The 56,820-nt window shown below is 45.6% G+C and overlaps 2 protein-coding genes across 6 annotated transcripts; both read left to right on the top strand.

Moving 5' to 3' along the window:
• The first annotated feature begins 3,173 nt into the window (after positions 1-3,173).
• Positions 3,174-29,228, top strand: LOC101158052 (polyamine-transporting ATPase 13A3). Of its 5 annotated transcripts, none has more exons than XR_002292142.3 (32): positions 3,174-3,311; positions 4,269-4,323; positions 5,203-5,376; positions 5,602-5,766; positions 7,009-7,079; positions 7,851-7,934; positions 8,010-8,079; positions 8,167-8,301; positions 8,453-8,525; positions 8,637-8,768; positions 12,810-12,977; positions 13,050-13,207; positions 13,287-13,475; positions 16,710-16,771; positions 17,076-17,226; positions 17,356-17,478; positions 18,849-18,999; positions 19,190-19,310; positions 19,494-19,618; positions 19,696-19,859; positions 21,125-21,223; positions 21,318-21,397; positions 21,471-21,513; positions 21,825-21,934; positions 22,045-22,141; positions 23,785-23,857; positions 23,936-24,113; positions 25,756-25,937; positions 26,010-26,098; positions 27,699-27,779; positions 27,875-28,086; positions 28,323-29,228. XR_002292142.3 is itself a non-coding variant. In XM_020710765.3 (32 exons), the coding sequence occupies exons 2-32, from the start codon at positions 4,270-4,272 to the stop codon at positions 28,503-28,505; spliced, it is 3,633 nt and encodes a 1,210-aa protein (XP_020566424.1). In that variant the 5' UTR covers positions 3,174-3,311; position 4,269; the 3' UTR covers positions 28,506-29,228. The 5 variants fall into 5 exon arrangements, 4 of the variants coding, with proteins under 4 accessions (XP_020566424.1, XP_011484407.1, XP_078790413.1 ...); XM_020710765.3 differs by having other exon boundaries at positions 5,602-5,718; positions 27,991-28,086; XM_011486105.4 differs by having other exon boundaries at positions 27,991-28,086.
• Positions 29,229-36,964: 7,736 nt separating this feature from the next.
• Positions 36,965-39,153, top strand: LOC100049440 (Her6.2). The gene is made up of 4 exons (NM_001104814.1): positions 36,965-37,036; positions 37,112-37,207; positions 37,276-37,363; positions 38,714-39,153. The coding sequence occupies exons 1-4, from the start codon at positions 36,965-36,967 to the stop codon at positions 39,151-39,153; spliced, it is 696 nt and encodes a 231-aa protein (NP_001098284.1).
• The last annotated feature ends 17,667 nt before the right edge of the window (positions 39,154-56,820 follow it).

Raw genomic sequence — 56,820 nt, 5'->3', positions numbered from 1 at the left:
ACCCGTCCAGGATGTCCCCTGGCTGGGATAGGCTCCGGCATCCTGTGACCCTGAAAGGGGGCAAAAACGGGTTTAGAAGATGGAGTTTTTTCATATTTCACAGAAAAATATATAATTTCCACAAGTCCTGGAAGAGGTGGCCCTCACTGTCAACTTACTTTTTGTTCACAGTAAACCTTTTATAAATGAGCTAGGGAGTGTCACAGAAGGCTTGCATGACGGTGCTGCCAAAAAACGTAGGTATTAGAATAATAAAGTGTGGGACGTACCTGTCATAAATGTAGTGAACATGTATGAACAGTTTATGAAGTGACTGGAAGTGTCACCATGGATCAGGTTTTCAGAATGCTCCTGAATCCGTTGTGAAGGGTTTGTCTGTCTGATGGACGTGATCATAAATCAGTGCTGTGTGGACAGTGGGACGCAGATTTAGCCCCTTTAGACGAGCCCGTATAGTGTTTCTGTCACTATCGTTAACGCAAACTATCACCTTTACCAAAGAGCTTCAGGTGTATTTAAAGGGGTTTTAAATAAATACATTAAGCCATGGGTGTCAAACTCATTTTGCTTCGAGGGCCACATTCAACCCGTCTGTTCTCAAGTGGGCCGGACCAGTAACATAATAGCAAAATAAAGCAGCTTTGTTTTCATTAATTTACTCAATTGGAAAAAATGCCTCAACCAACGTGGTAGCCTAATCATTTATGATTACACATTCATTCACAGAGGCCAATATATCTTAAATAAAATTAATTTCACTTAAAAAAGGTCTACTCAATTTTAAAATCTTAATAAATCTACTCAAGTCTTAAAATCTTAATAATAAACTCAAGAGGGGCTACGGAAAAAAATGATACCTAGAATGTAAATGTGCAAATCGATGAAAAATTAAACTAAGTTAAACTTGCAAACATTTGTGAACATAGGAATTCAGAGTTAACCTCCTTTCTCTCCTGAAACTTCACCCCGCCATCAATATCAGCAACACATTTACTGTTATTCAAGTGTGCAAAAACACAATGAAATGTCCAAGAATCTTTCCTGGTTTACCGCCTTAATTTTGTGATAACACCTGCCTTCTTCCTGAGCTTTAAAGGGCGCCATCCGTGACCAGTCTGACGTCACGCGACCAGTTCACTCCAACATTGTCCAGTGCAGTAACTAGAGAGATCACTATGTCATCAGCTGTTGTTGTGTCCGCTGTCACAGTCTGTTCAACACCTCTAAAAAATTGGCACAGCTGTACATATCTGTGATGTTGGTGCTTTCATCAATAGCGACTGAAAATGCAATAAATGGCTGGATTCCTTCATTTGGCACCCAAGTCTCCTCAGAGATGTATCTGTAATTGTAATACTTGATAGACTCATGTTGGCAAAGGTCAACTGCTCTTTGGGAACAAGACTTCTGCAGCCTTCAGCATCTTTTCACGAGTTCACCATCAGAAAATGGTTTGGATGTTTGCTCCAACTTGTCTGCAATAAGGTAGCTGTCACTCCTCCATCACAGACGTCACGGCTGCAGCAAATGCAGACGGTTATTTTATCAGTCCAGCTGAAAGTTGGTAAATCTTCTCTTTTCTTTACTGCAAACGGTGAATCTTTTCTTTATGGTGAGTCTCAGTGGTGCTGAATGCTATCTTCTTTGAGCACTGCGACCTGTTGATGACATACCAATCACACAGGTTTTGCATTCAGCTCCATGAACAAATAAAACTCTTTCCATTTTTCCTGGAAAGCTCAGCACTCCACTTCAACCTTATTTTATCTTTCTGACAACATTTTGTTCATTATTGTGTCACTACTGATCATTCTTATAGCAATGTAACAGTGGTGAGGCTCACTAGGAACCAAACTACATCTTACCCAGACACAGAGCTGTTAGGTTTCCCTTTTGGCATATGCAGATATTTGCTGTTTCATCTGTTTTGCTTTTCCTTTGCTCCCCCTAGTGGCGGAATTGCGCATTTCGGTTGTTTCTTTAAAAAAATCATAACTCGCCACATCCTTTTGATTTTTACTCTTCACGTGTGGGCCGTGAACCACCTGGCGGGCCTGATGCGGCCCGCAGGCCGTATGTTTGACACCCCTGCATTAAGCGTTCCTTGTGAAGTTCTTTATTTCAGTGGGACATATTTGTACAAACAATTCCCAGCACTTTTTTCTTGAAACACTAAGATGTTTAGTGTTGGTCTAACAGTTCTTTATTCTGAAAACTCAGACAGAGAGCGGAGTCCAGGACTTCTCATCTGGTTTGCTGGTTCAGTCATAACAGGGACATGATGGGGTGTGACTAAATGTTTATGGGATGTCACATCCTGTTATGATTTAATGTTAACTTTAATGTTTACTCCGCTAAAGGACAAGTTAAGATAACAAACCAGTATTTGTCCTGGAAAATCCTGGGACTTATTTTCAAGTCAGGGGATTTGAATTTCTCATCCATACATCTTGTAAACTTCTCTTTTTGGACTAAAATATACTCCTCCTATATGTTGTCCCTCAAGCTTCAGAGGAACATTCAGCTTCTGATGTTTGTAATATTTAGATGCGTTTGCTTTACCCCAACTTTAAAGTGACTAATTTTTGTGACGGCTAGCAGAACGGTCAATTTTCAAATGGCTGAACAGAATTGCTGGCTGAGAATTGCCTATTAATTTGAATTATTGGTGAAGAAACTCCCATAGGACATGTTTGATTAAAACTATCTGAACAGGCTTTGCTATTAAAAAGCTCTTAAATTATGCTGATGGGGGATCCAGACATGTTGACTGTTAGAAATGTGCATTCTAGCACCAATAACATAAAGTAATCACCACTGAGAGCAGCACATTTTTTGTTTGTGTTATAAAAAGTAAGCATCTGGATTGTAAATACATGTTTTAAATGTGTGAGATTCCAATGCCCCCCAGAGGAGCTCAGAATACGGAATGTGACTGTTACAAACAGAAACCAGAAGTAGATGGTCGAACCGCGCTGATTGGTTGCTCTAACCTAATTGGCTGCACGAACACTGACTTTTAGAAACGGATTCTAAAAGTTGGAATAAGTTTGCTCCTTCAGCTGCATGCTTGGAGCGGCGCCTTTGAAGTGTTGGTTTGAGCTCGCGCCCTTTCGTTTGACCTTTTACAAATTCCCCCCTAAAGTCGTTTTGTTGTGATGACGCCACATCCTGTTTTACCACTTCCTCCCTAAAGGACTGGGGTGGCCGCGCGGCGTGCGTGCACGGTGAGCGCGCACGTGTGCGGTGCAGGCGCGTGCAGCTGCCCTCGCGCTGAGCTCTAACTTTGATGTGGACAGGAGGCCGCAGCGGTGAGTTTGAGCCGTGCACGAGCCTGCGCTCGCGCTGCCTGGAGCGGAGCGGAGCGGGGTCGGTCGGGGGTTCCCGGAGCGGGGCTGCGTCTTCTCTCGGTGGAAGTTCGTTGGAGAGAGGGCTGCAGTTATGCAATAGGCTCCGCTGAAGCCGAACCCGCGGGGTTCTGCCCGAGGATGGGTCGGGGCTTCGCCTCCGGACTTTAGTCCTTCTGTGATGCGAACTGGGAGTCTTATCAGAGAAGAGCAGACGATTTGGTTAAGAGTTCCATCATTTCTCCCTCAAAGTTCTACATTTGGATCTTCTTGGTGTGGTTCTGGTCCTGGAACCGCTCGCATGGATGCATGTGATATAATAAAGGATTGTTGGGTTTTCATGAATCTGGACGCACGTAGAGGAAGGAATCTGAATTCCCTGAAGATGCATGCAGCGGCGTGTCATCTGGAGGAGTTAGTCAGTGCGCATGTGTGCGGGCATGGCGCGGGTCCAGGGCAGGTGTGCCAGGCAAACTTTAGAACCATAAGAATGTGTTTGTGGTTCAAAGGTCTCCATGTGTCACAGCCATGCTGAAGGAAACATGTGAGTTAGCCGGGAGGGGTCAAAGGGCAGCGATGCCCTTCATGTTGATGTTGGACACGTGTCTTTTTGACAACAGAACCCACCTGTAGCAGAACTGGTCCTGTCATCATGAGAACAAAACTCAGTGATCTCTGCATCCCGATCCCGTGATCACGGAGGACTGGTGCTGATGCAGCTTCACTTTAGGCTGAGAAATGAGGAAACGTGGTTCTCGACCTTCCCGTTTGGACCGAAGCCGGTTCCGTGGTTGTGAAGGTCCAGCTGTGGGAGCTTCAGCATCATCCAGCTGCAGCTCCGTGCCAAGATGTCTGAGTTTTGTGTGCGCTGTTTTGCTGGTTTCCGTGTCTTTAGAGGACGTTTGTCTGTGACTTTGACAGGATGAAGATGAGGGAGGAGATGAAGATGATCAACAGAGGCCTGGAAGATGAGATGGTAAACATTTTCATGCTCTTTTCTCTTTTTCACTTTTAGTGGTTTGTGCTCAATAATTACAATCATTCAGGCTATTTTTCAGTTTTCGTCATGTGCGATGTCCGTCTTGACATCCATGCATCCGGTTTGTTCTGCAGAGAAAAAGACATCAAACACGTGAAATGTCCTTTTGTGAAATTGATAATCTGGACTGGAGAATTAGATTCAGGATTTTAAGCAGGAATTCATGCTGGAAGTTATGAAAAATCTCCCTGATTTCCAACAATTCTGCAGAGAGAAATGCAGCGATATTGTTGGTTTTTGCAAACCGCAGCAGCTGTTGCCATTTTTAGAGGAGGTTATCAGGCTTGTTTTTCCACCCAGACTGCAGGTTCAAACCTTTAATAAGTGAAAACAGCCACAGTTACCTGGGTGACCTTTGCGTGTCATCTCCAATCATATGGGATCAGATTTATGTGCGGCCATAAAGTTATTAAACTCTTACGGTGCTGCAAACTGCCCCACCTCGGTGAGCTGCACCCCCTCCGTGGACTGCAGGCTCTCAGTGGTCTGTACCTGACCACTGTAGGTAAAACGCAGATTTAAAAAAAATAAAAGGAATCTGTGAGGAAGCTTCCCAAAGCTCATCATGAAACCTTTCCTCTAAGTATTTCCTGGTCTTCATCTATAGTTCTTCCCTAAACCAGCTGCAGGACGGTACGACTGCAGTCCCCCTGGTTCATGCAGCTGTCAGGAATCAAACCGTCGATGCTGCTGCTTACGTCGGGCAGCACACTGCACCCCTGCGTGCGGCCTCTTTTTTTCTCAGAGCAGCCAGTCGCCCAATGTGGTCTGTGTTCTGCAGCATGTCGGTGTCTTGAACGAGCTTTGTGTCTGCAGGAGGTGTGGGGGTACCAGCCCTGTCTGTGGAAGAGGGTCCTGGTGGCTGTGGGGGCGGTCTGCTCATGCGGTCTCCTGCTGCTGCTGCTTTACTGGCTGCCTGAATGGGGGGTCAAGAGCACGTGCACACCCGCCCCGCTGAAGGATGCGCACACACTGCTGCTCCGGACGACGGTAGGAAGCGAGCCCTGGGAAAGCCAGAACCCTGCAGCACCCGTCCAGCTCCTGTATGGCGACTCAGACCCTAGCTATGTGTGCAGATGTGTTCATGTTTTAACCTGTAACGGAGGGATGTTTAGCTCGCACTCAGAGCATTCTCTTGTAACTCCTCCTCTTCGGGATGAAGGAGGAGCACCTCCGAGGCAGAAGTGAGCTGAGTTTGCTGTTGACTCTCCTCAGGATGAGTTCAGGCAGTGGTTTCGAGCCAGAGTCCGTGTGATGCTGGCTAGAGGGAGGAAACCATTTGAAGATCCAGATCTGCACCAGAAAACCCATCAAGCCAACGGAGACCAAAAGGTGAACAAGGAGGATCATGGGAAGTTTCTTTTTAATGAGGGTGTTAAGGTACTGAAACATACTTTCGATGACAGTAATAACAATGTTTTTTTTCTTTTAACCCTTGTGCTATCTTGTGGGGTCCAGATGACCCCTCTCCCTACGTTAACGGGCCTCCGAGGCCTAAAGCACAACAAAAAAAAAAGTTTTTGTGCTTTAGGCCTGCACCATAGATCACAAATTTATAGTTATATCAAGCTGTGCAATACGCATTGCAATAAATGGTTACCTTAAATGTGCTAAAACAATCTTATGGCAGCTTGAAGTATTTAAGGAATCAAATGAATCCCTTTATGCATTTGACCAATCGGATGAAGCTGTTTTATTTATTCATTTATTTTGGAGCTTTTTTATGTTAGATTCTCTATATAGACTAGTTTCAATTGGACTATGATTGAAGTTATGTTGACTCTTATTTAAATTAACTGTTGCAGAAAAATGGAAATGATGTTTTTGATTGTTTTTCTATTTGTTTATAGACCATCATCGCAATATTGATCACTAATATCGCATATTGTGAGCTTTCCTCATGGCGTGCAGCCCTATTGTGCTTGGAGGAGGTGGTTTTTGAGGCGTTTTGAAATGGACGTATTTCTTAAAACTGCAATGGAAACACTTTTTTGGAATTAAATGAGTCACGTGACCAACAGGCGGCTGCCTTGTTACTGCACAGCGGGCGCCACCGGAGGTCCCACAGCATCACACAGCTCATCAAGACTGTTGGGCTGCATTGCTCTGATATCGCTCGCCGTTTTTTTTTTGTTTGTTTGACACTTTTTCAAATCAGTGATTGGCTGCATGTTGTGAGCACGGAGGAAATAAAAACCATCATCGCTTTGTTCTCTGAGCTATCAGTGGATTTTTGGAAAAAACAAATCAAAGAGAGCTATTCTTTGAAATGTGTTTTTACAATTGCAATATTCAAATACTAATGGTTATAAAAAGAGGAGTTTAATATCTTTTGTATACATTTTTTTCACTTGTTTCAACAGGCATGTCCAAAGTCTGGCCCATGGGCCAAATCTGGCTGACAGGCTCCTGTCATAAAATCAATAAGATGTGGCCGACAGCACTTTCTAAGAACTTTTTGTTAGATTTTTTGATTGTGATTGGCTAAATTACGTTAAACCTGTTGCCACACCGCTTTCAGGATGTATAAATTGGCGTATTCAAATACAAAATATCCGAGTCTGTCTAATATTCTAACAGACTGCAGTTCTGAGCTCTCCCTCCGCCTCTCTGTCCTTACAGATCCACGTCTTCTCACACCACAGCGTGATGTACTACTGGAACGATGAGCTGCAGAACTTTGAGTTTTATCAGTAAGTCTCCCTGAAACGGTCATGAAGAAGAGCTGACCCCACAGCGCTCCACGCTTTCTCCAACATTTAATTCCCTCAATGATGAATGGGTTTCCTGTTGGCTGGAAATGAGAACAAAGAGCTACGAGATGTCTTTTTGATCATTTGAAAAAAGGATTTTGGGTGGTGGACTCCCCCTTTAGCTGCTTTTGGCATGTAATAGTCAGGTAAAAAAAGGCGAACCCTGATGGGCCGCCATCATCCCTCTTGTTGTGGGGGCTCTAAACCTGCTCTCTCCCATTTCTGTCATCATTTTTCATCTTTTTCCTGGATGATGATGCCAGGTTTGTGTCTTTTTGGGGTCAAAAGCAGCTGACTGTGACACGTTCACATGTTTGAGAGCAGGAATGTGATCTAAAGGATGAGCTGGATGAGGAAAGATGCAGATGATGGAGACTTATCCCTTGTGCTATCTTAGATGAGCCCACCCTTACAGTGACGTGTTCTCCCTACCATGACAAAGGTGGATAAAGGTGGAAAGATTTCATGTAATCCATGGACACCAGTGAAGATCACAAATCATTGAAGAAAAAAGGTTCAGAGCACTGTCTAGTGGGTCTAGATGACCCAACTCCCAACGTTAAAGTGCCTAGGATAGCACAAGGGTTACAGCAAAACCTTTGCGTTGGTAACGACTTTTGAGCAGAATGGCAGAAGAAGAACTAGACTGACATGTGACTAATAAAGCGCCAGAACTGGGGGGTCTGACAGAGACGGCTGTTACTGTTGCAGTGGCCTGGAAGATGTGGGGGCGAGCTGTGCACAGATCCACTCGCACCACAGCTCTGGACTCTCTAAACCGCAGCAGGACTTCAGGTACACGCTCAGCGCGGCCGCTCACGCCAAGCGTCTGCTGTCGTACGCTGAGGTCCATTTTTTGGTTATCCTCAGGAGGGTTTTCTTTGGGGAGAACGAGATCGCAGTGAGAGTGCCGTCTCTGTTCAAGCTTCTCATTAAAGAGGTGAGCTCATGCTTCCTGGCTGGAAGGTGACGGGGACGGTGGCGTGAGCGCACTGACCAGCTCAGTCTTGTCTCTCTCCTCCACCAGGTCCTCAATCCGTTCTACGTCTTCCAGCTCTTCAGCGTCATCCTCTGGAGTGTTGAAAGTTACTTCTATTATGCTGCAGCCATAGTTTTCATGTCCGTCATTTCAATAGTTACCTCACTGTACACCATCAAAAAGGTGAGTCTCACCTGCGCTGTGAAGCCTGCTGCTGTTTGTGGTGTTGCCGCGGCTTCTCCATGCGTTCTCTCCGGAACAGCACCACTTCTCACTCATCACTGTGCTGTCGGTAGATTGTTTTTCCCTGAATCCGCATCTCTCTCGTTTTCAGCAATATGTGATGCTGCATGACATGGTGGCCGCGCACAGTGTGCTCCGTGTTTCTGTGTGCAGAGGAAACAAAGGCATGCTCTCATTTCTCATCCTGCTACAAAGCTGAGGTCGAGGTCGTCCTCGCCTCCAAACCCTCTCACACTTTCTGCTCACGTCTTCCTTTCTCCTCATTTGGATCCCAGACATCGAGCAGGCCATGTCGACCGAACTCGTTCCTGGTGATGTCATCGTCATTCCAGCCAATGGGATGATGATGCCATGCGATGCCATCCTTTTCCACGGGAACTGTGTGGTGAATGAGAGCATGCTGACAGGTAAGGGGAGGTCCATTCCAAAACTGAAGATGAGCTTCTGTCTGCACTTACTTTAGTTTATTTTGTTTAGCTCAGCTACTTATTAGAGAACAAAAAAAGGAAAAACTTTATGGCTCCAAAAGACTAAAACAAATGGTAGTTGTCATCTTCAAGTTCAGGTTGTGTTGGCAGACCTTCGTGAGATTAGCTTGGGTTTCCCTCCTGGGTGGGGATGCATCCGGTCCTCATCTTTACCTGCATCTCCAGAGTTCTGCTGTTGTCCTGGGGGGGGGGGTCGTCGTGGTCTGGTCTCCATTTCTGCCAGAGTTTTTTTTCCTGTCTCTTTAACCTTTATTCTTCCTCACAGTGACAGACCAGCTGGGGTTTTCATGTTCTCTCCTCCAAACGTCAGGCTGTTGTCAACTCAGAGGATGTTTTCAGGAAAAACAATGATGTGAAAACAGTTAGAGGATTTTCAGAAACAAGCAATTGTAAAGCAGTAAGAGCTTTTCACTGACACTGAACCAGGAGCGAGTCCTGAGCACCACAGCAGACTGATGGAGAAGCACGCGTCAACGTAGAACAACGTCCGCCTTGATCTGCAACCCTCAACCCAACCAGTCTCAATAAAAAAAAGTTCTGTTACATTGATCTTCAATCGTCTGAAGGAAAATCCTGACTATAAAACAGATAGAAATCTGAGGCTGAAGTTGTTTAAAAGGCTATTGAGCTTCCCTTTGTCAGGATGAAACGCTGCATCACGACTTATGTCTCTAACAGGGATCCACCGAAATGACAATTTGTAGCCTAAGCCAAAAAAAGACCAAAACGCTTGCTCAAATACTGAACATCAAATGTATATGTTGAGTTTTTTAAATGATTTTTTAAATAATACATACATTTTAGTCAACCTTTAATTTATTTCCTTTTATTATGTCTGTGTTTTTCACTTATACTATGCTAGGCCTTTAAACAAAACTCTGACAGGAAACAGTCAACAGAAGGCTCAAGTAAAGTAGGCGTGTGTATTGGCAAGAGTCTGGTGATATGATATAAATCAGGTTAGGTATCTCACTATATGATATTTATCGCGATACATCTCAAGTGTCACTCGTTCTCATCTGGAGCCCGCTACAAGGCACCACAATCTGCCTTTTTATATGATACTGGCAGCAACGTGGCACAGAGTTTTGGTTCAGTTAAGTACAAACTGAGTCTCAGAACAGCAAAAACTGTGAGGCCGACTGAACATTTAGCATTTAAGACAAGCTGATTCTCGCAGGATCTTGTTTTGTGCGTGTAGAACTGCTCAAAGAGGCTCAGTAGGCGGTGCTGCCAACTAGCGGTCAGTGGTTTAAGTGGAAAACAGGAAGTGGAAGGACGCTCATAGATGATTAAACAAACCTCGCCTTGACAGCAATTTTAATAAGTATCGCCAAATGAAATGTCGTCAAATCGATTTTTCCCTACACCCCTAATGTAAAGTATATGCATGTAACCTCACACCAGTTTGTCAGTAATAAAACTTCAGCTTCAAAATAAAAAGAAGGAAATCAGGAGACATTTTCAAACTGAACAGTCTGTCTGATATTCATCATGCTGTTCCGGGTCTTTGGCTTTTAAACGGCATATTAACACAGAGATGCTAAACTGGTTAAGCATAGGAACCCCCTCTTAGTCATTTGGTTCCACATTTGCTGCAACCAGCAGCTCTTTTGTTACTCTCATTCTTTCACACTGCTGACATTTTAAAGATGCACGTTAATAATCCAAACATCGCACGCCACCATTCGACCTTCGGCTGTATTCAGACTGGACACATTTGGTTTTTAAAGTGAACCAGAGTTTGTTTCCTCCGATAATACAATTTGTTTTGTCGGAACACACCCAAGTGGACTGCTTTCTGACCCATCTCAGACTGAGCTTCGGTTCGCTCTGAGATTCCTGTCTGAATACAACCCGTCCTCAGAGCGGAGCAACTGGACCAAAACAGCCACCGGAACCAGGCATTACGATGTAAACAGAGTGGAAAGGAAGCAACCAATGAGCAATGGCTTTTAACGTGACACACGTTGCTTTTCACTGTTTTCCTGACAATCTATATGTCGTAAACACTTTCTTAGCTGTCGTCTCCTCAGTAACAGATAAGGAAGTTGGAAAAAATCGATTTGTTGATATATCTTGATATTTCATTTGGAGATACTTGTATTGATTCAAAATGCTGTCAGGATGATATTTAATTAATTATTTATGAGCGTCCTTCAGCGTCTGACTCTTGTTTTCCACTTAAACCTCCCACCGCTAGTTTCAGCCCCGCCCACTGAGCCTCTTTGAGCAGCTCTACACGCACAAAACAACAAGATCTCAGAGAAGCAGCTTGTTTTGTTGATATCAGACATGAACTACTTAGTTTTTACTTGGGATTGGTACCGAACCCAAACTCTGTGCCATGTTGCTGCCAGGAACATACAAAAACGTGGATTTGGTGCTTTGTAGCTCAGATCAGACAGAGTGAAGCTCTGCAGCTGCACAGTGGCTAATGCACAGAGCCAAAATGCTGTCGGCAAAGCGGGCCAAAGTTCTGCAGAACCTCCCAGCAATAGATTCTAGTTCAGAGACCTGATGGATCAGAGTGATGTGTACAACACTCTGGAAAAAGGCCATCGTCGTGGCGATGAGCGGTGAAATGCGTGTCTACTTCAATGTGTGAGAAAGTGGAGCTGCAGCTGCAGAGCAGAAATAAAGCATCTTAGCCACATTGAAACGTCTCCTTCATCCTGTCATGCTGCCTCATCATCATCACTTTATAGTTTCTGGAAAGAATTCGTTTTTTTTTCAAGCACCGTTCAGACTCCTGAACTGTTCAAAGGTACTGGAGAAGCTACATTAAACATTTTATTTTATTAATCATACTTTTAGAACATTATAGGTTAAGGCGCATTCATTCCACTTTCTTATACTGAAAAATATTTTGTTGTGGAAATCAGACAACGTTGACTGTTCACTTTATATATTTTTAGTTACCAAAATAAAAGCACTATGAATTTGGGTAAAAGCAACTTATATAAGAGAAACAGTTGCAGTGCTCAACATTATAATTATTAAATAAACAATTTTACTACAATGAAAGACGTATTGAAATTCATGTAGAGGTTTTTTTCTAAGTCATAGTCTTAAAAGAAAAAAGAAAATGTGTTCCGGTACAATATCGGGATACGTATCGTATCGTCCAGACTCTTGCCAGTACACACCCCTAGGAACCGTCCTGCAGCACGCCTCCACCGCACCAAAGTCAAAAGTGTTGAACCTGACGTTGATCCAGACGTTAATATCTCATCAGTCAAATCCACAGTTTGAATCCATGAACCATTCTGACAAGGACTGCAAAGCGCATGACTTCCATTCTCCTTTTTCTTGTTGCTTTGCCCCGCCCTCGTATTTCCTGGCCAATGACTAAAGAGGTCTTAAGTCACGTGCTTTTGTTTACTAACCTTTTGTTGGAATCAGAAATTTCCGACTGAAGACGCTCAGAATAAAGGGGTCAAGGTCAGGACTCGGTCCAGACCAGCAGACTCATCCAGTCTGAATACACCCTTACTTTAACTCACTCCCACCAAAGCAGAACGTGGCTTTTTTATGGCCGCAGTGCAGTGGTAGGGTGGTCAACCTCTGATTGGAAGATTACAGGGTTGATTCCTACCTTGACTTCTCCTTGAGTGTCCTTGAGCAAGACACTGAACCCCGTCTAGCGTCTGGTGGTTATGTGGCGCCAGTGTCCGGCAGCAGAGTCGCCATCAGCATGTGAATGGGACTGTGAGTGTAAAATGCTTTGGGCGCTCAAGGAAGGTAGAAAAGCGCTATACAAGTTTACGCCATTTACCATATTTGGTTGAAAATATCCGGTTGCCTAATATTTGGTGGGTCCCTCATTTCTAATGTAGATTCTGAGCAGGAGTGAAGTTAAGTGTTCCTACAAAGCTGTCAGATGGGTTTTGAGCTGCTCTGTCATGAGTCTGAGGATGGTTGTCACAGAACGTCTCTGCATTATTACCTGATCCTCAGGAGAGAGCATCCCAGTTACCAAAACCAGTCTGCCCAGTTCAGGCCACGACGCCGCTGAGATTTACAACATGGAGGAACACAAGCGTCACACCCTGTTCTGCGGCACGCAGGTCATCCAGACCCGCTTCTACGCTGGAGAGTTGGTGAAGGCTGTGGTGGTCAGAACAGGTGAGATGTGAGGTATGGTCCTCATCAGCATGTCCAGAAAGGAAAGCTCAGAACCCAATGTGGTCTCCACAGGCTTCTCCACAGAGAAAGGCCAGCTGGTGCGCTCCATCCTGTACCCCAAACCCACAGACTTCAAGCTGTATCGAGACGCGTACCTGTTCCTGCTGTGTCTGGTCGGGGTTGCAGGGATCGGCTTCATCTACACCGTCGTGCTCAGCATCATGAGCCGGGTACGGCTGCTCCTTCAGAGGATGGAACGTCCTCGTTGAGCCGGCAGACTTGACTTGTTTCTCTTTGGAACGTGTCCAGGTTCCAGCGAAAACCATCATCATCGAATCTCTGGACATCATCACCATCACCATCCCCCCGGCTCTGCCCGCAGCCATGACAGCTGGAATCGTGTATGCACAGCGCCGCCTGAAGCGTGTCGGCATCTTCTGCATCAGTCCTCAGAGGATCAACATGTGCGGTCAGCTCAACCTGGTCTGCTTCGACAAGGTGAGCTCAGCCTCTGAAACTCTGAGGAGTGAAGAAATGCGAAGGAAACAGCATTTGGGGCTCACTGAGAGGAAGACTCACCTGAAACAGGAATGTGAAGTTCAAATCCCTGTTAATGGCTCTTTTTTAAAGACACTGTCATGTGACTTCACACAGAAGAAACCAGACTCTAAAACAGGGGTCGGAACATTTTTGGCCGAGAGAGCCATAAACGCCCCATATATTTGTAACCCTTGTGCTATTCTAGGCACTTTAACATTGGGAGTTGGGTCATCTAGACCCACTAGACAGTGCTCTGAACCTTTTTTCTTCAATGATTTGTGATCTTCACTGGTGTCCATGGATTACATGAAATCTTTCCACCTTTGTCATGGTATACCATGTTCTCCCTATAGGGAGAACACGTCAATGTAAGGGTGGGGTCATCTAAGATAGCACAAGGGTTACAGTGAATCAAATTTGGTATCTCTGACAGAAGTGGTACCTGGTGTGGTCTTCTGCTGCTGTGGTCCATCTGCCTCCAGGTTGGACGTGTTGTGCGGTCAGAGGTGCTCTTCTGCAGACCTCGGTTGGAACCAGTGGTTCTTTGAGTTCCTGTTGTCCTTCTATCAGCTGGAACCAGTCTGCACAAGGGTCAAATGGAATTTCGTGAGAGCCATACAATATGTTTAAAACTTAAATTACAAGTGAATGTGTGGATTATATGTAATTTCAACACTTTTAAAGTACAATAAGTCTGTGGATTCTTTTAATAACGTTGTTGTAGTGGACTGAGTTGGACTGGGTGGCTGTTGGGTCGCGTTCTAAATTCCGGAGTTCATTGAACGCATCAAGCAGAGATCCTGATTGGCCCTCAGTTCTGTCGCTCAGCCTGTCGTTGTGGAGTTCGGACCAATGGGGTTCAGCTATGGGCCGATTAAGGAAATAGGAGTGCTGGTGTGGGAGCGGGGGAATATAAACTTGGGGGGAGCGCTCTCAGCGGGAGAGATTCGGGAGTTGCTGAATAAGTTGTACAGCGTTGGTTACAGCTTACAGTAACCAGAATAAAGAACCTTATAAGAGGTTAAGTCTTCTGGTGCTGCATGGTGGTTTTGCTGATGGTCTTGTCCGGTTGAAACGTAGTGAGTTTAGGCTTCATGCAGGCGTTGAGACTTCCATCCGTTAAACGTGATGGTAGGTTGGTCTTAATGTTCTTTAGATGTGAGAAAGACTGCTCACATGCAAAAGTGGAGCCAAACATTGTCAGTACAGCAGTACTCACGCGGCGGTGTGTGGTATGTGACGGGCAGCGTGTTCTAATCAGAGCGCCGTTTCACCTCGCTGCCTGCGCCCACTACCCCTCCCCTTTTTATTCTCAAAGACAGGAACGCGCGTCTGCCGGGACGGCAATTCACAGGTTTCAGGCCGTTACAAACTGGCATCGCATCCCGCCCGAGAAGGGCTCGTCTAATGAAACTTAAAAAAACAAAACTTAAAGATTTGTCTGCGAGCCAGATGTGGCCATCAGAAGAGCCAGATATGGCTCGCAGGCCAGTTTGTGTTCAGAGAGGTGAGGCAGCATGGCGTGTCCATTTGAAGATGATTTAGTGGATGAAGAAGCTCAGATAATACTTTTTCCACCATGAGAGGGTGATAAGACCACGTTTGGATGTTGGATAGATAAACTTTTTCACTTTGATCTAACTTAAATATTTGCTTCAGTTAAGATAAATAATTTTTTTGAGTTCAGTCAACTTAAAAATAACAACTAGTTATCAGACAGTTAATTTACTTTCAATCTTCATACGCCGTCATTTAAATCTCCGACTCCGTCTCACTAAAGTATAGAGCTCTCTTTTTTTTTCCACGCGTTTCCATGGTAACTAAATCGGCGATCTATTGAGAATGTCTGTATGTACTTGCTGTGCACGTGCATTAACCCAGGGTTACCAAGTAATCACGCTAACTCATATCCGGTCTTTTGGAACCGACATACCCAGAGTAAGCAAGTTCAGGTGGATTTCAGCCAGAGTTCAGGCCTAAAGTCAGGGGAGTTTAAAGATGCTTTCTGGAATACCCCCCTGCTGCTCTGGAAGCCGCGGTTGGTGACTTGTGTTCCATGTTTGCTTGTTCTTGCTGGTTCTCTGAGGTTTGCAGAAATGTCTTTTCAGACTGAAAGCTCTTGAAGAGGTTTTTCTGCCAAAGCCATTTATTGATCCAGCAGGAGGGATCAGTTCAAAAAGAAAATGGGGACTTTGGACAAAATCGGATGTTTCTGTTTACTTCTTGTTTCATCATCATTTTTTTTTTTTTTGTCACCAATCATCACCCTACCCACCTATTGTAACCATCTCTACCCATCCTAAGAAAAAGGTGCGCAGTCGCTGCTGCTGCCTCAGTAAAACTCGAACTGTATGTGTATTTGTTGTATGTCTGATCTTGTTCGGGTTGCACTGGAACAATATCGTATGTCAGTGTAAAAGCTGTGTGTATGACAATAAAGGATTCTGATTCTGATTCTGATTCTGATACGGTGGTCATGAAGTGCAAACAAGCAAATCACTCCGTGTTTTAAAGATCACAACAACAATTAAAAAATACCAAAACAAATCACAAAAAGCAACACAACATTTTAGAAATCAAAACACAATTTCCAACAAAAAGGTTGAAAGGGATTCTCCAGGGTAGCTAACGTTTCCAGTTTCGTCTTTTTAGCATTTCATTTTTAGTTCAACAAATTAATTTTATTTTCCGAAACATTTCATGTGGATTTTTATGGAATTTTGTTTTGATTTCTAAAGTATAACCTTATTTTTTACAATTGGTTTTGCTTAGCACATTCTTGATGTAGTCTGTAACCCTTGTGCTTTCCTAGGCACTTTAACATTGGGAGTTGGGTCATCTAGACCCACTAGACAGTGCTCTGAACCTTTTTTCTTCAATGATTTGTGATCTTCACTGGTGTCCATGGATTACATGAAATCTTTCCACCTTTATCCACCTTTGTCATGGTAGGGAGAACACATCAATGCAAGGTGGGGTCATCTAAGATAGCACAAGGGTTAACATGTTTTTGCAGTAATTTACTGGACAAATATGCAATCCAAAACCCAAAACATGTTTCTCTAGCTCTGTCTTTAATGTTTTATATCTCTTAAAGACCCACTCCAATGAAAATGGTGTTTTTGCTGTTTAACTGGGAGTTTTTCTGTGTTCAAATGGTTGTGAATCAGGCGCTCTGCTCTGGTCTTGCAGACTGGGACTCTAACCGAGGACGGTTTGGACCTGTGGGGCGTTCAGAGGGCTCATGCAGGCAGGTGAGACGCCCGTGTCTGAAACGCTCTCCTGTCTGCTCTGTGGGTTTTTGGAGCGATCGGTTCTCTGACACACCACTTTGGTATTTTCTACCCTCCTGTCTGGGTTGGAACAGGATCCATGGACCTGCAGAAACGTGTTCTGACATTTATACGTTGATGAGAGAAAAGCTTTTTCACAATCACCAACTTTTGTTGTTGAAATTCCCTAGCACCACTTTGGTTTGATCAGAAATAGATTGAAATGTTTCATTTTTTGAAGTTGTTGAGCAGATTTAGTTCCAGCTGACATCTGTTGCCTTTACAGCTTTGTTCCTCCTGAGTCTGAGGCTTCAGGGGAAAGTCTGCTGAATTCTAGTTTTGTGGCCTGCATGGCAACCTGCCACTCCCTGACCAAGATCGAGGGGGAACTCTCTGGAGACCCTTTAGACCTGAAGATGTTTGCTGCGACTGGCTGGGTAAGCAGGTTCCAATCCAGACGACTGCAGTCAGGAGAAGCGGCCAGCGGGACGGACCTTAGTGTGGCGCCGTCCACGCTTCCTGTAATGTCACAGTCCTGTTCAGGTGTTCTTGATGCTTTTGTTCAGATTTTAGAGGAGCCCACAGAGGAAGAGACTGCACTGCACAACCAGCTGATGCCGACAGTGGTCCATCCCCCAAAGCCGAGCCTCACTGGGCTGGATCAGGACCGTCCACCGGGCAGAGACGTGGTACCGTAACACTCCACGCCACTTTTCCTCACAGCTGAAGGCTTTGTCCAAAGCTAGGAATGAAAATGTCGGACTGACATTACCGTTAATATCATTATTAAAGCTTTCAGAATAATAAATATCCAATCATAAGGGACCCTTTAGTCAACAGGAGACTAGTTGGGTTCTGAATGTCCCACTTCGATCATCTTCTCATCTACTTTCAAAGCGTTCCCCGTGGTGTTTAGTAATGATGATGCCGTTTTTAGACGAAATTAAAAAAGCTGTGTTTTCTAGGACGTAGTTTCTGCAGAGAAACAGGAGTTTATTTGAAATTCACCTCTGAGTTGTGGGCGGGACTGTTGGTACAGAGTAAGTCTCACTTCATTTCCCATCATCCCTTTGATTAAACTATCTCTCGCTAGTTTACAGCCCCTCATAACCCCAAGCTAACATTACCAGTGCATTAAATAAGTCGAGCGATATCAGAGCTGTGCAGCCTTACAGCTTTGAAGAGCTGTGATGCCGTGGGATATCTGGTGGCGCCCGCTGTGCAGCGCCCAAGGCCGCCAGTTCCTACCAAGAATCGCTCTCCCATCTGTTTTTTGGTCACGTGACTCATTAAATTTGAAAAAAAGTGTTTCCGTTGCAGTTTTGGGAAATATATCCATTTCAATCCGCCTCAGAAACCACCTCCTCCTAAATATGAGACTTTTAAAAAATTGTCGAGTTTCCATTTGGGCGAATTTATCGTAAATCCAATTTGTGAAATTTCCTTTTGGGCTCCTGAATCACCACAGTTTGAATAAAGACACAGAGACTTTGAGCTTAATCTTCTTTTTACATGTCCTGCATCATCAGAACATGTGAAAACCACCGATCATTTCCGTTGGAGAGAGTTTTGAAAGAGTTTCGCTCCTCAAGAGTTTCCATAGATGGACTCGTCCTAGCTTGTCATGCTTTGAGTTCAGTCTTGTAGCTTGGATTCTGTTGTGGACAGATCTTCAGGTCATCTATGAAAGTTAAACCTTGAACACCAGCGCTTTAGCTCCAGGGTTGACATTCTTTTGACCACCGTTACTTTTCAAGCGTTTAACGTCATTTCAGTGGATTCTGAAGCTGAGAAAAAGGGTTTTTACATGTAAAGCTGCTTTTCTCTGTATCAGAATGAGCTGATACACACTGATGGCGTAAACAGTTGAGGAGTTACGGTAGGTCACCCAGGAATCACCCAGGATGTTAAAGGGTTGATGTGGCAGATGGAATCCACTTTTTTGGAGTTTTTGCAACTTTTGAGAATCAGTCTTAGATGAAAAATGACCATTTGAAGCTCTGTGTGGTCATTGAAGTATAAAATTCAGTGACTCTAAGACCTGTGACTTCCTCCTCAGTCCTGTGAGATCGGCATCGTGCATCAGTTCCCCTTCTCCTCAGCTCTGCAGAGGATGAGTGTGGTGGTCAGGAGGTTGGGCCAGAAGCACATGGATGCCTACCTGAAGGGGGCGCCAGAGGTTGTGGCCTCCCTCTGCAAAGTGCACACAGGTGAGGGGTGGTGGGGGGGTAATCTTCTGTGGGATTTGGGTCTTTTAAAACAGAGTGTTGGTCTTCCCAGGAGCAGTGAATGCAGCGTGAAGGTATTTGCAGACCAGATTTGTGTTTGGGATCCAGACAGCTGAAGGGTTTTCAGGGCAGGTCTCTAACCTGATGTCTGCTCTGACCCCCCCGTCCACAGTCCCACAGAGCTTCACGGAGACTCTGGAGAGCTACACCAGGCAGGGCTTCAGGGTCATCGCTCTGGCACATCGACAGCTGGAGCCCAAACTTTCATGGCATAAAGTCCAGAGCCTCAGCAGGTGAGTCTGCCTTTCAGCCTCCATGCTTCTTCATTTTCACTTTTGCTGGAATGAGGACAGACACACGCATGTTCTGCAAAACATGGAAAACAGAGGAACATGTGATGCACAGAAGGTTAGACGTTTTGAGGTTTTTGTCCTCTAGTTTTCTGAATCTCCTGCTGGAACTGATCTGTGTTTCAGGGATCTGATCGAGACCAACATGGACTTCCTGGGCTTAATCATCATGCAGAACAAGATCAAACCTGAGACTGCCGGGGTTCTGCACGACCTGCAGCGTGCTAACATCCGCACCCTGATGGTCACAGGTAAGACCACGACAGCTCGTGTGTCTGCGGCCTCACCTGGACCCAGGTCATCCCTGTCTGCTCTGAATCCTCCCAAGGTGATAACATGCTGACGGCCATTTCTGTGGCCCGCGACTGCGGAATGGTCCACGCGCACGAGCCCATCATCATAGTCGATGCTGCTCCTCCCAAAGATTCTCAACCTGCCAGCATCCGGTGGAATTACACCGACAACACCCCTCAGGCAGTCAAGGACCACCAGGTAAGATGGCCGCAGGCTCAGGGGGAGCAGCATGAAGGATGAGAGCTCCTAAACCCTCAGCAGTCCTGCTGTTCTAGTGGTTTTGAACTTTTAGGAGTCCAGAGTCAAACTGGCCATTTTACCTTTGTACTTTAACCCTGAAAGCTGTTTACTTTGACTTGTTTGGCCTGATTGTCTTCTGCACAGCCTCACATATGTGACTATGCTACTACTTTTGTCATTCGTCGTAGCGTCTCACCTAAAATCACACAAGAGGCCCAATCAAAGTACTTTTCTATTTATTTTTATTTTCATTTTCAGCAAACCTTTTTTATAAACTTTAATGAAAGTGTATATGGTAGTGTAACTTTTGAAAACCTTTAGCAAACAGCTAAAATGCAGTCTTTCCCATTAAAATGCAAGCAGATGTCTGTGCTGCTCCTGAAACAGGCTCCAAAATAAGATGGAGACCCAAAAAAACACCTTTCTTCCCAGCTGAACACATGTGACCTCATCTCAAGCATGTTCACATTCTGGCCAACAGTGAAGCAGGATATTTTTTATGGAGAACCACATCACAGCCGGACGTCTGTGTCCTTCCTCCTTTTGTCCACCTGGAGGCAGCGTTTGCATTTTGTCTGCTTTGCTGGAGTTCTTCTCAGCATCATGGATGCAGAGCAGCTGATCTCAGTTCTGCATCCATGATGCTGAACTGAGATCAAAGCAGCTGCACAAAGCTGGAACGCCATCTCCACCGTGAGGTCCCAGCTGCAGCGGCTTAGCTCTGATGGTCTCAAACGCTTCGCTACAAACACAGAATGCCTCAAACCTGACAAAGCCAGGCAGGATCTATGCGTTGGCTCCTGGAGTTATTCTACTATCTTTCACAGTACACTAAACTGTCACTTCCTCATGTCAGACTGTGGTGAATATAGCTTGAAGAAGATCGTAGCAGCGACGCAGCTGCTGCAGTCAGCGGGGCCACAATCTCCCTGCTCTGCTCCATTCTGATCATCCACCTGCATGAACGTCTTTGTTTTCCTGGTCTGAGCTGGAATTTGGATCAGACCGTCAATGTAAACAAAGGGATGATGGGAAGTAGAGGCAGGCATCCATCTACTTTTCACTTAGATTTTGCTGGAAGTTTCTTCCTCTTAGCAGGACGTCATCACTCCGGAGTCACACAAGTTTATGCTTAGGTTAAAGGGTTACACAGAAGTCTGTTGGTCATTGAAACTGGAGAGAATCTGACCTGGTTTGACCTCACTGAAGGCGCTCTCCTGCAGACCGCTGAGATCGCCGTGGAGGAGGGCCCGTATCACTTTGCCCTGAGCGGCAGAGGCTTTGCTGTCATCACGGAGTTCTTCCCTCAGCTGATGCACAAGGTGCAGCCTCGTCTTCATGCCAACACCTGCTTCTTCTTCTTCTTCGTGCTGCTTCTACAACAATCTCGTTTGTCTCCTCATGGTGGCGCTGCAGCTCGCCCTGAAGACCACCGTGTTTGCTCGCATGGCTCCAGAGCAGAAGACTCAGCTGGTGGAAGTCCTGCAGAGCATGGAGTGAGTGTGGTGCATCCATCCTGGGCGCTTCCCGTGTGCAGCGGGACAGTCTGAACGTCTGCTTGTTTTGCAGTTACATTGTTGGGATGTGTGGCGATGGAGCCAACGACTGTGGAGTAAGCACCACTTTTACCTCTTTTGAACGTCCTTAAAATCCGCTCAGGGCCTGTTTATTCACACAGGCTTGTCTTAAATAGTCGAATCTGTTGTTGTTTTCATCCGTTTGGGTAGAAAGTCTAATGTGTCATTCATTTTGCAAAACATTTTGTTTTTTTTAGTGGGTGGAGGTGCAGCAGAATGACATTTTTAACCCAGATTTTTTCTTTAATTTGACTAATAAATTGATTTTTTAAAATCAAACTTTTGAGCTGAGGCTTTGTGAATGTTGAAGGAACCCACCCACAGTGAGTTTTCTCTGCGCCCTCAGGCCCTGAAGAGAGCTCACAGCGGCATCTCTCTGTCTGAGCTGGAAGCCTCCGTGGCTTCACCCTTCACTTCCTCCACCTCCAACATTTCCTGCGTCCCCAACCTCATCAGGTATGAGAACGGCCTCAGTCCAGCTCCGACGTGACTCTGCACAACACCTTTGCTGTTCCCTGTACCTTATTCTCTGACTTGAGGAGGGATTTGTCTTGTTCGTTCCAAAGGGAGGGCCGAGCGGCTCTCATTACATCGTTTTGCGTCTTCAAGTTCATGGCTCTGTACAGCATCATCCAGTACATCAGTGTCATCCTCCTTTACTGGGTAAACTGCTCCTTCCTGCTTTTAACTGAATGTTGGGAAAGATTTAAAGGGACTGTATCCTGCTGTTCTTAAACCTTTCAGAGTAAACTATATCCATAAACATGATCATATATTACTTTTGGAACACTAAACAATCATTTTTTTAATGAAATATTAGTTATTTTTGCAGCTCATCTTCCTACCAGGAAGTAAGACGACTCGATCTCTGAGGCTCCGCCTTTCTCTCCTTGTGGGTGTCGCCCATTTCATGACGTCATCTCAGAGTCGGCCTCAGCAGTGTGTCTGAGTTTCTCCCATGAAAACAAACAACATCCAAACTTTTACAAAGATGGATGTTCATGTTGTTCATTCAATTCAATTTTTCAATTCAATTTTATTAATATAGCCCGAATTCACAACAACAGTCGTCTCAGTGGGCTTCGTACCGGTAACTGAAAGGTAAACATACAACCAAAAAGGTTTATAAATGCATAGAATTCAATAGGATAATACTAAACTTTAACCAAACAGACGAAACTAAACTGGCATCCCTGCCCTTAGACCCTCCTTCTCTGTAAGCCCCTGATAAAACAGGGGCTTGATGACTAAACGCTCTAACTCCAACCGTACTTTTACTAATTCAAGGAACCACAAGCAGTCCTGCATTTTGGGAGCGAAGTGTTCTATTTGGGTGGTAAGGGACTATGAGGTCCTTAATATAGGATGGGGCCATTCCATGTAAGGTCTTATAGGTAAGCAGGAGGATCTTGAACTTGATTCTGGAATCAACTGGGAGCCAATGGAGTGAAACTACCACAGGAGTGATGTGATCTCTTCTGTTAGTTCCTGCTAACAATCTAGCTGCTGCGTTCTGAACAAGCTGGAGACTTCTTAAGGAACTCTTAGGACACGCTGCTAACAAGGAGTTACAGTAATCCAGCCTTTCATACAAATGAAAGCATTTAGTCGATCACCGCTAGCTCCACGGAGAAAGTGGGCGTGTGTGTTAGCCTGGGGGCGGGGCTTGCAGTGGAGACTCTTCCTGGAAGGGGCGGTTCCTCACTTTGTGATGTCACAATGTGAGACCCCAGTTATTTTCATGGATGGGGAGTGGCTGGTGCTCAGAGAGCTGATTTTTAGAGGAATACTCAGAAACGCATGAATGGATCAAAATACCACTTTGGGCTTGTTTTTTAGTGAGAAATGGACATTATCAAACACTTAAAAGCTCAAAAAGTGGATTTTGCACGATACAGGCCTTTTCATTTTAAATTAAAGCTTTACCCCTCTTCCTCTTACCCCAGCTTTTCACAGGATGGTGTATTAATGCAAAAGTTGGGATAGTTTGAGGAAAGGTCCCCTCAGGACGGCTGCTCTATAAAACACAGGATGAGTTGATAAGAAGAGACAAAGAACGTGTTGATGTGTCATATAGATTGAGTTTAAAGACTTTTAGCTTCACACTCATCCTTACAGTTCAATGTGGAAGCATAGCAGACAGGAAATCGCAGTGATGATAAGGAGAGGGAAATTCATGGGGGGGGGGGTCCTTTACAGCAGTGTCCCCCCTTCACCGTTCACCTAACGGACAGAGCAACCAGAGTGGGGACTAAAATATGACGCTGCTTTAATATGCTGACCTCATAACGTCTCTCTAAATTCAGATTCTCAGCAATTTGGGGGACTTCCAGTTTCTGTTCATTGACCTGGTCATCATTCTCGTCATCGCCTTCACAAGTGAGCACCGTGGCCGCGAGAATCGGCGCTCCTCTGAGCGAGCCGGGAGGGCGCCCTGACCCTGTGCTCTATCTGCAGTGAGCCTGAACCCGGCGTGGAAGGAGCTGGTGCGGCGCCGTCCCCCGTCCGGTCTGATCTCAGGGCCGCTGCTCTGCTCCGTGCTGATGCAGATCCTCACCTGCCTGCTCTTCCAGGTCCTGGTCTTTACGCTGGTGCAGCAGCAGAGCTGGTACGAGACGTGGACGCCTCAGTCGGAGTGAGTAACGGCTCGCCATCCATCAGAACTTCTGCAGAGTTCTGCCGGGTTTCAAAGCTGCTACCCGCTCTAAAAACAGGCCTGTTGGAAAGCAGTCAAAAATTCTGATTTTCTTTAAGAAAAAAAAAACGGTGACAAAGAATGGTCTGACCGAGAATTCCTTTGAAGAACTTCTAGTTATTAAGACTGAAAGGAAAAACTGTCTTAATAAGATCATTTGACTCGCAAGACAGAAAATAAGACACTTTTATTTTGAAACAAAGGTCTTTTCAGATTTTGCCGTGGGGATGCTGTGCCATGGTACCATGTTCTCCTCCAGCACATGTCCATCCAGTCTTTTCTTCATAAACTAATGAACCTCCCCAGGTGTGTTTGTTACTGACAAAACACATCATTAGCTTAACTTGCATTGTTCATCATAATTAGCAGAGGTGCCGCTTTGACAAGCCTTAATAAAAGGTGGGCGGTTAGGGCGACGGCGCTGCGTAGATGTGGGCAGTAATAGCGCGGTTGTGGTGCGTAGAGAAGGGCGTGGAAGGCGGGTTGCGTCTGTGGGCCATACAACGCTGCTTGCGGCTTTGATTCTATTTATTACTCTAATTTCTCTTTTTTGAAGTTTAATTATTGGATGAATATTTGTTAGCTTTGACCTCAGTAAATACTTCTATATTCTCTGTGTTTAGCGTATTTGTTGATGAATTTTTCCGGAGTTAGATTGAGAAAGAGTCGAAGTCTGAAAATAATTCAGTCCCACTTGACCTATGTTTTTTTCTATTTTTAAAATTGTGTTTCATTTTTAATTATGATTATGGAGTTTTTAGCTATAATCAAAAATGCTGTGTCGTTTTTAAAACATATTATCTCCAAAGCGGCAGAAGCTCATTAGAAATTCACTTTTGGGTTTTGGCGGGACTGTTGGTGTGAAGTTGGCCTAGCTAATTTGTTTACACTCTCTCTCACTTGCGACGTGCACCTCAAAAGCCCAAGCTAACATTGGTGTAGCATAAGAAAACGGCGAGCAATATCGGCGCTATGCAGCCGTACAGTTTAGTGCCAGATGGCAGCTCAGCTGCGGAAATGAGGATGTTTTTCTTTTAAAGGGTCAGGACAAAAAAGCATTGTTACAGTTTCAGACGCAACCCATGCCCTGTCCACACATCCACCTAATAGCTAACCTGCAGACCATGAGACAAACGCATCTATTTGTCTGCAAGAGGATGAGTTAGGATCAGAGTGGAGAAAGGGAGACTTTGGCAGCAGCTGTGTCACAAGTCCCAGCTTTGTCAAACATCCGGTTTTCAGCTGCAGCTTTAATCGTAAGTTATTTCATACATGACCCCCATTATGAAAGAAACATCATCTTTGTTGTAGTGGGTCTTTAAATGGGAGGTGGTTAAGAGGAAGTGGTCATCGCAAATTTGCCATTTGAAAAGACTGAAGTGTCTCAAACAAAAATAATATGATGGAACAGAAAAGCTCTTGGTCTCAGGGTTTATGAACGTTTTTCAGGGAAAGAGGAGCTAAAAAAATTCAAAAGTAGCTTTTATTCTATCTTAAACAAGCTGAATACTTGATTCCTGCTTCCACTGAAAGAAGTGGGAGTGGAGTCTTAATGGCGTTTGTGCTCTGCCTCTCCCTGCAGCGCCTGTAACATCTCCAGACAAAGTTTCCCTCAGAGCATGAACACGACCAGGGCTCCCGACCACAAGAACATCAGGAACTACGAGAACACCTCGCTCTTCTACGTGTCCTCCTTCCAGTATTTGGTTGTGGCCATCGTTTTCTCCAAAGGGAAGCCCTTCAGACAACCCAGCTACAGGAACTGTGAGGCCTTCATGGACACAGCTCTTCATGGTTGATTTCAGTGCTGCTTGAAAGAAACGATTCCCTTTGCAGGGCCGTTCATGGTGTCCTGCGCTGCTCTCTACACCTTTTTGCTTTTCATCCTGCTTCACCCCGTCCCTGCCATCGATCGCTTCCTGGAGGTAAACATTCGCCCAAAGCCCTTTGGGTCTGAGTCCACTGCAGCGTTCAACAGAACACAGGGTTTTATACCAGTGGTCCCCGACCCCCGTGGTCCGGGATCGGTCCGGGATTAGACCGTAAGACAGTTGGATAAAAAAAGTTTTTCTGTTTTCTTTATAATCTGATTCTGGGGGATGTTTTATTTTGGAAAACTTCAGGATTCTCTCCACCACATCGACTCATTCTTGTCGGTCAGATGTCCAAAATCCATCCGTTACTTTAAAGCAGCTGTCCCCAGGATGGCAAAGTTAGCAAAAAACGAAAAAGAACCATTGACTTTAACATAAAATAAATCTGTGTTTAGCAGACAAAGACCAGGAGTCTTTACTTCAACAGTGGATTTATTGGGACAGCTGTTCCCACAGACCATAATAATAGCAACCCCGAAAGGTGATCGACATTTAACAATGGGGTGTCTAATGTTACGAAGATGCTGCTAATAAGGTTATTCACAGGGTGGATTCATGTTCATTATTATATTTAGAAACAGCTGTTTTAGTGGCTTTTTGTATTTATCCGTCGCACCGTAAAAGTCAGTTGATGCTGAAGTTTGCGTCTGTTTTTTTTTTTAGCTTTCACTTTGAGAGTTGGGTTAAAATCGAAATCACATTTTAATGGTTCCTACAAGAAATCTAGTGAACAAATGAAGTTTAGATATTTTAACAGAGGATTCATATAAACTCTACCTTCAACATTTAAAGGGTCTATATCATGCAAAATCAATGTTTTGAGCTTTTAAGTGTATAATAATCTTCATTCCTCACAAAAAACAACCCGAAAGTGGTATTTGGATCCATTCACACATTTCTTAGTATTCCTCTAAAAACCTGCTCTCTGAGCACCAGCCCCTCCCAATCCACCCAAAAACGAGTGGGTTCTCACATTGTGACATCACAAAGTGAATAACCGCCCCTTCCAGGAAGAGTCTGCACTGCCAGCCCCGACTCCAGGCTAACACCCACGCCCACTTTCTCAGTGGAGCTAGTGGTGATCGGCTAAACGCTTTTCATTAATATGAACAATACGAACATCTATCTTTGTAGAAGTTCAAATGTTGTTTGTTTTCATGGGAGAAACTCAGAGACACTGCTGAGGCCGGCTCTGGGATGATGTTGTTACATAGGCGACACCCACAAGGAGAGAAAGGCGGAGCCTCAGAGATCGAGTCGTCTTACATCCTGGTAGGAAAAATTAGCTCAGAAAAAACGAATATTTTATTTAAGGTATATGTGATCATATATCTGGATATAGTTTACTCTAGAAGGCTTAGGAATAGCAGGACATAGAGTTTTTAAGGGAAAATGGAAGCTAAAAAAGCAAAAAAAAAATCAGACGTTTGCTTCAGCCTCATACAGAGGGTCTGTGAAAATATTATCCAACATGAAACCTTTCTGTGGCCTGAAGGAGGCTGGTGACCACTGTTTTACCCACTTATCCATTCAGATGAAAGTTTGTGTGTGTGTGCGTGTTCTGAGCTGTTGTGACGCCCGCTCTTCCCTTAGATTGTGTGTGTGCGTGCGTGCATTTTCTGAGCTGTTGTGACGCTCCCTCTTCCCTTAGATTGTGTGCGTTCCCAGGGAGTGGAGGCTCACTCTGCTCATCATCGTGGTCGGACATGCTGCTGCATCTCTTCTGATGGAGGTAGGGTTCCTCTGGCCCGTCTGCTGCCTGCGCCTGCCGTCTGCACGCATCCCGTCTGTCCTCAGCCCTCAGTGACCCCTCCATCCCCTCTGCAGGAATCAGAATCCGAATCAGTCTGCGGTTCTCTCAAACTCTCTTTCTAAGTGTTTCTGGGAATGGAAGCGTCTTCACGATGAGTTGATTTCCAGTTTCCTGCTGACTTCTCCCGTAGATTTTGATCCTTGACGTCTGCTTGTGGAGGCTTGTTTTCAGAGGCAGTGGGGGCTCATGCACCCCCACAGAGGCGTCCTCTGCTGACCCAGCACAGGTTGGAAATCTTCTGTCAGAGTGGTGTCTTTGCAGCTCTCTTCTCTTGTGCTCTGCATGCTTTTTCTTTAACATTTCTACAGAGATCCAAGAGATGTATGATTGGATCAAATTCAAAGAATTTACTTTAAACTGTAAACTTTGAAGAATAAAAACATGTATGTTGTGACAGGAAAGTGTGTGTGTTTGCAGCCTGTGGAACCATGGGGATTTATCCAAGTTTTGCCATACTTGCAGGCAGCCAATGACCGCTGGGCCTCGGCTCTCTTCTCTCGGCTTTTCCGTCGAAGGAACAAGCCCCCCCAGGGCCGCTACAGACACCTGGCTCTGGAGCTGCAGGAAGATGCCGACTGGCCTCCCAAACCCTCCAGTGTCACGTACGCCGGCGACTCCCTGCTCCATCACCACAGCATGAGCTGAAGCGCGGAGAAGCGACGCCTCCCGACGGACTCGGACGCCTCCCGTTTTCCATTTCCTGTGTTGAAACTAAGTGCTGCTAAGGACAGCAGAGATCAGACCCTCTGACCCCTCTGTGACCCACCTGTGATTCTGTTTAATTCTGTTAATTTATAAAGCATTAATTCACAACTGCAGCCGTCTTAGCAGCATGAAACCAAGCTGAACGCTTATGAATGTTAGTCCAACTCAGTCCAGAACCTTCCAGCAAGCACAGGTGAATAACCAGCGCTCACCTGTGAGCCGGCTCTGCCCCCCACGTCAGACGCTGGAGTGTCCTGCTCTCAGTTGCAGGGGAAACATTGCTGTGGATGTTGGCCTTGTCGCTGCCCGTCCCAGTCCTTTTTTATCCGTGGAGGCAAACATCAGTGTGGCGCTGCACATCATCACGTTAGCTGCTGCTGTAACAAACCCACCCTAACAGTGATGCTTGAGCAAATGTAGAAGCTGCTGAACTTAAGTGATGTAACATGAGATTTCTTCCTGTGGAAGAGAAAAGCAGGAATCCTTTTAGAATGATCATCCTAAATGTCTTACAGTCTGTTCCATCCTTAATTCCCTCTGATTTTTTTAAATCATAGCAGGAATTTAGTGTTAATCTTTGCTTCTGGGGGAGCTAACTGTCGACTTCTTTGTAATCCGCCTTTGAATGTTTCTAAAATAAATCGAGGTAGTTTTGAATAGAAATGTCCAAAATGTGTGTTCTTTTTTTAAAGTAAGGCTTTGGATGGTGTTGGTGCTGCTCTGCAGATCCTTGGTTAGATTCCTCCACAAATCTGTACATTGAACCAGTCTTCATGGGGGGCCGACCTCGGTCAGACTTTTTCATCGGCCGCGCACTGATCAATTACGGGCTTTCCCAGCCCCCGCGTCGGCTGGCATATGGGCGCTTAGGGGTGTAAGAGAGGAGCAGAAAGAGGGGCATCATTTCATGTGGAGATCAGGGCCTGCGGGCCGTGAATGGGTGGATTTAAGGGGCACCGTGAACAAGTCTGTTGTTGCTGAAGAAAAGGATCTCCCACAGATCAGGGAAGCGCCCTGTTGGGGAATATTCATGATGAGGATGAGCAGGCACCATGAATTCATGTGACCGTCGTGGATCATCATCTGCGTAAACGCTGATGCTTGCAGAGCAGGGCTGCTGCAGCGTCTGCTGGATCTGCACACACTTTCAATCTAACTGATTGTGACTTTCTTTCAAGTAGCAACACTTCTTGTGTACTTAACAGCTTTGGGTCTGTGCACACAGCCCGCTCAGGCATCCACAGACGGAGCCGCTGGGTCTTTCCAGAAGGCATCTGTGGACACAAGTCATCTTCGTTTGAGCGCATCCGCTCATTTGTGCAGAGGCAGTTTCTGCACTCGCTGCTCTTGGTGAATAGTCGGGACACAAGGCCAACGCGGCGCTCGCTTTTGCAGGCGAAACAAAGGCCCCCGCGTCTGGAATAAGGTCTGTGACCCACAAAGGCCCTCTCCTCCCTCCTGTCCTCGGAAGTCGGGACGTCCCGGCACCTCTGCCCGGCTCATTTATCAGTTCTTCCAGGCCTGAATGGGCTCTGTGGTTGGTCAATAAATTCAGTGATTCGGGGGGTGGACAGTTGCAGCCGTGTTAACGTTTGTTCACAGGCTTGTTGGAGGGATGGGCCCCGCCCCTCGCTTCTTTGTCCCCCGCGGTCTCTCATCAGGTTAGAAGTCAATGGAGGGCCTTGTGCGAAGGTGCCAGGGGCATGGATGGAGCCGCCTCACACATGCGGGGGGCCCTGCTATGGATCACTGTGACACTTGTTAGTCTGCACATGGCTGCCAGCGCTGACCCCCCCTCCCCTCCAGAGCCTGTGCAACACTCAGCTCTCCAAACAAACCAGCAGTTCAGGCTGCAGGCCGGCCCTGCAGAAAGATGATCGCAGTTGGGGGGGGGGCAACAAATGTATCTGACCATCTTGGTTTGCAGGCTGCAGCTACAATAAGGCGGCATTAATTTACAGGGGGAGCAAATCCTCTCTTTGCGTGTGGACTGGAGAGGCATTGATGCGCTCCTGTGGTCCCTGAAGAAGCCATACTGCTGGGGAGTCCCGGCCTCTGTGCGGCTGTGCAGGAGCATGGGAACGGTCCGGGCAGGACCACCGAAACGCTCACACGGCGGAGGGCTTTGGGAGACAGAAACAGACGTTCCACGGCCGAAGCCTGACTGTCATGAGAAGATGAGGGTTGCCATGGCCACCCACAAGCCACCCAGCAAGCATTCCCGCAGGGGAGGCGCAGGGCCCAGGGTCCTGCGCCCGGGTGGCTGAATCACATGCAGTAACCAGGGATTATGTGCATAAGTGATGAGCGCTAAGACGGCAGGTGAAGGATGGCTTGGTGTCCCAGGACGGCTCCTCTCTGCACAGTGAGGATGATCTGGGGTGTTAAGGGGGCTCAGCCAGCGGCCCTCGAGTGCTGAAAGGGCGTCCCCCAGGCGGCTGCTTTCACCGCGTAAGTGGCCGTGATGCTGGTCTTGTGAGACATCTTGAGCGGCAAGAATGGGGCATCTTCACATAGAAAAATGCCAACACAAAAACACTCAGGGAAGGGGGGCACGGACGAGGATGAGAACGCGCGGCAGCCGGCGTCGGCGCGTCCACCAGGAAAGACGCGTGAGCATCAGCTCTTTTCCTGCCAGGAGCAGAGTTTGGTGCCGTCCCGTCAGAATCTCCGCCTTACAAGAATGTGTTTGAACTTTGAGTGCACAAAGAAATCCCTTTTCCCATGGTGCACAGAGGGAAAATGCAGGGAGCTGCAATCTACCCCCAATACCTTTTCAAGATGTTAGTGTCACTGAACATATTTACATGTAAATACACTTAAAAACTGAGACAATGCTCTGAAATGCATATAATCTACATGCTAACAAGTGCTTTAAAGAGCTGAATGTGCTTTAGGCACTACTTTCATGTCTGGGTTTTAAAAATGTAATGCAAGGCCTCTCTTGGAATCTAAACGCGTCTTCAGTTTGATGAGGGATAAGGCGGCTCAATCAGCCTTTAGTCTCTTTGCCACCAAGTTGATGATGGAAACGCTCGCTTTTCTCTTTTTAATCAAAGAGCCCTTCGCGTTAGGTGACAGATGGCAGGTGGTTTCTAAATATGTGTTGCTATGGTTCCCGTTTTCTTGCACAACATTCCTCTGAGATGAACTGACTTGGAATAACCTGACTTGAAGCTGCTCAGGTTGCTGTTGACGAACTCGAGTTTCCTAATCTCTGCTGCCACATAAACAGCTGAAAAAGGAAAAAGCGCCTCTTTTCTCTCTCCGGGTTTAATCGGACGTCCCCTGTCTGATTCCTTCTCGGCCTCAGCTAAACTCCTCCATATTTCTGATTCAGCGTGTCGCCATGACAACTCCGTATTTCTCATCCTTAAGCCCTCGGCGTCAGCTCCTCCGCAGCATTGATGCCCCCACCCATCCCTCCTTTTTTTGTGGGAAATAAAACAAAGAGCAGAGTGAATGTGCGCTGAGGTAGGTAAATGTATTCAGTGACATCAGCCAGGACGAGTCCATTCTGACAGATTCCTGTACCACTTGTTTCCAGCCTTGTCTGGGGGCTGGACCCTCTGTTGGGGCCATTGTCCCCTGTGTATTCCACACAGACTCACAATTAATGGAGGCCTTGTCTAAGTCTTCTGGAGCAGAAACTGCTGGTGGGGCGGGGGACAAAAGGCGGGCAGGGGGAGCCCCCTTGCCTCTTTATGGGGGAATTAAAAGGAAAAAGGAGTGAGCAGAGTGCTGGATGGGATCTTTAAGTGATCCCTTCTGTCTGCGCCCCCCGCCCACTCCCTTCCTGGTCGGAGATGTTTTCATACAGAAGTTGAAAGAGAAACTTTGCAATATTTGATGATGGGCATTTCACTGCCCGCGTCACGGGGGCTCTGCAGCCCTGAGACCAGCTCCTTCGGGGGGACAAGCATCAAACCTGGACACAAAAATGAAACGGAGGAAAGCTGAAGCATCTGACCAGTGATGGGAGGAAGGAAGGCCAATCTCTGCGTTCAACACGTTCGACGTCACGTCAGGAACGTTTAGGCCCGACTGAGTCCACGTCAGTCAGCAGCTTCTGGCTGAGGAAGGACTGATGAAGACATTTATCCTGAGGCGGGAACGAAATAGACAGCAAAAAGTCAAAAAGAATTAAACCCTTGAAAGTGGAACATGGAATGGTTTTGTGCAAAAGAAAAATATGCAATAATATTTATTACTTTTGCCTTGGTTTTCAATTCATATTCTTCATCATTTTTGTATTCTTTTTTAAACATTTGCAGTATTTTTTAATGCAAATTCTTGCCAATCTTCTTCTTCCTCTTTCGGCTTTTCCCATCAGGGGTCAACACAGCGAAACATCCTCTCTTTCGAGGATGAGTTGTATAGTTAACTTGGCAATGTTTTTCGCCGGATGCCCTTCCTGACACAACCATCTCAATTTATCCGGGCTTGGGACCGGCACAGAAGCAGAGAAGGGAATAGGGAGCAGCCTGGATTCGAACCCTGGTTTCACAGATGGAAGGTGCCGCAAACCAGCACAAACTAAACCGGCTCCGTCAAATTCTTGCATATAACAAAGCCTTTATTTATATTTTTTTCCTTTCATCTCTGGTGCATCTCTACAGTTCTTTTTTTTTTCTTTTCTTGTTCTGTCCAGCAAGTGAGCAAACAGATGAGCGCTGAGGACCTTTTGTGTTGGACCGGTTTCACTATTACAAAAAGGGGTTATGGATCTTGGGATAGCCAGGGTGTGAATTTGTATGAACCCCTCTGTTTATTTTTGTTTTTTTGTATCTCTACATTTCTTATGAAAAAGTTGATTATTAAATGTTTTTTTCCCTGTTTTTTGTTTTTCTACTGTAGGCTAAAAATTCTGCTTGTGCAAAAATATTTTGTTGAAACAAAAATGATGTATTAACTGACCTATAATAAATATTCCCTTGACCCCAGGGTCCAACGTGGGACACCGGGCCGGGCAATTTAGCCTGAGGACCTCAGGGCTCTGGGAGGTTCATAAGCTATAAGCAAATCTGATATAAAAGAAGGACCAAGAACACTCTTAGACTATTAAAAGAATCTTAAAATCAATCCTGAAGCTGACAGGAAGCCAGAGGTTTCAAGATAGGTGGAATGTGCTCCCTCCTCCTGGTTCTCGTTAGAAGACGTGCAGCCGAGTTCCAGACTAGCTGCATATGATTAAGAGTGGTTTCCTTTACCCCAGAAAGGAGGGCATTACAGTCATCTATTCTAGATGTGATGACAGAATGAATTAAGATTTTAACTAATTTACTGCACAGCTTGATGGCAAACGGAGTTGCTGACAGCACTCTTCTGAGGACACCAAATTCAATGTTTGTGTGTTTTTATCTTTCAACAAGAACCATAATATAGGCTTCATTCAAACCCCCCCACCAGCCTCCTCTTTCCTTTTCAGGCATCCACCATCCGGATATTTTTGATGAGGACCGTTTCATGAAGCTCATGGTGGAGCGTGCTCAGAGAAGAGCAGCGGTGCAGATCACTGATTGGTGCACGGCGTGCTCCATGCAGAGCTGCAGCTTTAGCCCTTGTTCTATCCTAGGCACGTTAACATTGGGAGTTGGGTCATCTAGACCCACTAGACAATGCTCTGAACCTTTTTTCTTCAATGATTTGTGATCTTCACTGGTGTCCATGGATTACATGAAATCTTTCCACCTTTATCCACCTTTGTCATGGTAGGGAGAACACGTCAATGTAAGGGTGGAGTCATCTAAGATAGCACAAGGGTTAGTTTGACCTCTCACAGCCGTGCATTCAGTCTTTATGTGTGTTTCATTTTATAAAGCAGCTGGATGGTTCAGCTGGATGCGTGGTACATGGGAAATCGGGGTTCGATTCCCAAGAGACACAATGAGCTTCCCCCAGTGTGGGTGCTCGGACAAGACCCTTCGCTCTGCTGCCTAACTATGTAACCACAAGACAAGGGGGGCTCCCTGTGCTGGTCCCCAGCCCGGATAAAATACTGTGTTTGGTTAGGAAGGGCATCTTTGCCAAACCACCAGTGAGAATCAGTGAAAGCTGATTGGCTGTGGCGACCCCAGAAGGGATGAGCCAAAAGGTGAACTAACAAAAGAAGTTTATATCTGATAGAGCTAAAGCAGATTTATATTTTCTCCTTTTTGTATGTCAACAAATAAAGAAAAGTTGGCCATCTTAATGTACACATGGATCATGTCGGGTCACTTGTTCGTTTTTGTTGGAGATGCTCATCCACGCTTTCATATCTTCTTGTCTTGATTACTGCAACTCCATCTTCACATGTTTCAGCAAAAAATCTCTAGAACGGCTCCAGGTTGTCCAGAATTCTGCTGCTGCAAGGCTTTTAACTAAATCATCCAAATTTTTACCCGTCACCCTGTTACTAATCCAGCTGCACTGGCTCCCCATCTGCTACCAAGTGCATTTTACAATCGTGGTTTTAACATACACAGGTCTTAATAGCCAATCACTGGTCTACATAAAAGACATTTTGCAGCCGTCCACTCCCAGCAGGTCTCTGAGGTCATGTGACCAGGGTCTGCTGGTTGTTAAAGACTAAAGGTGATAGAGGCTTAGTAGTGGCTCCATCCCTCTGGACTCCCTTCCTCTCAGCCTCAGATCTGCAGACTCAGTGTTTTCTTTAAAAAGCAGCTGAAAACATATTTTTTGGCTTTTTTCATAATTCTTTTTATATTCTGTGTTTTACTGTGAAGCACTTTGTGATTTTTATCTTGTAAGGTGCTATACAATAAAGTTTAGTATTATTTTATTATCATTTTACATGGTTTTCTTGTCGTTTGTCATCATTTTGAATCGTCATATTATGGAATGAGAGGTTATTTGAACCCACGACTACCTTCATTCACCTTTTTCTCTTCAAATGAGATCTGTTAAAAACTTGGATTTCTTCCAGATCATAAATTGTAAATGAAATATGTGTCCAAACAAACAAGTAAACTAGAGTGAATGTCAAATCCATTCACATTTGAGTTTCCTAAAGTTCAGCCCACTGTTGTTTTTCCACATCCAAAGAATCCAAAGGGAACATTCTTAGAACATTCTAAAACACTGGATTATCACGTGACTTTAGACAAAGTCTGTCCACACATTGGACTGGAGTGGAATGATGGACTGATCCGTGTTAATGACATCACATGGGTGTTGTCCGCTGTGATTGGTCGTTTAGACCTTAGAATAACAAACCTACCCCACCTCAATCCAAATGGTATCTGACAAGATTGATTATTGATTTACCAAATTTGAAACCATTTTTTAATGGTTTACGTCAATTCAATAAACTTGCCTCACACAGATCGATCTGTTTGGATTGAAATAAATAAATGTATTACGTTGATTTATTGTTACGCACCTATTGTTAACCCTGATCACACAGACAAAACTGTTCAGCTGAATAAAAATGCAGAAATCACAGCAGTTAAAATGTCTGCAGCATAGAAAACTGTCTGACGAAGAGCAACTTTTATTTCCATTAATACATGCTCTGACTAAATGCTGAAAGATCTTTTTGCTCTTTCTGTTTGATTTTCAGTTTAAAAAGGAGAAATTTGAAGAAAAAAACCGTCTGCATTCGTCCTGAAGTGGAAACTGTTCATTTTAAGAAAGAAGCTGAGGAAAAAAGCAAATTTTAAAAACAAAGCAATTTTTAAAATTAAAAGAAAAGAAAATGAAAGGTTTAAAAGTGAATCAAGAAAAAATGGAATAAGCAGCTACAAATTTTCCACAATCATTTGTTTATGCTGGTTGTTGCAATTTCAAACTTTGTTTATTTTTGTTTAGCGCTTTTCACTCATGTTGAAGCACAAAGCGCCTCACATTAAAGCAAATAAAATATTAAAAAATATGAAAATGTGTTTATAGACAGAAACAGACAAAATATAAAAAAAAAAACCAAAAGCACAAAACACCCAAAGGACAGTCAGACAAAATTAGAAAGGATTAACCATTTGAAAAGAAATTTAGGAAACAAGACATGTAATTATTCTCAAAAAATGTCAAACTCGTTCAAATCCAGAGTTTCAAGCCTCTTAGACCCAGACAGAACCAGACTTAAAAGCTTTGAGTGAGTTTTCCTGCAGAGGACGGCTCCTATCCAGCAGCAGAACTCTTCTGCAGCCGCTGGTTCCGACCAGGTTCTGTAAATCCGTCAACCAGCCAATGGGAGCGTGTGTCACGCGTGTTCCGCGTGCTTATTGGATAGACTGGGAACCCCAGAGAGCTCGCGCGCGAGCCGTGCCCCTCGCGTGCGGGCCATAAGCCCCCCCATAAAGTCTGCAGGACTCATTGTGCGTGAGTTTGGCGTGAGTTGCGCAGTCAGACGGCTGTCCCGCAGCCCCGCTGTTGGCTTTCCGGATCACCGCCTGAGGATGCCCACCGGGCCCCTGGAGAGACCGGCCGGCGCGCCGGAGAAAGTGCGCGCCTCGTCTGAGAGCAGGAAGGTGGGCTGCTGAGGAGCCGGGATGCTGTGGTGCCCACATGAACCTCTTCATCTCTCTGTTCTTTACTTCTAACAGTCTTCCAAACCCATCATGGAGAAACGCAGGCGAGCGCGCATCAACGAGAGCCTGGCGCAGCTGAAGAGCCTCATCCTGGACGCGTTGAAGAAAGACGTAAGCAGCTGCGCGCACCGCGACGCGCAGTCTGACAGCTGACACTGAACTCTGTCTTCTGATTCTAGAGCTGCAGACACTCCAAGCTGGAGAAGGCGGACATCCTGGAGATGACCGTCAAGCACCTGAGGAACCTGCAGCGTCTGCACGTGAGCGGTGAGCAGGAACCGACCCGGTTACAGCCTCATTCAGAACTCTGTCAGAACCAGTTTCCTTAGGAAGTTTTCCCTCTAGAGCACGTGTCAAACTCAAGGCCCAATGTGGCCCTCCATGTCATTTTTTGTGGCCCGCGAGAGCATAAAAGTTTTTAATTTCTTAAAATAAACATTTAAATTGGTGTGTATTTATTCATACCTAGTGGGAATTGGACTTGAAATATCGGATTGGGCAACTATACATTAGGACTTAAACTCTGTCAATATAACCTAACCTGACAGAATCAAATGTAAAAGGATTTATGCTAGAATAACAAGCAAACATATGTTTTTTGTGCAATGTAATTGTCACTTTAAGTTATAATAAATTAATTTATTGAGTTATTTAACATTAAGGAGTAGTTACATTTATTTTTCATTACATTTAGTTACATGTATAAGTTATATCTGGCCCTTTGAGGACAGCCGCTATGCTGATGTGGCCCTCAGTGAAAATGAGTTTGTCACTCCTGCTCTAGAGCTTTGAACTTTCAGACTTCCGCTCATGTTTTTGAGATCCTCTCGTTCATCCTTTGCTCTAAGCTGCGTCTTGACTCGCGGTCGGAGCCAAAGCCAGCTATCATGGGGCAAAGGCGCAGAACACCTGGACAGGTCTGCTGTTGAGCCTTTGACATTTTACAACCAAAATTTCATGATAAAAACAACAAGAATCAACTTTTTATTGGTTTGTTGCTCATAATCACTTTAAAAAGAGGTGTAATGAATAATCAAAAACAACAGTGGGCTGAACTTTAGGAAACTAACATGTGAATGGATTTGACATTCATTCTACTTTACTTGTTTGTTTGGACACAGATTTCATTTATACTTGATGATCTGGAAGAAATCCAAGTATTTGGAAAACTTCACTGTTCAGTAGCAGGAATTTCTGTCTGAGTCTCACTGCTGGAAGTTTGGATGAAGATGATCTGGATCCACTTTAGGTCAGAGGATCAGATCCAATCGGATCGATCAGAATGAACCAAAGTGAATCGGATCTTCAACCATAAATTATGATATGAAATGAATCATGGAAATGAATCGTTCCATCCCTACCTTAGAAAGGGAATGCTTTCTGTCTTCCTCTGTAAAACCTTTAGACTCTGTAAGAGTGGAGTGGCTAAGGGGGCTATTATATCACATTTACACTATTTAATACCCTCCCACCCCTCACCCAGTTTTGTCTTTGTTTTACAGTTATATTTTGAACAGAACTTTTGGATATTTTTGTGCAAAAAGGCACTAGATTGAGGAGCACTGACCTGCCTGATAATCATTGATTTTTTAAACTCACGTGTTTGTTGTCCTGCAGCGGCGGTGCACTCCGACCCGTCCGTCCTGAGCAAGTACAGAGCCGGATTCAGCGAGTGTGTCGGAGAAGTGACCCGCTTCCTGTCGTCGTATGAAGGGGTGAACTCTGAGGCCAGAACTCGCCTCCTCAGCCACCTGGCCTCCTGCGTGAGCCAGATCCACACTGTAAACGTGTGTGGACCGCATCCAGGCGCTCCAGGACAGAGCGCCGCCCTGCTTCCTGCGGCGTCGGGCCCACAGACGACCAAAAGCTGCTCCCAGATGCCTGCCTCCACAGACACTATTACACTGTTTGCTGGCTTCCAGGTGGTGCCATCCCCAGATGGACAGTTTTCTCTGCTTGTTCCCAGTGCAGGCCTCACCCCACTGGGCATGCACAGCGGCGGAGCGCCAGCCGCTGCGCCCGCCCTCACTTCAGACAGTGTGTGGAGGCCGTGGTAGAACCATACTGTCAGATCATTTGTAAATACTTAACCCTGCTGAGAGACTTATTTAGACACGTCTGTTTGTTTCCTACACTGTGAGAGATGTTTTTCTTTTGTATTTTCTATTTTTGATGCAGCGCAGTTCATGACAGTCAGTAATAAATGCAGGAAATGCTGAGAAATAAACCCTTTTTAAAGCTGATGTCAGATCTCTAAGGTCTTACTATGTCGTTGTTGTGCAGGAAAAGTTTATTGAGACGCATTTGGACTTGACAGACTCGTGGTGTGCTTGGTGTGTGGGCGGGGAGTCCCCTCACAGAGCGGCATCGAACGTGCCTCAGGCCCCCGGCCCTGCGCGTCTGGAGCGGGCTGCCAGTCCGTCAGCCGCAGTCAGACGACTGTGATGGTGTCAGTCACTTTTCTCCAAGCTTTCATGGCCATCAGACTGTGAAGGCCTCCGTGTCCCTCAGAGTCACGACAGAGGAGCTTCCATGAGAATTCAGGCTCTTTAACTCCAAGAAACTTTGTGTCGTCCTGAAAACTGTTGAAACTCAACTCCTGACTGAGTTTCATCTCCTTCAGCTGAGACTAAAGAGGACCACAAGACAAAGCTGGGGCAGCCCCCCCTCTTATCATAGCATCCTTTCAGAAGACCCTGGTATCCCCAAAACAAAGACGGGGCCATCACAGGCTCAATGGTTCTCCTCTTTTGACCCTCTCCATCTTCATAAAGAGCTTGCCCCTTGTTTACCAGGAAAGGGTTTAATGGCTGTGGGGGGTGGGGGGGCATGCTGTCACTTTCACCGTGCTGAAGGAGGCTTATTGTCAGTCTCTCCCTAAGGTCCTGGTCTTAAAAGCTCATTCAGACTCTTCATGCAGGAAGAGGAGCCATCATAGAGCTCAGCAGCTCAGTCAGAGGAAGGCCTCTGTGGGAGAAACTTCTACGGATCTGAGCTCCCATGATGCACCTGGTTCCTCTGTGTCTGCTCGGGCCAGAGGAGACGACCTGTGCCTGTGAAAGGGGCAGGTTTGTGTTGACAGCAGCTCCTTTGGAGAAAAGACCCCCATAGGTGTCATGGGGCCGGGGGGGTTGCTGGTGTGGACAGATCATCATCATTTCATCGCTGCAGCATCAAGCCAGATTTCTATTTTTAGTTTTATTTATGTCTCATTTTATCTTTCATTATGATGAATGTGTGGGGTCGTTGTCTGTGTTTAATGTATTTTTTTCCTTTCCTTTCTTTTGCTTTTGGGTTTTAAGTCTGAAGGATGTTTTTCTGCTGTAAAGCTCTTCGTGTTACAAAGGTGCTTCATGAATAAAGTTTGAGTAGATTGGAGGGAGGAGTCGGTGTGATACCTGAGAGCGGCTGTGGCGTGTGATCGGGAGGGCAGCGGTCGAGTCACATCACAGTCAACTGATTCATTTCACATGAATGATGGGTAAAGCGTTGTGGCTTCAGTTCAGAAATCACTGATCTTCACTGTAAAACTGTAGGAAGCAAGAAAATAAGACATGGAGACCCGATGGAGAACTCTGAGCAGAACATTTTATCAACACAAAAGTGTATAAATACATTCAGGGATGCCTCCTGACATATAAAATGTTTTTTCCCCAAAATGTTTTAGCTGATGGTAAAAACTTACATGAAGGCTGTAATCAGACTGGACATATTTTATACACTTGACCCCCTTGTGCTATTCTAGGCACTTTAACGTTGGGAGTTGGGTCATCTAGACCCACTAGTCAGTGCTCTGAACCTTTTTTCTTCAATTATTTGTGATCTTCACTGGTGTCCATGGATTACATGAAATCTTTCCACCTTTATCCACCTTTGTCATGGTAGCGAGAACACGTCAATGTAAGGGTGGGGTCATCTAAGATAGCACAAGGGTTACAGTGAATCAAATTTGGTATCTCTGACAGCAGTGGTACCTGGTGTGGTCTTCTGCTGCTGTGGTCCATCTGTCTCCAGGTTGGACGTGTTGTGCGGTCAGAGGTGCTCTTCTGCAGACCTCGGTTGGAACCAGTGGTTCTTTGAGTTCCTGTTGTCCTTCTATCAGCTGGAACCAGTCTGGTCATTCTCCTCTGAGCTCTGGCATCAACAAGGCATTTCTGCCCACAGAACTGCTGCTCACTGGATATTTCCTCTTTTTTGACCATTCTCAGTAAACCATAGAGATGGTTGTGGGGAAAATCCCAGTACATCAGCATTTCTTAAATCCTCAGACCAGTCTGGCACCAACAACCACGCTACGTTCAAAGTCACTTCAGTCACTTTCTTCATTCTGATGCTGGTTTGAACTGCAGCAGATCATCTGGACCACGTCTACATGCATTAAGTTGCTATCATGTGATTGGCTGATCAGAAATTTGTATAAACGAGCAGTTGAAAGGAATGCCTAGTGATCAGTGAGTGTATATTCCAAGTCCACAGGCAGATATGTGTAACTGTCAGGAAAGAAACATTTTCCCACCGTAAGCATTAGCTTTCTTTTTTTATTGGTCCATGTTTATACATGCGGTTACAGTGATGTTTAAGTACATCAATACTTCTCTGAATATTATCATAAAATGTGTTCATAAAAAGTCAGTATTTTCACATAATCAGATGTTTCCTGTTCTGATTACTTTATTAGAAACTTAAAATTGAACAACATATTTTTGTTCAATTACCGTATTTTCCGGACTATAAGTCGCTGCGGAGTATAAGTCGCACCAGCCCAAAAATGCATTATAAAGTAGAAAAAAACACAGATAAGTCGCACTGGACTATAAGTCGCATTTTGACGGGAAATTTATTTGACAAAATCTGAGACCAAGAACTTATAACTTGCACAACCTCATATGACACAATCATAGCAGACTGTTTATCTCATAATTTCACAGAAATTCTTTCTCATACTTATTTATTTATTCCTTTCATGAAGCATCATTGGCCAACTAATACTCTGTTTTCATCCTGTATTTGTAGAAACAGTTGTCATTTTTATTGCATTTCTGAATCTATGAAATCATTGGAAAATAGAACATTATGTTGTTAGCCTTCAAGATCTTACTGTAAAAAAAGTTTACTGATTCTCTGAGTCACTTAACATACTCTTAACACTTAACATACCTCATACATCAAATTGACCCAGGAACATCATTTCTGTTCCTCAGAAATGAACATAACAGGAGGGTTAACAATGTATTTATTTCAATTTATTTCTAATATAAGTCGCTGCGGAGTATAAGTCGCAGCCCCCTGAAAAAAAGGGCGACTTATAGTTTGGAAAATACGGTAAATCCTGAAATGTAACTAAAGGGAGAAACTCACTCGCCATCTTCATGAAATCAATTTTTTAATTGAAGAATTGCAATCCAAAACACTGACACTATATAATAGATCTTAATATTTGAGACAGAAAACAACAAACATGGAATATTTTTTTAAACATTTTTTAAATGTTAAAATAAAATCTTTAAATGTTGGTGTTACGGGGTTGAAACAAGCACAAAGGGGTTAAAGATGGTGATGGGTTAAAAGGACAAAGACTGATTTACATATAATTCCTAATTCTGAAACGCAGTTTTAGAAATTTCCATTTGTTTAGTTTATATTTACAGTGCAGGCCAAAAGTTTGGACACACCTTCTCATTCAAAGAGTTTTCTTTATTTTCATGACTATGAAAATTGTAGATTCACACTGAAGGCATCAAAACTGTGAATGAACACATGTGGAATTATATACATAACAAAAAAGTGTGAAACAAATGAAAATATGTCATATTGTAGGTTCTTCATAATAGCCACCTTTTGATTTGATTACTGCTTTGCACACTCCAAGCATTTTCTTGATGAGCTTCAAGAGGTAGTTACCTGAAATGGTCTTCCAACAGTCTTGAAGGGGGGGTTCCCAGAATGCTTAGCACTTGTTGGCCCTTTTGCCTTCACTGTGCAGTCCAGCTCACCCCAAACCATCTCCATTGGGTTTAGGTCCGGTGACTGTGGAGGCCAGGTCATCTGGCGCAGCACCCCATCACTCTCCTTTGTCAAATAGCCCTTACACAGCCTGGAGGTGTGTTTGGGGTCATTGTCCCGTTGAAAAATAAATGATGGTCCAACTAAACGCAAACTGGATGGAATAGCATGCCGCTGCAAGATGCTGTGGTAGCCATGCTGGTTCAGTATGCATTCAATTTTAAATATCCCCAATAGTGTCACCAGAAAAGTGCTCCCACACCATCACAACTCCTCCTCCATGCTTCATGGTGGGAATCAGGCATGTAGAGTCCATCCGTTCACCTTTTCTGCGTCGCACAAAGACACGGTGGTTGGAACCAAAAATTTCCAATTTGGAATCATCAGACCAAAGCACAGACTTCCACTGGTCTAATGTCCATTCCTTGTGTTCTTTAGCCCAAACAAGTCTCTTCTGCTTGTTGCCTTTCTTTAGCAGTGGTTTCCTAGCAGATATTCTACCATGAAGGCCTGATTCACACAGTCTCCTTTGAACAGTTGTTGTAGAGATGTGTCTGCTGCTAGAACTCTGTGTGCCGTTGACCTGCTCTCTAATCTGAGCTGCTGTTAACCTTCCATTTCTGAGGCTGCTGACTCGGATGAACTTATCCTCTGCAGCAGAGGTGACTCTTGGTCTTCCTTTCCTGGGGCGGTCCACATGTGAGCCAGTTTCTTAGTAGCGCTTGATGGTTTTTGTGACTGCACTTGGGGACACTTTCAAAGTTTTCCAGATTTTTCGGACTGACTGACCTTCATTTCTGAAAGTAATCAAGGCCATTCGTTTTTCTGTACTTAGCTGCTTTTTTCTTGCCATAATACAAATTCTAACACTCTATTCAGTAGGACTATCAGCTGTGTATCCACCTGACTTCTGCACAACACAACTGATGGTCCCAACCCCTTTTATAAGGCAAAAAATCACACTCATTAAACCTGACAGGCACACCTGTGAAGTGAAAAACATTTCAGGTGACGACTTCTTGAAGATCAACAAGAGAATGCCAAGAGTGTGCAAAGCAGTAATCAAATCAAAAGGTGGCTACTTTGAAGAACCTACAATATGACATATTTTCAGTTGTTTCACACTTTTTTGTTATGTAAATAATTCCACATGTGTTAATTTACAGTTTTGATGCCTTCAGTGTGAATCTACAATTTTCATAGTTATGAAAACAAAGAAAACTCTTTGAATGAGAAAGTGTGTCCAAACCTTTGTTCTGTACTGTATGTACATGTATCATTATACAACTATAGGAAACCAGATACAAATTGAAGTGTAATGGAGTTTTAATATAAGAGGTTTATGTGTGTGATGTGTGTGTAGACATGACAGGTGTGCTAAAAGTCACTTCTCTAACAGACAATTAAACTTGATGAATGAATGAAATTAATCTTCTGAATTGCTTCCTCAAATTCTTCACTTTTCACAAAGAAAAGCTTTACAGCTTTGTGTTGATTTTGCACAATGCTTCAAATAACTGTTCTGCATCTAGGAAATCACGGCCCTTTGTCACCCTTATGTCAGTCGCTTTCTTTAAAGCCCCCTCCTGACACTGTTTGGCGCTCCTATACCGTGACTAGCTTCCAAAAGATTCCAAGAGCCTGCCTTCAATCCTCAACTGTCCATTTTTTTGGGGTAAAAGGCAGACGTTGCCTTGTCGTTAATATCGGGCACCGGGTCCATTGCGTTAAAAGTGTAGGACAGACGTGGATGTTGGGTTTGGAGGCAATCCAGGACAGGATTTAGATGCTGGACCTTTATGTCTACTGGGGGAGATAGACTCCAGGTGTCCACCAGTATGCATCCCACCTGTATGAAGGGTGGCCCGCCGATGCGAAGCCCCAAAGAGAACCGCCTCAGTTTCTCTACTATATTTGTAACAGTCATTTTCTGAAAAGTCACATGCATGACACATGGGTGAACAAACCTGCTCTCTGTTTTTGTTTGAATCCAGTTTGAGTCACACTCTAAAGGAAGAAAACAGTAAACCCCATCCCAGCATGAGTCACACATTGAAACTTTTTATTTATCAGTAAAGTTTTGCCTTTTTCTGAGTCAGAATTGCAAAGCCAGACACATCAGAGGCATTGTGAGGGTTGGAGTTTTAAACAAAGATCTTTTCTATTATGTGGGGTGGAGGCCAGAGAATCGCATCATCAACTTTGTGAATGGCAGTCGATTGGTTAAACGATCTCAAACCCTCTGCTATGAAGGATCTTTGGGGTGAGTTTGATTGGTGAGAAAAGTGCAGATTGAGGAGCTTTCCGGGGGATTACAGTTTGTTTTTGCTTAAACTTGGAGGGACGACTGAAGGCTTGACTCCTCTTGGCTTCTGCGTTTACTGTTTTATTGTCTGCCGCTCAAGGTGAGACTTGTCAGAAATATGTGTGAGTGTGTGTGTGTGTGTGTGTGTGTGTAAGGGGGGGGCAGGAACTCATAAACACGGTCAAGGGGAGGAAGGCTGCGGAGGACTCAAAGCTATGAGTTTCTGTGAGGAGGAGGAGGAGGTTGGGGAAGAGTGGCAGACTGTCTTTTAAAAGAATTAGAATATCATGGAAACATGTATTCATTCCATAATTCCATTCAAAAAATTAAACTTTCATGAGCTATAGATTCAGGGAATGCTGTTTAATTTTAAGGATTGATTTGTTGATTTTTTAGAAACATCAACATTTACTTCTCAGTTTTTGCATGAAGATCCTCCTCTTACTCTTTCGGCTTTTCCCATCAGGGGTCGCCACAGCGAAACAACCTCTCCTTCGAGGATGAGTCGCATGGTTAACTTGGCAATGTTTTACGCCGGATGCCCTTCCTGACGCAACCCTCTCAATTCATCCGGGCTTGGGACCGGCACAGAAGCAGAGAAGGGAATAGGGAGCAGCCCGGATTCGAACCCTGGTTTCACCGACGCATTTTTGCATGAAGATAAAGACAGAGATTATCATCACATCAAATCATTCAAGAATAAAATAGTTTTAACATTTAAATCCCCACCCAGGTCCACAGCAGAAGGAATCCTGAAGTCCTCTAGAACTTTCTGCTAGACTGTTGCAGTGATTTTGGACTGAAGAAGTAGATTTTACCAACACCAGTGCTGGACGTTGGAGCCCAAATCCTGACTGACTGAGGAGATTTTACTCTGGACCTCCAGCAGCTCGAGTTCTGGTCCTCACCAGTCTTCCTCCAAACCCTTGATTCCCAAATGAAAGTCTTTCCTCTCATCAGAAAACAGAACCTTGGACCTCTGGCCAACAGTCCAGTCTGTCTTCTCTTTGGTCCAGTTCAGACGTTTTTCTGTTCGTCCAGACTCAGAAGTTTCTCGATCCGAGGAACCAGACAGTTGTAGCCCGTCTCCTAAATGCGTCTGAATGTGGCGGCTTTTGTAGCTGTTTCTCCTCCTTATTCTACCTTTCTGGAGGCCTGCAGGTTCTCGAATTTTGTCCTTTTGATAATCCGCTGACAGTTATCTTTTTTCCTGCTGCATCTTGTCCTCCAACATTTTGTCCTTCCATCAGACTTTCTGTTGATCTGCTTGGACACAGAGCTCTGTGAACAGCCAGCCTCCTTAGTGGGGAACTTTAGTAGTTTACCCAGACTATGGATGGGATCAATGATGGTCTTCTGGATAGAAGTCTGAAGTTTTCACCATACTGAACTGAACTGAGATCAATGTAATGACATATGGGGAACCTGTGCTGGTTCAAACATTCATATCCTGCAGAATTTGGGCAGATCTCCACAGTATTCGAGTATTTTAAACTCTGTTGATGGGTTTATGAGCTGGAACCCCAATTTATTTAAAAAATAACAAATAAACACTTTAAATCAATTAAACAGTGGGCCTTGAATCTCTATTCTACGAAAGCCTTTTTAATGGAATTATAGAAATGAATTGACTTTTCCACAATATTCAATTTCTTTGGAAATGTTCTGAACACGTTGACTGTTTGGCGAGACAGTTTTTGACTCAGTGATGAGGGAGGTGTTGGTATCAGTGGAGTGACAGCCAATAGGTTTGACTTGGGACGGAAAAGGAAAGAGGGGAAGAAGAGAGAGGGACGCGAGAGAGAGGGGGGGGGGGGTAGGAGGGTGATAATAGGAGGGGAAGGGGGGTAAGACCATGAAGCAGCATAAAGCAACATGTTTACTGGTTGTTAATCATTACGGTAAGGCTCAAATGTAGTACAAAAAGGGAGGGGCCTATCCACACACACACTCAAATGTTATAAACACACCTGCTAGCTGCAAAAATGTCCACCTGTCGACATGTACACAAAACAGATAGTGTTCACACGCATACTTATGCCTTTAAAACCAACTAATGTGAAATATTTCAGTCATTCAATCATGCAAACTGTTAGTGCAAAGGTGAGCTAACACCTGTGCTCAGGTGAGTGTTTATGTTCTTCTAAAATAGATGGTGGAACGTGACAAGAAGGAGGGAGAGTGCCCAGCCATCCCCACCCCAAGACCCCCACCGCAGCAGCAGCGGCAGCCGGAATCCCCCCAACGCCACACGGGAACCGGCAGGGAACAACCGCCGCCCGGGCAGCCAAGCCCGCCACCCAGGCCAGGGCCAGCAGGACCGCCGCAAGGCCCCCAGAGCCAGAGAGCAGGGAGGCACGGAGGGAAAGAGAGTGCCGCCCCAGCCCAACCAGGAGAGCAGCCCCCCCGCCGCGCCGGGAGCGCCAAACGCAGGGCCCCACCGGAGAAGGACGCCCACAGCCCCAGACGAGCACCCCACCACCACCCAGGAGTTCCGGGCATCCCCCCGCCCCCACCCCAGGTACGAGCCAGGACCCCACAAGGGAGACCCGCTCCGCACTCCAGGCAGCCACCCACCCGGCCCACGGTTGGTCCAGGGAGGAGCAAGGCAGGGGCCCGCCGCCCCCGCCCAGGAGGGGGAACCCCGGGGAAAAAAGAGGGCCCACAAGGGGTGTTGTAAATATGGCCCGACCAGGCTCGGCCACAGTTGGAAATTTGGCGGGGCCCAGCGCTCAGGAGCAGGGACCAGAACCCACCCCCCAGGGACACGAACACCCCCGGCTCAGATGTAATGTGAACCCCCCCCACTGCGCGGAGAGAGCAACGCCGGGCCCAGGAAGCAGGCACCCCGGGGACACGGCCGCCGTTGCAAAGGGGCCCGTACCCCCCACCAGGGAAGAGGTAGGGGACAGATGGTCCTAGGTCCCACCTTCCTTGCAATAAAATAATTACATAAAGAGCTTAGTGAACAAAGAGACAGGAAGTAAATGTCTGAAAAAGAGCTTCAGCGGGAAGTTTCCAACACTTCCCGCGTGTTGGAACACATGTTCCAACATGTTTTTTTCTCAAGGAAGAAACTAATGAAAAGCAGCTGTTTCACTGAGATGATGGGGTTGGACTTATTTTTTGTAGTAAACATTCTCCTTCATACATCCGGCAAGAGATAATTTAACCAAATCTTCCTTGGATATGCCAAACATCTCATTCTGCTTTTGACCCACTTTGGTGGTTGGAAAGCAGAATTTGATTTGAATTTCTCCAGTCTGAATGCATCCTAAAAAGTGCTGATTCTGCCTTCATGGGCGATGGTCTCTGAAAATGGTCCCATTAATGCTTTGGTGGAATGTGGAGTGACATAATATTTCTGATTACAGAGAGGGGCGATGTCGTTGCATGCTACATGTGTTTTTTGTCTTTCTCTCTTTGCCATGGGAAACAGCCCTGTGTTTCTTAAAAGACATTTGCTCTTGAAAATTGGAGTGTGGGAGGTATTTCACTTGTTTGGCAGTAACAAACCACTTTGTTTTGCACTGACTCCTCCAGTGAAGACAATGACGGAGTGCAGGGACTCGTTTTAAACTCTGCCATCTGGGAGGCTGGACGGTCTTTTGGGAGCCCAGAGGGCCAGAGTTCTTGATTCACCCACAAGAATTGTAAGGTGATAATAAGGAGCTTATAGCCTTTTTATTCTCCAACAGGATTGGACTAAGCAAAGTGCTGAGAGCCCACATGCGTAAAGATTACCATTATGGGGACAACTCCACATCCACTTAACACCCACATCAGGTCAGCTGTCCTTAATTTGGTCAGCAACACCTATTTAGCTCAAATGCACTGGGGGGGAAACCATGACCCTAGTTTGTGAGCAAAGTTCACAGTTTGAATGTTCTTAACAGCCTATTTGTGTTCTTGAGATGTTTAGATCATTGTTTGGTGGAGTGCGTGTGTTAGCCTCTCTGTAGCTACGGGACAAGAGCTAACAGACACCTGTACCCATGGCAGTGGTTCAGAGTTTGTGTGCTGACAGAAAACACAAACACGATGGAAAAAATACACATTTTGGAATAATCTGACAAATGTGATCAAAACAATTAGCAGTTTCAGGCAGCAGGACTGGTAAAAAGGAAAAACTTGTTCAGTTATCGATCAAAAAGAACCTCTTGAATTCTGGTCCCAGGCACAGATCCTCAGCTGACCTCTAGCCTTTGTCCCTGGGACCTGACCTGCCCCCGCCCGCTAAACTCTGTGGGAAACCCCCCAGTGCTTTGTGTTGGTTTGAACATTGTCTCAATAGATAATGCCTCTTCTCCTGACCCCTCCCCAACACCACCGCCCCACCCCATCGCTGGAGGTAAAAGCCTGCCGTCGTGCATGTAGGGACGGCTGTCGGTGAAGAAGTTGTAAATGTAACTTCACCTAAGTCCACCCCTGCAGGGTTTAACCATTTCACCAATGTAGGAAAATTAACAAAAGATTTCCCAAAGTTTTTCTGTCTTTTCGAGGAAAACTATGATGATGTTAGGTTTCTCTGAGTTTTACAGAGACTATTTAGTGTACCTCATTGGGTTACCAAAAACTGTTTCCCAAACTACAGGTCAGGGAGGTGACAGTCCCTCTGTGCTTAGGCGAGACACCGAAGCCCAACGTCTCCTTCAACCACAAAACATCTGTCAGCTGCTTTGGCTAGAAGGACTTTTTGCAATGCTTGCTATGAACTGATTCCACAAACATTCTGACAACAAGATGTTGTGCTTTTTGTATTTGTGTCTGATAATTTCCCCTCTCGCTGACCACTATGGCATGGGGGGGGGGGGGGGGGGTAATGAAACCGGCTGGGGGTTGTAAGCCACAGCTGAAAGACAAGCAGGATGGCGGATTTGTGTCGACTGGACTTGAGTATTGAGTGACGGAGGCGGTTTACGTAGCAGAGGTGGAGGCAGGGTGACCAGGCACTAAGTTAGCGTCAGTGGGAAGTTAAAAAAAAGGATCATGTTGAGGACTGTATCCTGACGTTTGACCTGAGGGGAGAAATAGAATTTGTGGATTTTGATTGGGTGGGTTGGGCAGCAGTAAGTAGACAGTCAATTTTATCTTCTCTTCTTTTGAGGAACTTGTGAGAGAACCCAGTTCTCATTTGAAAGGCTTCTGTGCTCGAGGAAAATGACTCTGGGAATAATCTGATTGATTATTTTGTTTACCAACTGCAATTTTTCATGGAGGTTATTTTTGCTTGTTAATTGACAGAAAACCAAAATGTTTGGCATTCTTTATCATTTTTCCTGATGGTGGTTGTCATTTAGGTTTGTTTTGAAGCTGCCAAAGTGCACTATTGACAGGAAAAACATTGCGATTTCCTGTCATTTAACATCTGCCTCACATTTGCATTTTATTTATGTCTTCATGTTTTCTTTTTTTTTTTTTTTTTTTTTTTTTTTTTTTTTTAACTTGTCCTGTCCAACAGCTAGGCAAACAGATGAGAGCTGAGGGCCTCTTGTGTTGGACATATTTTATTCTAACAAGAGGGGTTATTCATCTTCAGACAAACCAAAGGTATGTCTGAATAAACCCCTTTTGTAATTGAGGCCAAACTTTATTAATTTCAATCATGTTTGAAAATCTTTGGTGTTGGACCGGACGGAAAAGGAAAGAGGGGAACAAGAGAGAGGGACGTTAGAGAGAGGGGGGGTAGGAGGGTGATAATAGGAGGGGAAGGGGGGTAAGACCATGAAGCAGCATAGAGCAGGCAGGTTTACTGGTTGTTTATCGTTACGGTACGGTTCAAATGTAGTACAAAAAGGGCGGGGCCTGTTCACACACACTCAAATATTATCAACACACCTGCTAGCCGCAGAAATGTCCACATGTCAACATGCACACAAAACAGATAGTGTTCACGAACGCATACTTATGCCTTTAAACCAACTAGTGTGAAATCTTTCATTCATTCAATCATGCAAACTATTAGTGCAAAGGTGAGCTAACACCTGTGCTCAGGTGAGTGTTTATGTTCTTCTAAAATGGATGGTGGAATGTGAAAAGAAGGAGGAGGAGCGCCCAGCCACCCCCACACCCATACCCCCGCCGCAGCAGCAGCGGCAGCCGGAATTCCCCCAGCGCCACACGGGAACAGGCAGGGAACAACCGCCCCCCGGGCGACCAAGACCGCCACCCAGGCCAGGGCCAGCAGGACCGCCGCGAGGCCCCCAGAGCCAGAGAGCAGGGAGGCGCAGAGGGAAAGAGAGCGCCGCCCCAGCCCAGCCAGGAAAGCAGCCCCCCGCCGCGCCGGAAGAGCCCAACGCAGGGCCCCACCGGAGAGGGACGCCCACAGCCCCAGACGAGCACCCCACCACCACCCAGGAGTTCCGGGCATCCCCCCGCCCCGACCCCAGGTACGAGCCAGGACCCCCCAAGGGAGACCCGCTCCGCACTCCAGGCAGCCACCCACCCGGCCCACGGTTGGTCCAGGTAGGAGCAAGGCAGGGGCCCGCCGCCCCCGCCCAGGAGGGGGGAACCCCGGGGAAAAAAGGGCGGCCCATAAGGGATGTTATAAATATGGCCCGACCAGGCTCGGCCATGTTGGAAGTTTGGCGGGGCCCAGCGCCCAGGGGCAAGGACCAGGACCCACCCCCCAGGGACACGAACACCCCCGGCTCAGGTGTAATATGAACCCCCCCACCGTGCGGAGAGAGCACCGCCGGGCCCAGGGAGCCGGCACCCAAGGGACACGGCCGCCATCGCCAAGGGGCCCACACCCCCCACCAGGGACGGGGTAGGGGACAGATGGACCCAGGTCCCACCTTCCTTGTAAAATGTGTGTGCGTGTATGGGTGTTTGAGAGGGTGTTTGTGTGCATGTGTGTGTGTTTATGTTTGAATGTATATATTGAAGGGGGAGGGGTGTGTGTACTAAGGGGGGTGCAGTTAAAATTGGCGAGTAGGGCACTAAGGGGACATCTCCTGATTACTCACAGTGATGTCCCCTCACCCTCCACACCAAGGGGCCCTAAATGTCTAAGGTGCGGTTAAAATTGGCGGGTAGGGTGCCAGGAGGACATCTGCTGCTTGCTGGCAGTGATGTCCAAGCACCCCCCCTACCAAGGACCCTACGTGTCTAAGGTGCAAATAAAACCGAAAGAGGGGGGGCCCACTCCATACGGCAACCATAGGAGGGGGGCCACTCCCAAGTAGCCCCCCCCCCAAGGCGCATCGCAGGCTAAACCCCCCACCCCCTCACCCTAATATGAGGTTATATAAGGAAGGGGGTAAGTTGGGGACAGCTGGTAGACTGTCCCCCGGTGGTCAAACAGCCGTCCCCCAGCCCACCCCCAGCAAAGGGGCCAGGGCCACCCAGCCCAGGGGCCCACCCCCGGAGGCGCCGACACCCCAGGCCCGGCACCACCCACCCCACACAGAGAGAGAGGAGCCAGAAAGCGTCGCCCCCCCCCGGAGCAAGCCCAGGCCCCCACCCCCAGACGCCGGCCCTAGAAGAGCTCTGGTCAGGCCTCGACGGGACCGAGGAGGCCAACCGGCCGAGGCAACCACTGATTGCCTCAGCGGAGACCCCGACCCGCTAGCCCCCCCGACCCGTACTAATAATGGGCCCCCCCTCCCCCCCAGAACGCCCCCCCACAGGACAGGGCCGACAAGCCCCCCACCCCACCCCACCCCAGACCCCGCAGCCGAAGCGGGTGACACCCAGAGCGACCGGGGGCCCCGAGAGGGTTGTCCCGTCCCGTCCCAGAGCCAGGGAAGGGCCGATCCCAGCCCCAGGTGCAGATGGGCAGCCCATCCGGCGCCGCTGGGCCCCCCCCACCCGAGCAGGGCCCCCCGCCAACCCCCCCCAGCACAGGCAAAGGGACCACCCCCCCAAGCCAAGCCAGACCACCACCCCACCCCCCCACCACGCACCCCCACACCCAAGCCCAGAGGACCACGCAGCGCCCCAGCCCGCCCCACCCAGGCACCGGACCCGACCCCCCGACCAACGGAGCCCCCCACCGCCCCCGCCAGGCACCGGAAGCCCCGACCCCCACCCCAAACCACGGCAGAAGGGCAAGGAGCAGCGACGACCAGGCCCTCCACCCCCTAAGTCATGGAGTCAACCACAGGAGACCAGAGAGACTGAATTCTTTCAAAGTTACTTGAGCTTTGGGCTGACATTTTTTCCAAGCTGATATGATCAAACAGCAGATTTCTGTGTTGACTTATGTTTATATTTTTCTTGTTTTTCCAATTTATTAAAATAGTTTTTTTGGCAATACAAAGAGTTATGAAAATGATAGATGCTAATCCTTCTTCTATATCGATGGCACTCATGTCACCAAGCACACAAAGTGACGGTGAGGCAGTGATTGAAACCTTAAGCCAGACTGATAAATCGGCACATACCTGCTGCCAGAGAGCCCTGACAGGAGTGCAGAACCACAGTGCGTGCATGTAGCTGTCGGGTAGATTATTATCACAGTGCTCGCAAATGTCTGAGTTACTGAGACCCATCTTGAACATCCTCTGTCCAGTGTAGTAAATTCTGTGAAGAGTTTTGAGATGGATTAGCTGCAGATTTGGACTTTTTGTCAGTTTAAAGGTGTTTAGACAAAGTTCTGACCAGAAGCTTTCATCTGTGCTGATGCTCAAATCTGCATCCCATTTTTTTGTTGGAAGGGCAATATTGTTATCTAAATTACATAAAAGTTTGTATATTTTGGAGAGAGTTCTATTCATTGAAAAATTAATCAGAGTGGTAACTACATCTGGTAGCTTTAAATCGTCGTCTTTAATTTTATACTTTTTAGTAATACTTGATTTAAGTTGCTGATATTCCAAGAAGTTATTTATTCCATGTTTGTCTTGAAGTTCCTGGGGGGTTATGAATCTTCTATCAATAATTACGTGCTCTAGTTGTTTTATGCCCCCTGCTTGCCAAGCTGGGAAGTGAATCATTTTTTTGTTAATAAGGATGTCCGGGTTGTTCCAGATGGGTGTCATTTTGCACGGTTGAATTGATGATTTTGATATTTTGAGAAATTCCCACCAGGCTGTTAAGGTGGCATTTATATTAATGCTTTTGAAACAATCCTGTTTTTTAACTGTTTGGCTAATAAATGGTAGCTGTGACAGGTTGATCTTTCCACATAACACCTGTTCCAAGTCTAACCATGAGTTGGTTTCTGGATTATTTTTTAACCATTTTAAGATATATTGTAATCTATTTGCAAGAAAGTATTTGTGGAAATTAGGTAGTTCTAATCCTCCACAGCTTTTTGCAGATTTTAAAGTTTTTAGACTAATTCTTGCAGGTTTGTTGTTCCATAGAAAGCTTGATATGGATGAGTCTAATGTTTTGAACCATTTTAATGGCGGTTGTGTGGGAATCATTGAGAAGAGATAATTAACCTTGGGTAAGATTTTCATTTTAACCGTGGCTACCTTGCCCATAAGGGACAGAGGCAGGTTGGTCCAGCGTGTTAGATCGTCCTGTATGCTTTTCAGTAATGGGGTGTGGTTTAGCTGCACCAGTTCTGATAGTTTGGGGGAAAAGTAGATACCCAGATATTTGATATTTCCTGTTTTAACTGGAATTGTGAGTCTTTGTTCCATATTCCTGTTGAGTGGTAATAAAACAGACTTATTCCAATTAATGGAATAGTCTGATATGGAGGAGAATTCATTTATGATCATTGCTGTTTCATTTACAGAATGTAAATTCCTTAAAAACAGTAATATGTCATCCGCATAAAGACTAATTTTATGATGGCTGTGTTTGGTTTTTATTCCTATAATGCTCTCATTCTGTCTTATTGCTGCAGCTAAAGGCTCAATGAATATAGCAAAAAGAGAAGGAGAGAGTGGGCAGCCCTGTCTGGTTCCTCTTCCAAGAAAAAACCTGTTTGAAGTCTGTTTATTAGTTCTAACTGATGCATTGGGGTTGTGATATAATATTTTGATCCAATTGATGAATGCTTCTCCAAAACCAAACTTATGGAGGGCAGCAATAAGGAACTTCCAATTAACTCTGTCAAAGGCTTTTTCAGCATCCAGCGATATACCGTCATTTCCTGTTTTTTAATGGTGGCAAAGTCTATTATATTAACTAGTCTACGGACATTATCATCCGAGTGTCTGCCTTTGATGAATCCAGTCTGGTCGAAGTGAATTATGTGAGGAGTGATTTTTTCTATTCTCTGTGCTAGTGCTTTGCAGATAATTTTTACATCTGCATTGATTAAAGAAATGGGGCGATAGCTTGAAGGACTAGTGCAGGGGTCGGGAACCTATGGCTCGCGAGCCATATATGGCTCTTTTGATGGTCACATGTGGCTCGCAGACAAATCTTTAATTCAAATTTTTTTTTCTTCATTAGACCAGTCCTTCTCGTGCGCGATGCGATGGCAGAGGCGCGCAGTAGTAGCGGTGCTTAGAGAGACAAATCTGCGCCAGCACTAGTATAAGTTTAAAATTGTCTATTAATTCACAGAGTTTGTACCACCCGGAAACCTGTGAATTGCCGTGCCTAAAACTGCGCGCTCCCGTCTCTGAGAAAGAGCGCGCAGATGCGGGGACGGGATGTGTGAGGGAGAAAGCAGAGGGTGGGGGTGAGGGGTTGTGGGGACAGGCAGCAGGTGAATCGCGCAGGGATGGTAAAAACGTAAAACCCGCTGCCCGTCACTCACTGCAGCGTGTGAGTGTGTGTTTGGCTCCAGGTCCGCATGTGAGCAGTCTGTCTCACATCTACAAAACATTCATACCAACCTAAGATCACGTTTAAAGTCTCAACGCCTGCATGAAGCAGAAACTCACCAAGTAAACCAGACTAGACCATCAGCAAAACTACCACGAGAAATACTCATCATTTATTAGAAACAGCATAACAATGTTATTAAAAAGAATCCACAGACTTATTGTACTTTAAAAATGTTGAAATTACATCAAATGCACACATTCACTTGTATTTTAGTTTTAAACATATTGTCGCGGACTGAGTTGGATGGCTGTTGGGCCGCGTTAAAAGTTCTGGAGTTCATGGAACGCATCGATCAAGCAGAGATCTGATTGGCCCTCAGTTCTGTCGCTCAGCCTGTTGTTAGGTAGTTTGGACCAATGGGGTTCAGCTATGGGCCGAATAAGGGAAAGGGGAGGGCTGCAGCGGGAGGAGGTGGATATAAAGTTGGGAGAAGCGCTCTCGTCTCGGCGAGAGAGATTCAGGAGTTGCTGAATTAATTGTTCGGCGTTTGTTGCGGTCTGCAGTAATCAGAATAAAGAACCTTAAAAGAGGTTAAGTCTCCGTGCCTCAGTGTGGGAAAGGGACACTACATTATTGTATGGCTCTTTCGAAATTACATTTCAAAATATGTGGCGTTTATGGCTCTCTTGGCCAAAAAGGTTCCCGACCCCTGGACTAGTGGGATCTTTGTCTGGTT

Source organism: Oryzias latipes, chromosome 17, assembly GCF_053564925.1.
Source record: "Oryzias latipes strain Hd-rR chromosome 17, Olatipes_Hd-rR_3.1".
NCBI lineage: Eukaryota > Metazoa > Chordata > Actinopteri > Beloniformes > Adrianichthyidae > Oryzias > Oryzias latipes.
Note: the sequence above shows the minus strand (reverse complement) of the source record. Positions and strands in the feature narration are given on the sequence as shown.

Coding starts and splice junctions, on each gene's coding strand:
- LOC100049440 (NM_001104814.1), top strand. CDS start 36,965: ATGCCCACCGGGCCCCTGGAGAGACCGGCCGGCGCGCCGGAGAAAGTG. Junction 37,037..37,111: donor CCTCGTCTGAGAGCAGGAAG/GTGGGCTGCTGA, acceptor TACTTCTAACAG/TCTTCCAAACCCATCATGGA. Junction 37,208..37,275: donor TGGACGCGTTGAAGAAAGAC/GTAAGCAGCTGC, acceptor TTCTGATTCTAG/AGCTGCAGACACTCCAAGCT.
- LOC101158052 (XM_011486105.4), top strand. CDS start 4,270: ATGAAGATGAGGGAGGAGATGAAGATGATCAACAGAGGCCTGGAAGAT. Junction 8,302..8,452: donor CACTGTACACCATCAAAAAG/GTGAGTCTCACC, acceptor TCTCGTTTTCAG/CAATATGTGATGCTGCATGA. Junction 22,142..23,784: donor GTGTCATCCTCCTTTACTGG/GTAAACTGCTCC, acceptor CTCTAAATTCAG/ATTCTCAGCAATTTGGGGGA.